This window comes from Triturus cristatus, chromosome 11 (assembly GCF_964204655.1).
Source record: "Triturus cristatus chromosome 11, aTriCri1.1, whole genome shotgun sequence".
NCBI classification, from domain to species: domain Eukaryota; kingdom Metazoa; phylum Chordata; class Amphibia; order Caudata; family Salamandridae; genus Triturus; species Triturus cristatus.
The window spans coordinates 69,959,975-70,032,063 of record NC_140594.1 but is presented as its reverse complement, the minus strand read 5'-3'; positions in this window follow the sequence as shown (position 1 = coordinate 70,032,063).

Below are 72,089 nucleotides of genomic sequence, written 5' to 3'. Positions count from 1 at the left end.
TACTAAACAAAGGATTTTGGAGCGTTGATATATATATATATATATATATATATATATATATATATATATATATATATATATATATATATATATATATATATATATATTACCTACTGGCGGTCGCCAGTAGGTAGTTATAGTTAGGACCACGTTTCCATAGGAAAACCTCAACATTCTATTTTGAATAACTTTGGCGCCGGTCGACGAATCCTCGCGAATTTCTCAAAATAGGTGGGGCGCTACGCTCCGCTCCTACCCTGAAAGTCTCGGGGGGATCCGTCAAGCGGGGGCTGAGGTAAAAGGGGGGTCCCAAAACGCGTTTTTCCCATGCATTTTTCCATAGGACCTTTAGAACGAGCTACAGCCCGAACGGCTGAACAGAATTACTCAAAATTTGGCAGAGAGGTAGTCCCTAGGTCAAGGAAGTGCCTTTTGTAGGTTTGGTGTAAATCTGTTCAGTAGATTCTGAGAAAATAGCCTTTAAATCAATATATATATCTGAGCCCGCTTACGGTACGCTTACCGTACGCTTACGGTAAGCGTACGGTGGCGTGCGCGAGCGCGATTCTGATTGGCTCTTAGATCTTAGTAAACATTCGAATCGGCCGAAACCAGGAAGCGGCGGCCGCCATTTTCTGTGTTTCACTCTGAAAAAAAAAGAGTGAAAACAAGAAAAGGGGGCAATGAGGAGAGTTACAGACCCCCTTACATTTGTGAGGGGGTCAAAGAAGGACTGTAAAGTACAAAACAAACATTTATTGATTTTTAAAAAAAATCACGGGGTACGCGTACGGTAAGCTTACGGTAAGCGTACGGAAGAAACATGGCGTGCGCGAGCGCGATTCTGATTGGCTCTTAGATCTTAGTAAACATTCGAATCGGCCGAAACCAGGAAGCGGCGGCCGCCATTTTGTGTGTTTCACTCAGAAAAAAAACAGAGAAAACAAGGAAAGGGGGCAATGAGGAGAGTTACAGACCCCCTAACATTTGTAAGGGGGTCAAAGAAGGACAGAAAAGTACAAAAAAAACATTTATTGATTTTAAAAAAAATCACGGGGTACGCGTACCGTAAGCTTACGGTAAGCGTACGGTAAAAAAAATAAAAAAAAATAAATGAAAAGCAGATTTAAGAGTTTGCTCATCATATGTCCTCCATGTGCGCACGGTGCGCGAAGCGCATCGTGCGTTCATGGCCCATCTAGCGTAATGTGGGCACGCGGTGCGCGAAGCGCACCGCGTGCTCACTTTGTGCGCACGGTGCGCGAAGCGCATCGTGCGTTCATGGCCCATCTAGCGTAATGTGGGCACGCGGTGCGCGAAGCGCACCGCGTGCTCACTGTGCGCGCACGGTGCGCGAAGCGCACCGTGCGCGCATGGAACGAACTGCGTTAAGTGGGCGCGCACGCCACAAATGGCGTAAAGTAACTTAGCATTTAAAAAAACGTACAAATTCACTGAAAAAACCATAGGTTTCACACATGTTATAGTTAGCTGGAAATTTTACTGATAAAAAACCAATGAAATTCCCCCGTTATAGTTACTGTAGGCAACTATAACTCACGCGACCGTAATCCTCTGCTGATGACATATGTGTCTTTATGAAAAAAAAATATTTGTAATATATGTATAGCTAAAATTTAATGGAAGAAGACATGGGCAAATAAGTGTCTAAATACAGTATTAGCATCAGCAGAGGATTGCGGTCGCGTGAGTTATAGTTGCCTACAGTAACTATAACGGGGGAATTTCATTGGTTTTTTATCAGTAAAATTTCCAGCTAACTATAACATGTGTGAAACCTATGGTTTTTTCAGTGAATACATATACACATATATATATATATACACACATACATATATATATATATATTCACTGAAAAAACCATAGGTTTCACACACGTTATAGTTAGGAATTAGCATTTAAAAAACCTTGCAAATTCACTGAAAAAACCATAGGTTTCACACATGTTATAGTTAGCGGAAATTTTACTGATAAAAAACCAATGAAATTCCCCCGTTATAGTTAGTGCAGGAAACTATAACTCACGCGACCGCAATCCTCTGCTGATGCTAATACTGTATTTAGACACTTATTTGCCCATGTCTTCTTCCATAAATTTTTAGCTATACATATATTACAAATATTTTTTTTTCATAAAGACACATATGTCATCAGCAGAAGATTGCGGTCACGTGAGTTATAGTTTCCTGCACTAACTATAACGGGGGAATTTCATTGGTTTTTTATCAGTAAAATTTCCGCTAACTATAACATGTGTGAAACCTATGGTTTTTTCAGTGAATTTGCAAGGTTTTTTAAATGCTAATTCCTAACTATAACGTGTGTGAAACCTATGGTTTTTTCAGTGAATTTGTACGTTTTTTTAAATGCTAAGTTACTTTACGCCATTCGTGGCGTGCGCGCCCACTTAACGCAGTTCGTTCCGTGCGCGCCCACTTTACGCTGTTAGTGCCGTGCACGCACGGTGGGCACGCGGTGCGCTACGTGCACCGCGTGCCCACGTTACGCTAGATGGGCCATGTACGCACGATGCGCTTCGCGCACCGTGCGCACATGGAGGACATATTATGCGCTTCCTTGTGATAGGTAATCTGTTGAAATTTTTTTGGGAAATGCTGTGCTCTTATACGCCAAGCACAAATGGTGGCCTTCGGCCACCATTTGCACACGGGGTGGAGAGAGTGTGGATTTTTTTTTTGCCGTATGCGTACGGTAAGCGTACGGTAAGCGTAATCGGCGAAATTTTCGAAAAATAAAAAATTACCGTTTTTTGCCTTGGGGGATCTTTGAAGACTCAACTAATATGGTTATGTGCATGGGCGCTGTCTAAACAGCCCCTTTATATGTTTTTGGCATTTGTTTATCAGCTCCCCCCTCAGAGTGCGAGAGAGAAAATGGCGGCCGCCGCTTCCTGGTTTCGACCGATTCGAATGTTTACTAAGATCTAAGGGCCAATCAGAATCGCGCTCGCGCACGCCACCGTACGCGTACGGTAAGCGCACCGTAAGCGCACCGTAAGCTGGCTCAGATATATATATTGATTTAAAGGCTATTTTCTCAGAATCTACTGAACAGATTTACACCAAACCTACAAAAGGCACTTCCTTGACCTGAGGACTACCTCTCTGCCAAATTTCAAGTAATTCTGTTCAGCCGTTCGGGCTGTAGCTGTGTCTAAAGGTCCTATGGAAAAATGCATGGGAAAAACGTGTTTTGGGACCCCCCTTTTATCTCAGCCCCCGCTTGACGAATCCCCCCGAGACTTTCAGGGTAGGAGCGGAGCGTAGCGCCCCACCTATTTTGAAAAATCCGCAAGGATTCGTCGACCGGCGCAAAAGTTATTCAAAATAGAATGTTGCGGATTTCCTATGGAAACGTGGTCCTAACTATAACTACCTACTGGCGACCGCCAGTAGGTATATATATATATATATATATATATATATATATATATATATATATATATATATATATATATAATGATGCATATTATGCAACTAAAGGCAAGTCGTTTTTCAAGCTCTGTTGAATTATTACCTAATTTGACATTTTATTACACATTGGGGCATATGTATGAACAAACCGTTTTGCGAGTCCTTAATAGCAATATTTAGCGAATCGCTATTAAGGATTTGCAAAACGGAATGTATGGAGGAATCGCAATAATAATTGCGATTCCTTAATATTACTTTATTGCAATTCGCAAATTGTGAATAGCAATTAATGAATACCTTTCTATTCATTCCTACGGGCCTAGAGGCCCAAAGGAATGAATGGGAAGACATTCGCAATTTGCGAGTAACCATTAGGCACTCGCAAATTGCGAATGCAATTTTAAGGGTGTCAAAAGAATACCCTGTTGCACCCCTGAAATATGTATGTGTGCACATGTGGCGCACATACATGCCCTAAGAGGAAAACAGCTCTATGTATTGTTTTTGTGCAGGTAAGTACCCCTTCCTGCACAAAAACAATCCTGCTGTAACGCAGGCACCCTTGCACCATGACGCAAGGTTGCCTGCGTTGGGCACTTGGCAGCCGCAAGTATGCCAGCACAGAGAGAGAGCAGGAATGCACAATATGTTAGTAAACATGGGGATTCCTGGCCTCTCCATTTGATGTAGCACAGCAAGTTGTCTTGCTGTGTTGATCTGCACGTAATGTTGGTAAATCCCATCTTATAATAATTAAAGTTCCCTTTTTTGTGCATTGCAGTTATGTTTTATAACTATTGGTCAATGTTTGGATTTATTTTGTGTTCACTCTATAGATTGTCTGAAACAATCCCTTTCCCATAAGGAACATCTTTGCAGAACAGTATAGTACATGTGTTTCACTAGGAAGCACTTTAAGATGCAAGTCATCTGACCTAAAAACGGAATTAAAAATGTTTGGCATCCTTCAAAACTCTAGAAATAACTACTAAGTTGTGGAAATCTTTTTATAACCATACTTGTACCCCGGGCCACCAAGAAGCTAGAGTAAAAGAATGCCAATGAGACCCAGACTATTGGGCAGGCCAGAGAGAACAGAGGGCCCTTTCCTCACCTCCAGAATCTTGCATTCATTTGTAGGCAGGTGCCTATGACTTGTCTCCAGCTCAAAGGCAGTAAGTCTGAACTAATTATGTTCAGGTGTAAAAGCATACTACCTCTGTTTAACTTACATCCTCAGTTTTCAAAAAAAGGTCATGACAAGCTTTACATTATCCTGTTCATTAGAATGTCTCAGCTCTCCACCCTCCGCAATTAGCATAATAGAAAATAATTGTTTCTTTTAGATACTGACTATCAACCAAGATCCATAGTCCTAGACTGCATTTTGTAGTATGTAAAGTATTACTGGAGCAGTACCACTCAAATAATACAAAATGTAGTCGCAAACCTATTTGTGTAAATGTCTAGCTCCACCTCTCATATCAATTGTATGGAGAGATCCTTACACATGTACGTTTACTACTTAGTAATAAATATAGGAGGGACCCGGGGAGTGGCTGGCGAAAGGAAAATACATGTTACCAATTGGGAGAGTTTTACTGAAGCATAAGAAAGGGTTTCGGAGGTATTAAGCAGAAGTTTAGGGAGGGTCAGACACCCACCCACAAAAGAGTAAGCCTGTTTCTATTCACAAGCTTCACTTCTAATGTAACGACATCCAAAAATAATGTAAAACAGTAGTAAATGTACTCCAGGTCTGAGCGGGAGCAAGTCCAGCACCACATATGGCCAACCATTGGTACTGCAACATCCTCCTGTAGAAAAATAATTGAGGTAGGGACTTAAAATAGAAACACATAGGTAGTAATGTTAAAATAAATTAATTTATTTTACCTTCAAAAAACTATATATACTAGGGAGGCCAATAATATCGGCACATGATAGTCTCTTCGAGAATGTCTCAAAGTATATTGATTGTTTTTTAAATCCAATTGTTAAAACCTTTCCATCGTATTTAAAGGACTCAGAAGATTTTCTCAAACATATTTATGATGTTAAATGGGAAGAGAATATGGTGCTAATGACTTTGTACACGAGTATTAGGCGTAGAGATGGCTTTTGACGCGACAGAGCATTTTTAAGAATGAACCCCATGAGATTTGTGGAACACAATACAATGCTGCTTGAGATAATGGAATGGTGCCTGACAAAAAACATCTTCTTATTTTGAAATGAGTTGTTCTAACAAGAACAAGCAACGGCGATGGGCACCTGCTTCGCCCCGAGCTATGTACATTTACATCTTGGATGGTGGGAGGAGCAGGTGCTTGGGAGGCCGAGTTTGGAACAATGGTCAGAAAGGATACTTTTATGGCTGAGATTTATTGATGATGTCTTCGTGCTGTGGCTGGGCACAGAGACCGAAGCAGATCAATTTATTTGTGATTTAAATGAGAGTGAATTGAATTTGAATTTTGTGGGACATAGGAGCAAAACGCATATAGAATTATTGGATATAAAAGTGTGGGTGAAGGAGGACAAATTAGAGACTACATTTTTTAGAAAGCCAACGGCAGGGAATAGAATTTTACATGCCAGTAGTTCGTACCCCACACCTCATATAAGAAGTAAGCCTTATGGTGAATTTTATAGAGCAAAGAGAGCATGCACCACTTTAGAACAGTATGATCAAGTAGAGGATGAAATGAAATGCCATTTTATCAATAGAGGGATTACGCACTCTCAATTTTATAAACAGCTTCAAAAAAGCAAGAGATCTAAACAGAGAAAATGTATTGTTTGAACCATCTAAAACAGCAGTGGAAAGAAGATCCAGGGACAGATAAGTACACACAGGTTGATAACAACATATAATATTGAACACAAGAGAATACAACAAATTTTAAAGAAGCCCTGGCACTTTATTAGAGAGGACCCGATAATAGGACAACAGACAAAGAAAAATGCAGAGATAACATACAGAAAATCAAAATCATTGAGGGATAATCTTGTCAAAACTGATTGTTTGGTGGATATATTGCAACAAATCTGACTCCCACAGAAAGAGGGCTTCAGAAAGTGTCTGAAGTGCAAAGCAAGTCAACACAGGGAGAATATCTCATCTTTTAAGACATGTTTTAATAAAACTGTGAAAGTAAAGGGAGTTTTCACCTGTAAAACAAGTTTTGTGGTGTACATTTTAAAGTGTCCTTGTAATAATGTGTATGCTGGTAGCACTACACTACCAGCACACAAGAGGATATTACAGCATAGGAGAGCCATAATCAACAAAGACCAGAGTAACGCTGTGGCTAGGCACTTTGAGAAGGAGCATCAAAGTGATTCCTCACGGATGAAATATAGCTGTATAGCACGAGTGCCTAGGAGAAGCAGAGGAGGTGATAGAGACAGGAAGCTAATATAGTTAGAAACATACTTCATCCTAGAACTGGGCAGCAAAAAACCCAATGATCTTAACGTGGATGAGGAATTGTTTACTTCAATCAAAAATCAATCAGGGAATTGTAAGTGTGCTACTCACCCGTGAGGGTCTCAAGGCGCTGACTTCCCTGTATTAAAGCCTAGTTCGAAATCTGCACTTTCATCAATAGATCATAGTCAAATTTTGAGAGGACAATGAAATAGGCACTAGCGCTTAATTTGAGGGTAGCACTTTAGTTCACATTAGAAACACATTTTAACCTTTTTTTTTATCTAGGTTGAAACTGTACAGTTTATGATAGTTATGGCACTTTCAAAGCACAAGCACTTTAGATAATTGACACACAATATATATTTTTGCACATATATAAGAAGTACTGTGAAGTCCATGTAAAAAAAAATGTAGTGGGAAATGGCAGCTATGGAACTTAATGCACGTACACACATTACAATCCAAAACTGAACATGTTGTTCACCAATAGGAACTATCCGATCAATTATGAGACACTGAAAAAGTCTGTTTCCAAAAGAAATTGTTTTTAGAAGCATGAATGTCATGTCAATAGAACTTTCCAATTGAATGGGATCTAGAAGGCTTCAATATTTAGTGACTAAGTGTTTCAGGGGTAGAGAATAATGTGAAATTTGTGCATTAATGTACGTTCCAAGATGGTGCCATTATTTACCTCCCAAAGTGTGGCTGTAACAACAATGCAAATTGTCCTCTTTCTGTGAATATATTTTATCGTAGAAGTGAGCATCTAAATGAGTAAGCAAAAGTGACTTGTCATCGTGAACAAGGCGGTGGCTGGCAGCCGAAACGCATTGGCGACAATACCCATGCAAGAATAAACAAGCCAAAGTGAAAACCAACGGATTGCATGTTTTGTCTTTTTTAAATAAATGAGATATTTGTGTGTGTGTGTATATATATATATATATATATTTGCTCCTCCTCACTCGAGTAACTGCCGCCGCACGCCAGAACAGAGGGTGCATCGTCTGCCGCGAACTACCCCAGCAAAGTCCGCATTACATCACCCAGTCCTCTGCAAACATCCAAAGGATGACGACGCCGTGTCCAGGCTCAAATAAGTTTATTATTCAATCAGCCGGTTCCGGCTGATTGAATAATAAACGTATTTGAGCCTGGACACGGCGTCGTCATCCTTTGGATGTTTGCAGAGGACTGGGTGATATATTTATATATATATTTTCGCTCCTGAGTTGCACCAGCCCAACGCACACATGAACCGTGCTCGTCACGGCGGGGGTGCTCCCGCCATCAAAATCAGCTCCACACTGTCGGTCGGTAATCGTACCGAATCACAGAAGACAGCACTCACGGGGGAGAGTTCCAAAGAGTATTTATTTCAGGAACTCTGGGCGCACAACAGACGCGTTTCGGCAAGTCGCCTTTTTCGGTGTTTAGCACGAAACGCCAATATCGCCATTGCCTTAAATTCATGGTTCGCGCTCAAAAATGGCAATCGACACAGTGAAAGGACTAATCTGGCAAGACCCCACAATCAGGGTACTAAAATTTCGCCATCTTTGAACATTCAAAGTAGTGTCATATCACCTTAAATCAGCGTATTTTAACGTATTTTATCATGTACATTCATTAATACAATTCATAGAATGACAAAGTTCATAATTGCGCCCTGGATGGGCATAATTTCATGCGTAAACATACAGCGCGAACAAAATATCTCTCCCAATTAATGGTGCAATGGACAGCGGCTTCTAGACTTCTTATTAAACGCACAAATGCAATAAATACAGTATTCCTGATAATTCAATAGAGGAAATCATACTTCAAATACAGAAACAGACAACGATAAATATTAGAGATATGCTCATATTTCATTCATTAATCACCTAAATGGACTGCTAGTTCTTCACTGCTATTTAGACCATATGGATTCTTACTCTGCAGATCAATTATGTAACGTGATTCAAGACGTCTAAGTCTTTGGATCCTATCACCCCCTCTAGGATTAATGGGTACATGATCTAAACAGAAGTATGTCACCAGGTCTCGATCCCGTTTATGACATTGATTAAATGCCAATTCAGGGGAGCCCTTAAAAATTATAAAAAGGTCATCAATATAGCGATGCCACACCACTACTCTGTCCGTCCAAATTTTGTTGATTTCGGCCCAGGGATGAGGACAACACAGGTAAATTCAGAATGATCACCACATTCTCGAAAGATGCAGGTCATCTCAAACGTATCTTGAAAAAGAATTGGCCAACCCTCCTATCTGATACCATCATAGGCAGTGACCTACCTCCAAACCCTCTGATTACATTCAAGAAGGCTAGATCCCTCAGAGATACTTTGGTACACAGTTACCAGCATACTGTGGACTCGAAATCACCTTTTGGGGCACTTAATGGTTTTTATCCTTGTGGAAAGTGCAAGGCCTGTAAGAAGAGCAAAAGGGACCTGTCTTATAATGTCCCAGGCCTCACGACACCGAGGAAAATTACTAAATTTCTCACATGCACCATACCATACACTGTATACTGCCTGACCTGTCCTTGTGGACTTCGATACATCGGCAGTTCCATACACCCTGCCAAGATTCGGATCCTTGAGCATATGCGGGCTATTTCTAATATGGATGAGTCCTACCCGGTTGCTCGACATTTTAATCAATGTCATAAACGGGATCGAGACCTGGTGACATACTGCTGTTTAGATCATGTACCCATTAATCCTAGAGGGGGTGATAGGATCCAAAGACTTAGACGTCTTGAATCACGTTACATAATTGATCTGCAGAGTAAGAATCCATATGGTCTAAATAGCAGTGAAGAACTAGCAGTCCATTTAGGTGATTAATGAATGAAATATGAACATATCTCTAATATTTATCGTTGTCTGTTTCTGTATTTGAAGTATGATTTCCTCTATTGAATTATCAGGAATACTGTATTTATTGCATTTGTGCGTTTAATAAGAAGTCTAGAAGCCGCTGTCCATTGCACCATTAATTGGGAGAGATATTTTGTTCGCGCTGTATGTTTACGCATGAAATTATGCCCATCCAGGGCGCAATTATGAACTTTGTCATTCTATGAATTGTATTAATGAATGTACATGATAACATACGTTAAAATATGCTGATTTAAGGTGATATGACACTACTTTGAATGTTCAAAGATGGCGAAATTTTAGTACCCTGATTGTGGGGTCTTGCCAGATTAGTCCTTTCACTGTGTCGATTGCCATTTTTCAGCGCGAACCATGAATTTAAGGCAATGGCGATATTGGCGTTTCGTGCTAAACATCGAAAAAGGCGACTTGCCGAAACGCGTCTGTTGTGCGCCCAGAGTTCCTGAAATAAATACTCTTTGGAACTCTCCCCCGTGAGTGCTGTCTTCTGTGATTCGGTACGATTACCGACCGACAGTGTGGAGCTGATATATATATATATATTCAATGAAAAAACCAAAGGTTTCACACATGTTATAGTTAGCTGGACATTTCACTCGTAAAAAACCAATGAAATTCCCCCGTTATAGTTAGTTCAGCTAACTATAACTCGCGCGCCCGCAAAACACTGCTGATGACGTCACATATTACATCACTCATGACATGGTCAGTGACATCACTCATGACATCACTGATGACATCTCAAATGACATCACTGATGACATCACTGATGACATCATCCAGTGAATGTGTGTTTTTCTGAAAATTAAATATGTTTTATATATGTATATCTCAAGGTCGATGGAAGAATAAATGGGTATATAAGTGTCTAAATGGATGATTTGTTTTTGAAAAATTGATTGTGTAACTGACTGATTAAGTGTATCATAGTGAATTCATGGCTTAGTGAGTAATGTTTAAATATGTAAATATCTGTATCAGTCTCTCACTTTGTGTATAAGTGGCTGCATGGGTTGGTGAGTAGCTACATGGGTGTCTATATAGGTTATTAGTTGGTTTTTGAGTATCAGTCTGAGTGTCTGCATGGTTCGTGGGGGGTATTACGTAGTGCATAGGTGCATGAATGAATGACTCAGTCTTTGTATGTGTTGAAGACAGCATGTGTGCAGGACTGTATGGGTGGATGAGTGTGTGCATGGGTGTGTTAGTGAGTGAATGACTGTCTCAATAGTGTCTCTATGAGTAACTACATATGTTTTAAAGTAGTATATGTGACTATTGGTGTATATAAGCGAGTATATGTGAGAGTGAGAGATTGAAAGAGTTCCTGTATGAATAAGTATGTGTTTCGTTAAGTGATTGTTTAAAAGACTAAGTATGTGTAAGTTTCCGTAGAAGTAAGTGTGGTGGTGTGTGTATAACTGTATATGCAAGTAAATGGATGTTTGATTCTTTATTAGCATGAGTGACTATGTGTGTGAGTAACTCTATGGATGAGTGGCATTGTGTAACAGGGTGTATAGGTGTATGAGTACATATGATGAGTGAGTACATGTATGAGTGACTGTATAGGGCTGTTGGTGAATGAGTGGATGTGTATGTGGATCTTAGAATTACTGTATAGGTTGTTTTAACCGGTATTGGTATGTCCATTGTTTTTAAAATTAAAATTTCTCTTTTTTTAAGTGTTTGTATCAAAGGTTATATTAGGGGAAGAGGTGGTCTGTCACTCTATCACAAGGATGATGTCATCAGTGATGTCATCAGTGATGTCATTTGAGATGTCATCAGTGATGTCATTGAGTGATGTCACTGACCATGTCATGAGTGATGTAATATGTGACGTCATCAGCAGTGCATTGCGGGCGCGCGAGTTATAGTTAGCTGAACTAACTATAACGGGGGAATTTCATTGTTTTTTTACGAGTGAAATGTCCAGCTAACTATAACATGTGTGAAACCTTTGGTTTTTTCATTGAATTTGCAAGGTTTTTTAAATGCTAATTCCTAACTATAACGTGTGTGAAACCTATGGTTTTTTCAGTGAATTTGCAAGGTTTTTTTAATGCTAATCCCTAACTATAACGTTTTTGAAACCTTTGGTTTTTTCAGTGAATTTGTATGGTTTTTTATATGCTAAGTTATGTATTTTTAATTAAAGATATTTTTTTTTATTAAAATAAAATTAGTATATATTCATTTATATATTATCTGTATTTTTGTATAAATTATTTTTTTTAAAAATTCAATTAGGATATATATATATATATTTTTTTTAAATTATTTTATGTCCACTTTTTTTTTTTTTTTTTTATAAATTCTTGGGGTGCGCGCTCTGAGCGCGCTCCTAGTACTATTTCGTAAGATTTTTATGAATTCCGGCGTACGTTATTTACGTGCGCAAATATACTTCATGGTGCGCGCTGGGAGCGCGCACCCAGTACGTATGCGTACGTACGTACGCATGCGTCCTACGCGCTCGACGCGGTTTACTTCCGCATACGCTAAAATTATGCGCAATAACGGTCGCGTATACGCGTGTTCAACGTATGCGCGCTAGGTACGCGCATATGACGTATGCACCTGCGCGTTTACGCGTTCGTGCATACGTCATCACGGGGTGCGCGCTCGGAGCTTGCGCAGTGCGCGCACCTCGGGTTTATACATAATAAAACAATATTTCTTATTGGTTATCATTACTTTCAGTTTCTAATTGTTTCAATACCACACCCAATCCCCTCATGGCAAGTCATGTGATCAAGAATCATTACTTTTGATTGGTTTGAAGTACTTTCTGTTCCAGATTCTTCCCAAACCACACCTACTCCCCTCATTATTAGTTCTGATTCCTTTGGAGAAGGAGCTATTCTGTTGTTGAGAGACAATGGCTGAACAGCAACCTACTTCAGACAGTGACCAGGACACTCTTGAGAGGCAGAGGAACAGGAAGCAGAAAGACAGCTTTATATGGCAGTTTTTCTCTTTTCCAGATGGTGAGAAAAAGGTAAATGCACCGAAAGTTACATGTCTACTTTGTAAAAAAGTCTTATCTCGTGGGAATCCTAACAAGAAATATTCTTTTAGCATTCACACTATGTTGAGACATGTTTACAAAATGCATCCAGTAACTTATCGTCGAGCTTCTGGAGAAAACCCTCCACCTGCTCAGCCGACGACATCAGCAGCAGCTCAGCCGAGCACATCTTCGGCAGCTCAGGGGAGCACTTCAGCTGCGATGGTGCCTTCACCTGTTTCTATACCTCTTGTTGGTCCACCTTGTTTGGCGAGGTTGTCTACACGGTGCACTGATTGCGGTTCTCTTATTTCTGTGGGGGAGACCAGTCTTGATCTCCTTCAGAGAAAATTTGATGCGCATCCGTGCACTAGGCCATAGATGTTTTTTCTTTTTTTGCGTTTTTCTCTTCCTGTTTCCCTCCATTAACTCAAGGGCTCTTTTAAGAGCCACTTATAAACTTAACCAAACAAATTTTTTTTTTAGAAATTTTTTTTGAAATTTTTTTGAGGTGCGCGCACCCAAGGTTTTTTTTTTTTTTTTTTTGAGAGACTACAATTAAAAATTGAAAATGTGATTGTAGAGAAGTAGAAAAAAAGGAACCATGATATTGGTGACTTACCATACCCACTAAAAAAAATATTTTTTCATTTATTTTTCTAAAAAATTGCTTTAAAAATGGTTCTATTTTTCGTAAATTTTCTATTTCAATCTGAAAAAAAAAAAAAGTATTAATATTTTTTAAAACAATTTAAAATAGAGTACACATATTTACATATTTATCAAAAAAAAATTTTGCCTTTTTTTGCTGTTTTCAGAATATATTGCATTTCACTATAAATTGTGAAAGCAATTGCATTCATCATTTAACAGCGGGCAAAAAAAAAATAACAATCTCAAAGATTGTATTAAAAAAGCCCAGAATCTCTTCTCACTTAAACTTAACATTATAGAAATGCATAATATTCTAAAAAAATATCATCTAAAAACAATACTTATTTCTTTAAAATACCGTCTGATATTTTTGTTTCAGAAGTATAATCACAATATCATATCTCAAATAACTCCACAATACATCTGATTCCATTTCCTTTAGGCCAAATAGTAATTTTAAAATTCTTTTTTGATTAAATTCCCAATGGTAATCCAATAAAATTCTAAAGTTAAATTTGTACAGATCTCACCGTTTCTCTGTAACATTTTAGTTCCCGAAAGATTTATTAATAATTTAATAGGTCCACAATAGAATTGGTTACTTTTCCGCATGGCCAAATAGTAATTTTAAAATTCTTTTTTGAAAAAAATTTCCAATGGCACTCCAATAACATTCCAAAATTGGAATTGTGCAGATGTTACCAATTTTATCTAAATTTTTGGTTTTTGAAAGTTTCATAAAAAATTATAAAAGTCCACATTACAATTGGTTATCTTTCCATTAGGCCAAATGATAATTTAAAAAATCTTTTTTTTGAAAATTCCAATGGTAATCCAATAAAATGGTAAAATTGTTTTGTCCAGATTTTGCCAAGTCTCTCTAAAATTTAGGTTTCAGGAAGATTAGATAGGAATTTGCTAAATCAAAAGGCAAACGTTGCTTGAAAACCAATTGGGAATCATTACACAGTGTCCAGCCTTTCTCACATTTAAGATAAACTGTGTAATGTCCAGAAGTAACAGAAGGTCCTTCATGGAAAATTATTGCAACAGTTACAAAAGTTTTTCCTGAAATTGATAATTGCTGTCCTGTAAACTTCTTTATTAAAGTATCCAATTTTGAACCATCAGCTCTACATCGTTGCATCATTAAAATTACATACTGTCCGTATTCCTTTAAAATTAATGTTGAAAACATGTCAGATTGACACTCACCGCATTGCATGCTATGATTAGCATCTTTAACTAATTTAGCAAAAGTGACTGTTTTACTCTCTGGTAATGTCAAATAAATAAACCTTTCATTATCAACATTAGAGCCACATATATTATAACAGTTTTCACAAGTATGTTCCCATTTATAAGAGAGACCAAATAAAATATCAATTGCAACTTCTTCTTCTTCCAGTACTTGAAGAAAATACATCAAAAATTAATGTGCATCTTGCTGTTCATTTTGAGAAAACTGTGTTCGTCCTGAACATACATCTAAAAGTTTTCTAATTTCAGTAGCACTTTCTATTTGAGTTTTATCATTACTCAGCTTTTGAAAAAGGAGACTCAACTCAGAACAGATTCTTTTTCTTTGATTTACTATTATCTGCTCTTGCAAACTTTCCAGATAAAATGCAACATTCAGCACTACATTAGCGTAGCAGTTGACACCAGAGCTATTTTCAAAATGACATCCTACAACCTGTTCTTCATTTTCCTTTTTCTTTTTGCTTGCAATTACATCACTCCTCTTTTTTTTCCTCCTCTCTACATCTTCATTACAGATATTCTCATTTCTCCTTTTACGAGAAACTACATGTTTCTCCAACACAGGATACTGACCTAAATGAGGAGCATAGGTTCTTCTTAATCTATTATACTCCTTTACACAATTTGCATCAGCACTAACTTTTGAGTCATCAAAGTCTATCATGAATAAACCAGATAATGTTTTCACTCGTGACAAAGCTACATAAGCCATACCTTCTTTGAACACAGTTGAACCAATGTTCACAAATGCACAATCTACAGTCAATCCTTGAGACTTGTGAATAGTTACAGCATATGCTAGAGAAAATGGAAACTGCTTTCTACGTACATATAAGTCTTTCACAAGCATGAAACGAACTGAACAACGACAAATATCTTTAACTTCTTCTATCTGATCAAATTTTATTTTTAAACATTCAATTCCATCTTTTTTCTGATAATTAATAAAACCCACAACTCTTCCCATAGCTCCATTAACTAAACCTTTTTCAACATCCAAATTTCTCCTTAAAAATACTCTACAGTTCATGCAAACATATAGATTTTTTTCTAAACCAGCTGTTTTGGAAATGTTCTTCTCTAGTGAATTCAATTTATTTTTCAGTGTGCCTGTTACTGTGACAGTAATTCTTCCATCCTCAATCTTGTCAACTGCTTCCAATTTCCTGATCTCCTCCTTTTCCAATTTCAAAAGCTCCTCATTGAATATTGAGCATTCACGTAGAGTTGGCATTAAGCAGATGACACTTTTGTTTTCTGCAATGTTCTTGTATATCTTCTCAGCAACTATTTCTTCCTTTGGAAATAAATTATGTAGCAGCCGACTCTGTAATGCTTTTGTGCCAGCTTCAGTGAGTAGTCCAATTCTGATATCTTTCAGAATACTTCCATATTCTTCATCGTTTGCTTGCCTCATATTAGTAGTAAGTTCCTTGTACTCAAAGAAGGACCAAATATTTGTATTACCGATGCTTCCCAATGACTTCTTCGTGTCTTCATGTGTAACAGTATTAAACACTGGTTGTCCTTTAACTGGAGTAAGTTGCAAAAGATCTCCAAAAACTATGACGTGTTTTCCACCAAATAACATGTCATAGTCTGTCTTCAAAATTTGCTGCATTCTTAAATGCACAAAGGCAAGCATTAAGTTTGATACCATGCTCACCTCATCAATAATGAGAACTTTCATCTTCTTCAATACTCTTGAAACTTCCAAGGATGCTTCTCCAGTTAGCTTGTTGTATTGTATTTTGTTCTCATGCTCCACTGGTAACATTAGCAAACGATGTAAAGTGATTCCTTTTATGTTATATGCTGCTAACCCAGTTGGAGCAGTAACCACACAAGACAAAGTAGAATCCGTTTTTTGCTGTAGGTAGCTTCTGATGACTTTTATAAGGAAACTTTTCCCAGTTCCAGCTTGTCCGCTTACATACATCCTGATTGGATGAAATGATGTGCATGAGCACTCTTTTTTTCATGTTGAAATCCGTGATCAATTTTGCTTCTGATCTCTTCATAAATTTGTTGCTGCTCTTCATTCAGTTGTCTTTCCAAATTTTGTAAGTCTATAAATTCTTCTTGAGCTTGATTCATAGCCGTTTCCACTTCATTCATGGCTATTGATGCTTCATTTTCAACGATTGGTTGTCCTAGAGGATCTTGACTGAGTGTTCCTGAACTTTGGCTGTATTGAGAACTGTCTCTAGCTACTTCTGCTGCAATTGTAGTTTCCTGTTCAATTTCTTCATTTAACATTTGCAGATAAGTTGTGAATGTACTGCATTGTATGCTGTCTTTGCAAGCATTAAAAGAATCTTCATAGCTTTGAAATTCTCCCAGTAGTTCGTCCTCTGAACGCCATGGTTTAAACAGCTGTAAAAGAGCCAAGTAGTAAAATTCCTTTTTGTCAGTAGTGTCGCAACTCAGCTTCCTGTGATTTATCAAACTTCCTTTTGTTTGCTTCACCAAACATCCTTCCTCACCAATCACTTTATATTTTCCATTGTTGATGTCTTCTGAACATTCGTAGGATCCAATTTCTCGATGCGATAACATCTTCAAACTGAAACTGTACAGCTTCTTACTGACAGTCTACTCGTGAGAAATCTCTTCCCACATTTCCTTCAATTCTGTTTTTTCTGATTTGGTAATGTAAGACGTTACATATCGAGCAACAGCAATGGAATTGTCAGCTACATACTGTATATCCATGTTAGCGTTCCACATGGATAAAATGACTGGGTTGTAGTCATTTATATTTTTTGATTCTTCTTTTCTTTTTAGGTTGTAGGTATTCTGAGGTGATTTTCTTGTGATAGTATGTCTCACAGCTGACATAAAACTGTTTACTCTTCCATTTGAAAGAACAGGTCTAGGAAATCCAAATCGACATTTAGTGTAGTATTTATCTTTGCTCTTGTATTTCCGTCGACAGTACTTTCCACATCGATGACTTTGGAAACGTAAAACTTGCTCCTTTAACTTTTTCTCTTCTGTGCTTTTTGGTATAGCACATGTTGCATATTCTTCAATGTAAGATAACACTGCTTCATCAGCATCTGTTCCAAACTTTGGTGCATCCTTGATCCACAACAGCATATGAATATGAGGAGCACCTCTTGCCTGGTACTCTTTTCTCCAAAAGAAATCTACAACTTCTCCAAGAGGTGGATTTTTTTTATTGCAGATGAAGGACATCATAGCCTCAAATCTATGATTGAAATATCTGCAAACATTAACTGGATCCAATGAGCACAGTTCTCCTGCTGTCTTGTATTCGATGTTTTTAATGTTTGAATTTGCCTCTCGTAGAAAATCCAGTAAATCATCCCAAGCGTACTCGGCACAGCTTAGGGTAAGGAACCATGTTGGTGTTCCTAAATTCCGTAACATGCATTTTAATTCACCATGGCGTCGGTACCAATATTCATTTGTCCCACGCTGACAAGCCATCAGATTGATCAGTTGTGTTTCCAAATGATCATCTCGGTGCTGCACTTTCTCCATAAAATCCTTAGCAGACACATTTTGTAAATGTACTCCACTTTTTAAAATGTGATTTACTGCATAAGACAGTGCAGACAAGTCGCTTTCAAATAAAAGATGGAACAAATAAGGAATACTTTGTCGAAATCTGGGATCTTCAGCATATAGTCTTGTAGTCCGATACTCAGAAGCTGGAATCTGTTCTGGACGTTCATCGTATCGTCCTCCTTTTCCTTTAGGAAACAGCTGGGGAAAACATCGAGCTTCCAAGCTCTCCTCCCATACACTCACGGGAGTTCCTTTTGCTTTCTTCATCTGAAACAGATCAATATTGTCTCCCATAACTTCTTTTGAATGGAGAGGATGTATGCTAAAATGTTCATATATTTCTTCTTCCTTTGACTTGTCCACTTTTTCAATTTGTCCAGTTGGTGTTTCTGTGTCTTCTTGTAAATCTTCTTCTTCTTCTTCTTCTATATAAATTGATTCATACCATTTGTTATTCCTTTTCAAATACAAATTTGCTCTTTGTACTTTCCGCACATCTACCAGCTCCTGCCAAATCTTCTTATTCTTTGTAGGTACACCATTAACCAGAATAATTAATGGTTCAGTTTCCAAAGTATCCGCATCAATAGTTTCCATATTTTTTTTCAAATCCAAGGGCAAATACACCACTCTACCTTTTAAACCTCTCAGTAAATCTGAAGGAGGTAATTTACCAGTTTTGGGCTCCATACGTACTATGGTCTGGAACGGATGAACACATTGAATGAGTATAGACTCATATGTATTTAATTCAGAAAGTTCAGCAGGAATAGCATCCAATTCTAAATTATTATGTACAGCTCTGGTCGGCATTCTATTTTCCTCTAACTTGTTGTAACAGTATTTACAAATACGCTGAACTTCACCCAATTCAAAACAATTTTCAAGAAATATATATGTGGCAAAATCCTTCCACTTATAATTATCTTCATTTTCACTCTTTCTGTAGAGATCAACATACCTGGTTTGTTTTCTATAATGAGTTCTGCGGCAACAAATACAAGTAATATTTGGTCTTTCATTAGAGATAATTGCAAATTTTGTTATGTGATCATTAAATGTGTTACTTACAGAGGGTTCTACATTCTCTTCCACTTCTTCCTCATTTACTGTGTCCTTCTCTGCACTGTTTTGTTCAGGACCAAAGTAACAAAACTGAATTTCATCAACAACCTTCTCTACATCTGATACCGTTCCTCGGAACAGAGCCCTATTCAATTCATTTAACTTTATTGCTGCACTTTTTGCAAAATACAACCGTCTCACAAACTTTCTCATTTCAGTATGATGAACAGCCAGCATCCTAAAATGATGGAAAACACTATTACACACTTTTCTAGATAGACAAGCCAGAGAATGACCCTGCAAACCAGTATTCTCTCTCACTCTGCATGGATCCAGACTTTGAAGCACCTTAATCTTCTGTTTTATACTTTTTTTACTATATTCTCTTAGAAACTCACGAAATTTGTCAATAGATTCCTGACGCACAGTGCAAATACTACTACAATTCCAAGTGTACACTGGGGCTTTAGGACGTCTCCCCATAGCCTCATCCGCCATCACTTGTACATCATCTCTTGGAACCATTATCTCCTTCTCCATTATGCAACCATTTGTCACTTCGTAACCACGACCTCTGGTGTCAACTGCATGCAGCAAACTATTACTTTGAAAATAGCTCTCTTCATTAAAAAAAGGTTCACTATGCATCCACTTTCCTAAAAACACTTTACAAAAGTTTGTTCTGTTCACTACTCTTTTCCTTTTGCTATGTGATTTCAGTACATTAACCATTTTGTCTAATGTACGCATCCTATTCAAAATTAAAATGAATAGTTTCCTTTTTAATTCTAATGCCTTTGCTGCAATGACTTCAATTTCTTTTTTTCTTTTATAAAACTTACTCTTTTGCTTATATTTCTTCACATCCTTTATCAAATTGGACATAACTCTTCTCTGAAACATTTTTCTACGTATCTCTTTAAACGCTGTTTTTCTGTTTATGTAAATCTTTTCAGTTGCAGAAGGTATATTTGCATTAACTAAATTCTCAATTTTTTCCTGTCCTTTTCGTTTCATAACATTCTTTCCAGTACAGACATTTTGTACATTTTTCCTTGTTTTGAATATATTTTTAAGAAATTGTTTTTTCTGCTTACCAGAAGATTTTTTCTTTTTCCCAACATGAGCATCTTCTACTAACTTTGGTCCTCCAGTTGTCTTCAAATATACGTTTTTTTTCTGGGGTTTTTTAACTCTGGATTTTGTAGGCATCTTAAATTTTGTTCACTGCTCTTCAGCAATACCTGAAAAAAACTAAAAAAAAAATCCTTTATTTTATTTAAATATATTACTACATTTCTTTTCACATTAGTCACACAACGAAATTTCTTTGCCAATTTCAAAGCACACTTACTGCTCTTTTTTTTTTGACAAGTAATAATCACTTTTACAGACTGACACATTATGAATCCACTTTTCAGATTTTTTTAAAAGCCCATGTCCAGACTGCTTTTTCAGGCCACCACCATGTGTATGCTGGGTGACTGCCTACACTCCAGCAAGGGCAACCAGCCTTAGTGATGCTGAATGTATTTGCATTACAGACTGAAACCTCAAACCCCACTCGCTTGTGAATACTGTGCATGATTATACATGGAAATTAGCTGGGTGTGTGCTAGGAGTCTGCTTCTGCACCAAAAAATCGCTCCCCCTTTTTCCTACTAATGCAACTGTGAAATCACCAGAGCAAAACGCAATAAATCTCTGCCTGTAATTCCTATTTGCACACAGAGTCATGTTTTCACATTAGTCACAAAACGAAATTTCTTTGCCAATTTCAAAGCACACTTACTGCTCTTTTTTTTGACAAGTAATAATCACTTTTACAGACTGACACATTATGAATCCACTTTTCAGATTTTTTAAAAAGCCCATGTCCAGACTGCTTTTTCAGGCCACCACCATGTGTATGCTGGGTGACTGCCTACACTCCAGCAAGGGCAACCAGCCTTAGTGATGCTGAATGTATTTTCATTACAGACTGAAACCTCAAACCCCACTCGCTTGTGAATACTGTGCATGATTATACATGGAAATTAGCTGGGTGTGTGCTAAGAGTCTGCTTCTGCACCAAAAAATCTCTCCCCCTTTTTCCTACTAATGCAACTGTGAAATCACCAGAGCAAAACGCAATAAATATCTGCCTGTAATTCCTATTTGCACACAGAGTCATGTTTTCACATTAGTCACAAAACGAAATTTCTTTGCCAATTTCAAAGCACACTTACTGCTCTTTTTTTTTTGACAAGTAATAATCACTTTTACAGACTGACACATTATGAATCCACTTTTCAGATTTTTTTAAAAGCCCATGTCCAGACTGCTTTTTCAGGCCACCACCATGTGTATGCTGGGTGACTGCCTACACTCCAGCAAGGGCAACCAGCCTTAGTGATGCTGAATGTATTTGCATTACAGACTGAAACCTCAAACCCCACTCGCTTGTGAATACTGTGCATGATTATACATGGAAATTAGCTGGGTGTGTGCTAGGAGTCTGCTTCTGCACCAAAAAATCGCTCCCCCTTTTTCCTACTAATGCAACTGTGAAATCACCAGAGCAAAACGCAATAAATCTCTGCCTGTAATTCCTATTTGCACACAGAGTCATGTTTTCACATTAGTCACAAAACGACATTTCTTTGCCAATTTCAAAGCACACTTACTGCTCTTTTTTTTTGACAAGTAATAATCACTTTTACAGACTGACACATTATGAATCCACTTTTCAGATTTTTTAAAAAGCCCATGTCCAGACTGCTTTTTCAGGCCACCACCATGTGTATGCTGGGTGACTGCCTACACTCCAACAAGGGCAACCAGCCTTAGTGATGCTGAATGTATTTTCATTACAGACTGAAACCTCAAACCCCACTCGCTTGTGAATACTGTGCATGATTATACATGGAAATTAGCTGGGTGTGTGCTAAGAGTCTGCTTCTGCACCAAAAAATCGCTCCCCCTTTTTCCTACTAATGCAACTGTGAAATCACCAGAGCAAAACGCAATAAATATCTGCCTGTAATTCCTATTTGCACACAGAGTCATGTTTTCAGATTAGTCACAAAACGAAATTTCTTTGCCAATTTCAAAGCACACTTACTGCTCTTTTTTTTTGACAAGTAATAATCACTTTTACAGACTGACACATTATGAATCCACTTTTCAGATTTTTTAAAAAGCCCATGTCCAGACTGCTTTTTCAGACCACCACCATGTGTATGCTGGGTGACTGCCTACACTCCAGCAAGGGCAACCAGCCTTAGTGATGCTGAATGTATTTGCATTACAGACTGAAACCTCAAACCCCACTCGCTTGTGAACACTGTGCATGATTATACATGGAAATTAGCTGGGTGTGTGCTAAGAGTCTGCTTCTGCACCAAAAAATCGCTCCCCCTTTTTCCTACTAATGCAACTGTGAAATCACCAGAGCAAAACGCAATAAATCTCTGCCTGTAATTCCTATTTGCACACAGAGTCATGTTTTCATATTAGTCACAAAACGAAATTTCTTTGCCAATTTCAAAGCACACTTACTGCTCTTTTTTTTTGACAAGTAATAATCACTTTTACAGACTGACACATTATGAATCCACTTTTCAGATTTTTTAAAAAGCCCATGTCCAGACTGCTTTTTCAGACCACCACCATGTGTATGCTGGGTGACTGCCTACACTCCAGCAAGGGCAACCAGCCTTAGTGATGCTGAATGTATTTGCATTACAGACTGAAACCTCAAACCCCACTCGCTTGTGAATACTGTGCATGATTATACATGGAAATTAGCTGGGTGCGTGCTAAGAGTCTGCTTCTGCACCAAAAAATCGCTCCCCCTTTTTCTACTAATGTAACTGTGAAATCACCAGAGCAAAACGCAATAAATCTCTGCCTGTAATTCCTATTTGCACACAGAGTCATGTTTTCACATTAGTCACAAAACGAAATTTCTTTGCCAATTTCAAAGCACACTTACTGCTCTTTTTTTTTTACAAGTAATAATCACTTTTACAGACTGACACATTATGAATCCACTTTTCAGATTTTTTAAAAAGCCCATGTCCAGACTGCTTTTTCAGACCACCACCATGTGTATGCTGGGTGACTGCCTACACTCCAGCAAGGGCAACCAGCCTTAGTGATGCTGAATGTATTTGCATTACAGACTGAAACCTCAAACCCCACTCGCTTGTGAATACTGTGCATGATTATACATGGAAATTAGCTGGGTGTGTGCTAAGAGTCTGCTTCTGCACCAAAAAATCGCTCCCCCTTTTTCCTACTAATGCAACTGTGAAATCACCAGAGCAAAACGCAATAAATCTCTGCCTGTAATTCCTATTTGCACACAGAGTCATGTTTTCACATTAGTCACAAAACGAAATTTCTTTGCCAATTTCAAAGCACACTTACTGCTCTTTTTTTTTGACAAGTAATAATCACTTTTACAGACTGACACATTATGAATCCACTTTTCAGATTTTTTAAAAAGCCCATGTCCAGACTGCTTTTTCAGGCCACCACCATGTGTATGCTGGGTGACTGCCTACACTCCAGCAAGGGCAACCAGCCTTAGTGATGCTGAATGTATTTGCATTACAGACTGAAACCTCAAACCCCACTCGCTTGTGAATACTGTGCATGATTATACATGGAAATTAGCTGGGTGTGTGCTAAGAGTCTGCTTCTGCACCAAAAAATCGCTCCCCCTTTTTCCTACTAATGCAACTGTGAAATCACCAGAGCAAAACGCAATAAATCTCTGCCTGTAATTCCTATTTGCACACAGAGTCATGTTTTCACATTAGTCACAAAACGAAATTTCTTTGCCAATTTCAAAGCACACTTACTGCTCTTTTTTTTTGACAAGTAATAATCACTTTTACAGACTGACACATTATGAATCCACTTTTCAGATTTTTTAAAAAGCCCATGTCCAGACTGCTTTTTCAGGCCACCACCATGTGTATGCTGGGTGACTGCCTACACTCCAGCAAGGGCAACCAGCCTTAGTGATGCTGAATGTATTTGCATTACAGACTGAAACCTCAAACCCCACTCGCTTGTGAATACTGTGCATGATTATACATGGAAATTAGCTGGGTGTGTGCTAAGAGTCTGCTTCTGCACCAAAAAATCGCTCCCCCTTTTTCCTACTAATGCAACTGTGAAATCACCAGAGCAAAACGCAATAAATCTCTGCCTGTAATTCCTATTTGCACACAGAGTCATGTTTTCACATTAGTCACAAAACGAAATTTATTTGCCAATTTCAAAGCACACTTACTGCTCTTTTTTTTTGACAAGTAATAATCACTTTTACAGACTGACACATTATGAATCCACTTTTCAGATTTTTTAAAAAGCCCATGTCCAGACCAATACACCTTAATTTATCGTGAAAACATAGTCCATATTATTTGACATGTTCCTCACATTTAAATTTCTCCCAAAACAGAAAATAATAAACGCAACTTCAACAAAAAGAATTACATTTCTATTATTCATTTCTTAATTTACCATATACATCCCCTCTCAAACTCTAACCTCACCTTTAAAATTAGTTAGTTGTGAAAGAAATGTGGCACTCAAACAGCAGATTATCAGAGCCAGGATCTCTGTTCTCTACACCTCTCTCCTCTCAGCAGAACCAGATAATGGCAAAGTTTCCCTGTATTTTTCCACACATATACATGTAAGTTTCAAATCTCAGTGCTTGCCCCTTTTTTTCAAATGTAATCACACATTTCTATTGGTTGAAAACCAACCCTTTTCCAAAAGTACCCTGCCCCCAACTTGACTTCTGCCTAGTACCCTTCCCCCAACTTGACTTCTGCCTGCTACCATAGCAACAGCTCATGGAACACTGCTGTGTGGAGTTAGGTCAGAAGTTCGCCACACAATGTTTCAATTCCACAGAGCAAGAGTGCTTGACTTTTCAAACCTAACAGCAAATCCAAAATACTGTTCTTTGGTAACACATTTTTCTGTACCAATACAAAACATGCTTCTATTATTTTACACATACAGCCTAGTTTTTAGTGTAGAATGGTATGAAACAGCCAATCAGTTCTTTTTTTTTATGAAAAAAATATGTATGCCTCCATTTCCAAACTGTCTTTCATTTCTTTTTACCATTCTACTGAATTACACCTCCTGAGTGCATCCAGATCTCCTTTGAAGATGTTCACAGTGTGGATTGTAGGACACAGCTATGTCTTCTGGAGTGAAAAGTTTGCAGAGAAAACAGGTATGGTGAGAGACCTTGCTTTGCCAAATGTAGACATTAAATGGATTGGTCAGAGAGGGTTAAAGTGGCACCAATTGATGCCATTGGTGAAATCCTTCATGCACATCCAACCCCCTGACCTCATAATAGTGCACTGTGGTGGCAATGACCTAGGCACTTTGACTGGGGTAGGTCTGGAAATGCTTATGAAGGACACCTTTGCACAACTGTTTTCACTTTTCCCTAAAACTGCCTTTGTGTTTTCCAACATATGCCAAAGGCAAAAATGGAACTGGTCCAATCATTTCTGTCCGCAGATTGACAAAGCAAGAAAGCACGTCAACAAATCTGTTTCTGCTTTCCTCCGTGACTATGGTATGGGTTCCATTTACCACAACAACTTGCGTTACGACATGCAAGACATTTATAGAGGAGATGGTGTGCACTTCAATGATGAAGGGAACAGAGTCTTCCTCTTGAACCTCAGACTCTGCATCGGTACTTACTTGTAGGTACCAAAAAACAAACAATAAACACAAGGGCTCTTTTTAGAGCCACCTTATATCTAAACACTTAAATGCGTTTTTTTTTTAATTTGTTTTATTAAGTTTTTTTCCGGGTGCGCGCTGGGTGCGCGCACTCGGCGATATTTTTTAACAAAATATTAATCTTTTTTTTTGCCCTACAAGGTCCTACTTTGACCCCCTTACAATGCCTACTGGGTCTATTTCTACCCACTCTGCCCCCTTTTCAAGTTCTCCCCCTTTGTTTATCACCCCCTCTTTATGCGATAGACAAAATGGCGGCCGCCGCTTCCTGATTTCCACCGATTCGAATGTTTACTAAGATCTAACAACCAATCAGAATTGCGCTCGCGCACGGCGAGGTGCGCGCACCCAGCGCGCACGGAGCGCGCTTAGATATATATATATTGATTTAAAGGCTATATTCTCAGAATCTACTGAACAGATTTACACCAAACCTACAAAAGGCACTTCCTTGACCTGAGGACTACCTCTCTGCCAAATTTCTAGTAATTCTGTTCAGCCGTTCGGGCTGTAGCCGTGTCTAAAGGTCCTATGGAAAAATGCATGGGAAAAATGCGTTTTGGGACCCCCCTTTTATCTCAGCCCCCGCTTGACGAATCCCCCCGAGACTTTCAGGGTAGGAGCGGAGCGTAGCGCCCCACCTATTTTGAAAAATTCGCGAGGATTCGTCGACCGGCGCCAAAGTTATTCAAAATAGAATGTTGAGGTTTTCCTATGGAAAAGGGGTCCTAACTATAACTACCTACTGGCGACCGCCAGTAGGTAATATATATATATATATATATACCAAGATTGAGCACACAGTCAGTTGCCAACAGTCCCAGGACTCTTTAGAGGGCGGATCCTAGTTTCGCGTTGTTGGCAGACGTGACAAATATCACACATCAGCCCCTCCAGGAAGAAAGCTCAAGGACACAGCGGGGATTTCCTTGGGGACTGCTTTATTTCAACGGTACAGCGTGCAGATGCATTTCGGCATTTTGAGCCTTCTTCAGTGCTGCTAGTACCTTGTAATCACCTTTCCCCTCCTTTAAAAATCCTTCTGCGCTCCCAAAAGATCAGCTGCACCTATTACGCTGGGCGTTGGGGACCTGAGGGAGCGCTTGGCACCATTATTTGCGTGACTACTTGCTTCTACATGGCCCCCCTCCACGTTACCTGGCATACAACAGCGTTCACGGCAACAACATCGCATCCTGCTACAGACACACTATGTGCGGCATGCTGGGAGTTGTAGTCTCTCATTGGACTGCATCAAGCCTTCTCATCGTGCTCTCATCGTGAGATCTGATTGGCTGTCAGCACTTCATCCAAGAAGTGTTGGCAGCCATCTTGGGACCAATATACATGATAGCACCTCATTAAAAAGCATTGCAGTTAATAGAAGGTTTTAAGACTTTAGTTACATTATAAATCATTTGTTGATGGTACCATACTCATTTTAGGAATTGTGGTGTGTTCTAAGGTGATTTTACCATGTGAAAAAGTCTTTTTCTGTGATATCATGAATCATGTTTGAGAGAAAACCATTTTCTCATGCTTTTCCCACAGAGGTTTGGAAAGTGATCTATAAGCTAAACTGAGAGCATATTTTCTGTAAATTCACATTTTTTTTCTCAGTCATGTGAGAATGAAGTCTGACATTCTCAGTGAAACATGTACATCGAACAAGGGCAGAGACTGTCAGTTGATTCCTTTGTGTTCTACTGCAGCTTCCCAGAGTGTTCTAAAGAACAACTAGAGCGCTAACAGTCCTACTTATGACAAACGTATTGCACACCTGAAGCCATCTTGAATGGAATAAAGTGGTAACTCTTAAAATATTTAATTTAAAAATGAACACAATGAGGGGGTTCATTTTGCCATAGGAAGTATGATTAGTGCTGCAGAAAGAAAAATTAGGGCACATTTTGAGTGACTTCTCAAATCCTCTTCTATTTCATTAAAAAATTCTGACATGCAGACTGAAACATGCACTTTTAATACCAGCAGCAGACTTCCCTGGTGAGCAGTAGATTTACTATAGTGATCTAATAAGCAACTAGAGTGCTAACATTCTGAATTTATGGCAAATGTGTGACACATCTGAATGCCTTCTTGATGGAATCAAAGTAAAAAACTGAAAGTATTTCCTACTGAGGAGACTGTAGTAAACAAGGAAATTAGGAAACTTCATAACAAATAAGTCTCCCAAAATGGCCACCAGAGACAAAAGAGCCCAACTGTAGCCCAAATATCACCCAGATGTAGCCCAAGTATAGCCCAATGACAGAATGTCCCAGAGTGTTCTTAAGAACAACTAGAGCGCTTAAGTATGGCACACCTGAAGCCATCTTGATTGGAATAAACTGGTAACACTTAAAATATTTAATTTAAAAAGGAACACAATGAGGGGGTTCATTTTGCCATAAAAATTATGATTAGTGCTATAGAAAGAAAAATTAGGGCACATTTTGAGTGACTTCTCAAATCCTCTTCTGTTTCATTAAAAAATTCTGATAAGCAGACTGAAACATGCACTTTTAATACCAGCAGCAGACTTCCGTGGTGAGCAGTAGCTTTACTACAGTGATCTAATGAGCAACTAGAGTGCTAACATTTAGAATTTATGGCAAATGTGTGACATATCTGAATACCTTCTTGATGTAATCAAAGTAAAAAACTGAAAGCATTCCCTACTGAGGAGACTGCAGTAAATGAGGAAATTAGGAAACTTCATAAAACAGATAAGTCTCCCAAGATGGCCACCAGAGACAAAAGAGCCCAAATCCGGATCAAGAGTGAATCCTCAGGAGGCTAGATGAGCCACAGACGTGTGCTCACTGAGGACGATCAGTGTGCACACGTCTGTGGCTCATCTCGCCTCCTGAGGATTCACTCTTGAGCCGGATTCATTCCTGACAGACGCGACCGCAAATTTAGCCTTCACTCCCGCTCCATCATTCATCGGGCGGTGCACCCTCTGGACCCTTGCTATTTTTGCCCGTCCTGTGAAATCTCGGCCAATTACCTTGCTACCGTTGATCTCGTTCAGACCTTGGGCCCCTGGGACCCGTACAAGGTTTGCCCGTCCTGTGGTGTCCCGACCTACTACCTTCCTTGGGTTGAATTTTCGCACCCTGCCCGTCACTGTGGAATTCATTTGCAGTTGAACATACCATTTCACTTCAGCGCTCACTCTACGTGCACCAGAGCACTCCCTAACTAGGCGACCCAGGTCCTGAAGATGATCCTAAATTGACAGGATCGAAACGCCGTTGACAATCAACCACCAGCCCAAACTTCCTTGGCGCATGCTAACCTGGTTCATTGAAATAATGAAAAATACCAATTATACCATTGAGTAAATTGTTATATGAACCTTTTAATTGTATATATTGCATATTCTTTTGCGCCGTCTGCTGTGGTTTATTCACGTTGTCACTTGCGCCGTTGTTTCACAAACACGAGCACTTTTGTACACCTTCTACACTATGGTTGCCTGAGTATTCATACCCTATCGTGCTCTTACTATCACTGTTTAAAAATTTTCTTGATCTTCTAAATATATGACGCCGATTGGCGCTTTGAAAAGAACAACTTTGAGCCTCCTCTTTTTTGTTTGCTTTTTGTAATGTCTTGTACATACCAGTCTAAATAATTCCAATATATCCCGCTGAGGTATTGTCGCATTTATACAGTATTCACCCAAATCTCAGTTGGGTCTACGGGTATTACTCCTGTGCTTGTTCTACAAGGGGAGTGTAACATTGCATATGCACAGTGACAAAGATATGGATCCCAGATTGTAATATGTATGGCATAGCGCTGTCCATTATAACATAGGCACGAGGAAGGCACGTTAGATGGGGCAATATAAACCGTGCGAAGGCAAGTGTGGCATGACATATTCAGGGGATGGTGTTACAGTGCACATGGGCTAGAGAGTGTCATAGCATACGCACTAGCTGGTGGAATACAACACAGAGGTGTGTGGCACTCGGTGGGCACTGCCCAATGCTGTGTTACACCCTAACACAGCATTGGGCTCAGCCAGGAGCACGCTGTGACTCTCAAGTGAGGTTCGTCTCCTTTCCAGAGAGTAAAATAAAAAGTATTACACATCCGGCGGTGGATGTGTGTTTTATTACTGTGAGGGGGGTTTCTTGCATAGTTTGGTCGAATTTTTTTCGAATCCACTTTGAACGGCTTGGTGTGCGTGTGTATTAAATGTGCCCGTCAATAGCTACCCATCTTTGTATAAATAAACGACAAGGGTGTCTACTTGGAGAGTACCCACCGGCGGGGGTGCCGGGATTAGGCAGGGTAGGGCGTCAGACACGTCAGAGCTTCACTAGCGGTGTAAATACATTCCACGTGGATTCATTGTATGCATAGTCTCCTTTTAATGAATATCACGCAAATCGTCATGGTGATAGGTACATACGGTTTGTCCAGCATGTCCTAGGTGTTTCTATAAATATATTTTTTTTAAAAATAATAAAAAACAAAGGCCGGCCCCGGGGGATGGGGTCCCCGGGGCCATAAGTGGCCTGAGGAGTGGGGCAACGCAGCCCCCCTCCTAAAGAATAAAAAAAAAAAAAGGCCATGACCCCGGGGGTTGGGGTCCCCGGGGCCGATTAAGGCCTTGGGAGGGCCAAATTTATTTTTTTCAACAAAAGAAATTAGGGTGCAGGCCTCGGGGAATGGGGTCCCCAGGGCCAATAAATTAGAAAAAGAAGGGGGGCCACACAGCCCTCCTTCTTAAAAGAATAAAATAAATAAAAGACCGGCATCGCGCCGGAGGCCACGACCCCTCCTTGCAGCACTCTGCAAACGCACCCCTTGGCCAGTTGGAAGTTGGGGAATTAATTCCCCTTCAATACTGAGGGTCCCTGAGGGCCAACTAGCCCGACAGGTATCTCCAGTATGCGCCAGGGAGCTGCGTTGCAGACAGGTATTCTGAGGCCACGCCCCTTTTTACACCTCTATGCAACGCAGCTCTGTGGCGCTTACTGGAGGTACCTAGTGGGCTAGTTTGACCCTAGGGACCCTTAGGATTCAAGGGGACTTAATCTCTCAACTTAGAACGGCCACAGGGCGTATTTACATAGTGGTGAAGGGAGGGGACGGGGCCTGAGGTGACATGTGCAAACACGCCCTGTGGCGCGTTTTAAGTTGGGGAAATAATTCCCTTTCAATCCTGAGGGACCCTTAGGGCCAACTAGCCCACCAGGTGCTTCCAGTAAGCGCCACTGCTCTGCATTGCAGAGAGGTGGTGCAGGCCTTGCCCCTTTTTACACCTCTTTGCAATGGTGCTTACTGGACGTACCTAGTGGGCGATTTTGCCCCTAGGGAACCTCAGGATTCAAGGGGACTTAATCTCCCAACTTAAAAAATGGCCACAGGGCGTATTTACACAGTGGGGAAGGGAGGGGACGGGGCCTGAGGTGACGTGTGCAAACATGCCCTACGGCGCGTTTTAAGTTGGGGAAATATTTCCCCTTCAATCCTGAGCGCCCCTGGGGTCTAACTAGTCCACCAGGTGCTTCCAGTAAGCGCCACTAAGCTGCGTTGCAGAGAGGTGGTCCAGGCCGTGCCACTTTTTACACCTCTCTGCAACGCAGCTCTGTGGCGCTTACTGGAGGTACCTAGTGGGCTAGTTGGACCCTAGGGACCCTCAGGATTCAAATGAACCTAATCTCCCAACTAAAAACTGCCACAGGGCGTGTTTACACAGTGGTGAAGGGAGCGGACGGGGCCTGAGTTAATGTGTGCAAACAAGCCCTGTGGTGCGTTTTAAGTTGGGGAAATAATTCCCCTTCAGTCCTGAGGGACCTTGGGGGTCAACCAGCCCACCAGGTGCTTCCAGTACGTGCCACTGAGCTGCGTTGCAGAGAGGTGGTCTAGGCCGTGCCCCTTTTTACATCTCTCTGCAATGCAGCTCTGTGGCGCTTACTGGAGGTACCTAGTGGTCTAGTTGGACCCTAGGGACCCTCAGGATTCAAGGGGACTTAATCTCCCAACTTCAAACGGCCACAGGGCGTGTTTACACAGTGGGGAAGGGAGGGGATGGGGCCTGAGGTGACGTGTGCAAACACGCCCTGTGGTGCGTTTTAAGAGGTAATTTTAATCCCCTGCCCTATTATATTCTAGGGGCTTACAGAGGAGGTCATGCTAATCACAGGGGTACCCCAATGCATAGTGTTCCCTAGTGTATGTAGATGTTTTCACTGTATTCTGAGTGTCTTTTAACATAGCACTGGCTCTAGGACTGGTTAGTCAGACTCAGTTACCACCATTATCCGTCTGAAAAAGTTGAGGGTACAGGATGATTTTGCAACAAGGCTTCTTTCTGCTCTTCTGTTTGTTCTTTCAGCACGTTATCCTTCTTCCTGCACTTTTCTTCGTCTTTGAGGACTTCTGTTGCTTCTTTCTGCATTTCTTTTTTTTCTTTCTGTGCATTTTTTCTTCTTTCTTCACATGTCCTATCTCTGTAGGCATAGTTAGAAATTAGCATTTAAAAAACCTTTGAAATTCACTGAAAAAAACATAGGTTTCAGGCACGTTATAGTTAGGAATTAGCACTTAAAAAACCTTAGAAATTCACTGAAAAAACCATAGGTTTCAGGGGCGTTATAGTTAGCTGGACTTTTCACTCGTACAAAACCATTGAAATTCCCCCGTTATAGTTAGTTCAGCTAACTATAACTTGCGCGCCCGCAATGCACTGCTGATGACGTCACATATTACATCACTCATGACATGGTCAGTGACATCACTCATGACATCACTGATGACATCTCAAATGACATCACTGATGACATCATCCTTGTGATAGAGTGGCAGACCTCCTCTCCCCCTAATATAACCTTTGATACACACATTCAAAAATAGAAACTAAAATTTTCAAAACAATGGACATACCAATACCAGTTACAACAACCAATTCAGTCATTCTACGATCCACATACTCATCCACTCATTCACCAACCGTCCTATACAGTCACTCATATATGTACTCACTCATCATATGTACTCATACACCTATACATCCTGTTACACAACGCCACTCATCCATAGAGTTACTCACACACATAGTCGCTCATGCTAATAAAGAATCAAACATCCATTTACTTGCATATACAGTTATACAAACACCACCACACTTACTTCTACAGAAACTTACACATACTTAGTCTTTTAAACAATCACTTATAGAAACACATACTTATTCATACAGGAACTCTTTCAATCTCTCACTCTCACATATACTCACTTATGTACACCAATAGTCACATATACTAGTTTAAAACATATGTAGTTACTCATAAAGACACTATTGAGACAGTCACTCACTCACTAACACACCCATGCACACACTCATCCACCCATACAGTCCTGTACACATGCTGTCTTCAACACATACAAACAGTGAGTCACTCATTCATGCACCTATGCACTACGTAATACCCCCCACCGAACCATACAGACACTCAGACACTCATACTGATACTCAAAAAACCAACTAATAACCTATATAGACACTCATGTAGCTACTCACCAACCCATGCAGCCACTTATACACAAAGTGAGAGACTGATACAGATATTTACATATTTAAACATTACTCACTAAGCCATGTATTCACTAAGATACACTTAATCAGTCAGTTATACAATCAATTTTTCAAAAACAGATCATCCATTTAGACACTTATATACCCATTTATTCTTCCATGGACCTTGAGATATACATATATAAAACATATGTAATTTTCTGAAAAACACACATTCACTGGATGATGTCATCAGCGATGTCATCAGTGATGTCATGAGTGATGTCACTGACCATGTCATGAGTGATGTAATATGTGACGTCATCAGCAGTGCATTGCGGGCGCGCGAGTTATAGTTAGCTGAACTAACTATAACGGGGGAATTTCTATGGTTTTGTACGAGTGAAAAGTCCAGCTAACTATAACGCCCCTGAAACCTGTGGTTTTTTTCAGTGAATTTCTAAGGTTTTTTAAGTGCTAATTCCTAACTATAACGTGCCTGAAACCTATGTTTTTTTCAGTGAATATATATATATATATATATATATATATATATATATATATATATATATTAGAAGAGAAGTAGAAGCAGAATAAAGGTGAGAAACAAGCAGTAAGAGGCAGAAGAAAGGTCAGCAACAAGCAGAAAGAGGTAAGATAAAAGTGAGAAACTAGCAGAAAGAGGCAGAATAGAGGTCACCAACAAGCAGAGAGGCAAGATAAAGATCAGAACCAAGCAGAAGAAAGCAAAATAAATGTGGGAAACAAGCAGAAAGAGGCAGAATAAAGGTGAGAAATGGGCAGAAAGAGGCAAAATAGAGATCAGAAATGAGAAGAGGCAAATTAAATGTCAGAAACGAGCAGCAAGAGGCAGAATAAAGGTCAGAAGGGAACAGAAAGAGGCAGAATAAAGTTGAGAAATGAGTAGTAAGAGGCAAAATAGAGTTTATAAACCAGCTGCAAGAGACATAATAAAGGTGAGAATCGAGTAGAAAGAGGCAAAATAAATGTCAGCAATGAGCAGAAAGAAGCAATATAAAAGGTGAGAAACGGGCAGAAACAGGCAGAATAAAGGTCAGACAGGATCAGAAAGAGGCAGAATAAAGGTGAGAAATTAGCAGAAAGAGGCAAAATAGAGGTCAGAATAAACCAGCTGGAAGAGCCAAAATAAAGGGCAGAAACGAGCAGAAAGAGGCACATTAAAGGTCTGAAATGAGCAGAATAAGACAGATTAAATGTCAGCAATGAGCAGAAAGAGGGAAGATAAAGGTCAAAAACAAAGGCTAATTAAAGGTCTCCATTGAGCAGAAAGAGACAGAATAAATTTAGGAAACAGGCAGAAAGAGGCAGAATAAAGGTCAGAGATGAGCAGAAATAGGCAAAATTGAAGTCAGAAATGAGCAGAAAGAAGAAGAACTAAGGTCAGAAGGGAGCAGAAAGAGGCAGAGTAAAGGTCAGAAGGGAGCAGAAATAGGCTGAATAAAGGTGAGAAATGAGCAGCAAGAGGCAAAATAAAGGTCAGCAACGAGCAGAAAGAAACGAAATAAAGGTGAGAAACAAGCAGAAAAGGCAGAATAAAGGTCAGAAAGGAGCAGAAAAAGGCCTAACTAAGCTCAGAAACTAGCAGAAAGAGGCAGAATAAAGTTGAGAAACAAACAGAAAGAGGCAAAATAAAAGTGAGGAGAGAGCAGAAAAAGGCAAAAGAATGGGCAAAATGAGGAGAAAGGGGTAAAATAGAGTTGAGAAACTAGCAGCAAGAGGCAAAATAGAGATCAGAAATGAGCAGCAAGAGGCAAAGTATTAGTCAGGAATGAGCAGAAAGAGGCAAAATAATGGACAGAAAGAGCCAACACAGAGTGCAGGAAGGAGCAGAGAAGAGGCGGAAAAATGGGAAGAAAACAAGCAGAGAAGGCACAAAACCAAAGGCAGCAGAGAGTATCGGACAGCAGGCAAGCTGGACAGAAGGCCCTGATCCCATGTGCATCCCTACTTTTTTACTCACATCATACCCACTCATACACTCACACCCCATTCACAAACCCACTCATGCACCCACCCATAGACCTACTCAGAGACTCACACAGCCACTGATAGATCCATTTAAGTACCCATTCACCCACTCACAGACCGACTGAGAGACATACACTCACAAACCCACACAGATACTCACACACCCACTCAAACACTCATGTACCCACTTACAGACCCACTCATAGACTCACACACCCACTAATAGACCTACTTAGACACTCACACACCCACTCACAGACCCACTCAGAAACTCTCACATGCTCTCACAGGCCCACTCACTCATCCACCCACTCACAGATCCTCTCAGACACACATGTTACCATTTACAGACCCACTGGGAGACTTATCACTCATTCACAGATCCACTCAGAGACTCACACTCCCACTCCCATACACACTCAGACACTTACAGATCTACTCACAGACCCACTCTGATTAACAACCACTCATAGATCCAATCAGACACTCATGCACCAACTCACTCACCCACCCTGATACTCTCACACCCACTTACCTACTTATACAGCCACTCACACACCCACTCTCAAATGTTACAGGTTACAGTTAGAAAATAACATTTTAAAAAATGTTGAAATTCACTGATAAAATGAAAGGTTACAGGGGTGCTATGGTTAGGAAATAGAATTTTATAAAACATAGAAATTCACTGAAAAAAAACAAAGCTTACACTTGTAAAAAAACATTGAAATTCAACAGGTTTAGTTAGTTACCAGAGCTAACATTAACTTACGCCCCCGCAATGCACTGCTTATGACCTCATATATTATACCACTCATAACATGGTCAGTGACAACACTGATGCCCCCACTGAGACATCTCAGAACATTACTGATGACATCACATCCCCAATCACTTACCCATACAGCCATTCACACTGCCATGTACTCACCCATTCAGCCTCGCTACACAGCCACTCACTCACCCATACAAGCACTCACACACTCACTCAAATACCCACACATCCATGTGCATATCCATTCACACATATGTATATAAGCACTCAAACATCGGCTCACTCACCCATGAATCTATTCACACAGACACTTATTCCACAATAAAGCCACTCACACACCAACTCACTTAACCAAACACCCACTCAAACAGCCACTCACCCACCATTCAGCCACTTACACAACCAGTCACTCACTCAGGCAGTCATTCAGGCACACATTCACTCACCCATACGGACAATTACATACCCACTCTGACAGCCACTCACACAGCCTTTTACTCACCTATTCAACTACTAACACACCCACTCACTCACAAATACAGTCACTCACATAGCCACTCACTCACCCACACAGCTACTCACACACCTACTTATACACCAATACATGTACTCATGCACCCACTTACACACCCACACAGGCATTCTGACACCAACTCACACACAGACACACAGTCACACATCCACTCACATAATATATATTAGAATTATTATCACTAATTAGTAGCGCAGAAAATATACAATTTTAACTTTTGTAGTACTGTGGTATATATGTTTAACCCTCATAAACGTTTAGAAAACTCTCACACTCACAGGATGATGTCATCAGTGATGTCATTCAAGATGTCGTTAGTGATATCATCAGTGATGTCACTGACCATGTCATGAGTGATGTTATATGTGAGGTCATAAGCAGTTCATTGGGAGGGCGTAAGTTATAGTTAGCTCAGATAGCTATACCTGCTGAATTTCAATGGTTTTGTACTAGTGAAATCTGAGCCTTACCATAACATCCCTGTAACTTTTGTTTTTTTCAGTGAATTTCTAAGAGTTTTTAAAATTATATTTCCTAACGATAATGTCCCTGTAACTTTTATTTTCTCTGTGAGTTTTTTTTAATGATGTTTTCTAACAAGAACTTCTCTGTAACCTTTGTTTTTTTAAGTGAATTTAACTGTAACCACTAACCTTTGGCAGTGAGTGTGTGAGTGAGTGAATAAGTGTCTCAGTAGGTGCCTGAGTGGATCTGTGAGTGGGTACATGAGTTTCTGAATGGGTCTGTGAGTGAGTACATGAGTTTCTGAGTAGGTCTGTGAGTGACTTCATGAGTTTCTGAGTGGGTCTGTGAGTAGTAGCGTTAGCCTGAGTGGGTCTGTGAGTGGGTGCGCGAGTCTGTGAGTGGATCTGTGATTGGGTCCGTGAGTCTCAAGTGGGTCTGGAAGTGGCTGCGTGAGTGTCATAGTAGGTTTGTGAGTGGGTATGTGAGTAACTGAGTGCTCTCTGTTTTGCTCTTTTCCGCTCTGTTTTGCCTTTTCTGCAAATTTTTTTGCCTTCTGTTTTTCCTTTTCTGCTAGTTTCTCTGACCTTTTTTCCTTCATTTTCTGCCTCTATAATTGAGAAGGGAGGCCACCGTAATTTTAATGGGGGGGCAAAACTTCCTGGGTCGATTTCTGCCCCAGGGATACCATCCCCCAGGGCTCACCATGATACATTTGGGGAGGGAGTCCGCAGGGCTCCTCACCTCTGGCCAATTTTGGCCCTGGGGACCCCATCCCCCAGGGCCTACCCTTCAAATGCTGGTTGCCCTGGAGCTCACTCCGGGGATCCAGTCACCACCGTTGGGGACTGCGTGGGGAGCCTGAATGCCCCCACAGTCCCTGCGGGCTACCCGCCTCCTGCGGGAGCCAGCATTCCTCTTGTCTAAGAGCAAATCTTTATTCAGTTTACCTGCCCACATGACAGCAGGCAGGGAATCAGATGAAATCTCTGCTCTCAGCAAGCGGGAGTGGGTTCACAGTTCTGGCTTGCTTGGAGTGAAATTCATGTTTGCTCTGACTTGACAGACGCTGTCGAAGCTCCCGTCAAGTCGGAGCAAGCAGCTATGTCCGGGGGCTGGACACTCCAGGTCATTGCATGAGCCGGCCTTTGGGGTGGAGGTCCCCAGGGCCATATATGGCTTAAGGAGGGGTCTGCATGGCCCCCCTCCTTTGTTGTTCACTGGCTGACCTGGGGAAGGGGTGGTCCTCAGGCCCATATATGGTCTGGGAGGGGGGCCACGTGACCCTCTCCCACATTGAAATGTTATTTTGGCCCCAGGAAGGGGATAGTCCCTGGGGGTTCTGCGAAGCCCCCATTACTTTCAATTTAGCCCCTGGGAGGTTATGGTCTCCAGGGCATCAGGGTCCACACAGCCCTTCACACAATTGTTATGATTAAAGCCCCGGGGAGGTGGTGGACCCTGGGCCTGGAAGGGTCCATGTGGTCCCCGCAATACAAACATAAGCCATGTGTGCTTCCTCCTTTATTTTTAAATATGTGCATATGCCCCCGGGACCTGGCCCGAGCATGGGCTTTTTCTAAAAAAAGCACACGCTTGCTTTTTATTTTTTAAAATACTTGCCAGAGTCATGCATCTGTCGCAATTTTTGGCAATTTAAAATAAAAAATGTTTTGCTCTCACTGTGTCCCAATGGGACCCCACAATCAGAGCTAAGGGGTCAAGGTAATCCTACCCTGGCACCTTTTCTTAAAACAAAGGTTTTTTCCAAGATGGCTGCCAACCCTTCCTGCTTGAAGGGTTGGCAGCCAATCAGATCTCAGCACAAGATTGGGAGGGTTCACATAACCTTCCCATCCCTAGATATCTAAATTTGTTTATTTCTTTCATACCTCCCAATCTACTGAACGTTTTTACACCAATTTACAAGAAGATATCTTTCTGGACCACCAGCTACCTTTCTGCCAAATTTGGTGTAATTCCGTTCAGCAGTTTGGGCTGTAGATGTATCTATAATCCCTATGGAAAATTGCATGGAAAAAATGCATTTTGGCACCCCCCTTTTTCTTGACCTGCTTGACGAATCACCCCCAAACTTTTAACACTGCTCCTAAAGTTAGCGTCATACTAGTTTTGAAACTTTCTTGAAGATTCATCAAACGGCGTCAGAGTTAGTGGCGAAGCAAAAAAACTATTTTCCTATGGAAACATGGTCCTAACTAAAACTACCTACTGTTCATGAATTTATTTTACCATTACTACCTATATGTTTCTATGTTAAGTATATATGTAATGTATTTATGCTTTCTATGTGTATTATATTGTCCAAACTGGATACATTATTTCATTTTGTGTCAAACTCCCATATAGATATAATGGAAGTGACTGAGCTCTAAAATGGCGACAACATTTTAGTAACTTTCCTCCTATGCATGATCCCTTCTTCCATGTTGATGCATACATAACTTGTAATTCTTTTTTTTTTAAAACCAGTCAGGGAGAGACAGCTGCCCACTTGTGATCAAGGTGACTCGTTCACCAAAATGGGTTAGGAGCGTTGTGCCTTAACCTACACTATCCGTGAAATAAATGCTATGTGGTGCAAGCAATATTTAAGAGTGCGCTGCTTTTCTATGAGCCACGAAGAGTGAACCCTGCTGTTATTTCGAAGCTTATGTCCCAATACACTACTTGCTGCTTTGGAGGAGAAAGAAGCCTCTATGAGTTGTGCTCAGCAGAAGTTAATTTATCTGGAGTTAAAACAGACTGTTGTGATCATTTGCATTTAAGAAAGAAGTCCAAGTGCAGGTATTTAATAGTATATTTCATAAGCTTTGTTGTGAAGTGTCAGTAAGCATACTAATTTTGTAGACTTATTCTTTCCCATGTCTACAAAGTGAAAGGTTGTTTGGGGAGGTGTATATGTGTTTAAATAGGTTATTAGAACGTAGAGAAATGTGAGCAAAGTTTGCAGATTGTGTAAAAAAATGAAATGTACAAACTCTGTCCTTGTGAGGAAAGGAAGCAGTGTTTCTCAAATTATAAAAGAAAGAATGTAATAATACAAGCTGTGCTGTGGTTATGAACCTCATTGTACATAGGCTAAGTGTTTGAGTGATGATAGTGCTATTTATAGAGTGAAAAGCTGTGGTGAGCCAAGAGGAATGTGTTACTTTATAAACTTTTATGAAATGAGGTTTGATGGCATGTTATAATTTATTTGCAATAAAAAAGTGCACTGGGTGAGGGTGTAGAATTTTTCAGGGTTCGGGTAGAAAACTGTAAATGAAGTGCTACCAAGGTCAAAATCAAGTATGCACATAAAAGTAAAAAATTGGGGGGGTGAGGAATTGGGATGTTTATATGCCGCAGACATTTTTTATGTATTTTAAAGTTGTTTGTTTTCCTTGTTGTTTATATAGTTTGTTAATGTCGTTGTTGTAGTTTTGAATTGCTAATAAATTGTATTCTTGTAATTAAAAAGATGTAAAGTTACTTTGTATTAGTTTCTTTAATACTTGTTATACATTTCAAGTCTATTATACTATTGCAATATTCAATAAAACTGGCAGTTCCATGTTCAGGAACTGTGAATATGTTAGTACAGGTATTTGTCTGTCAACGGCACTATGCACATCTTTCATCCTAAAGACCCTTGGCAATGGAGATGCCAATTTTCTTTTTTCTATGCAGGTATGGTTACTTGTCATGCAAGAGTGATGTGTTGCATGCTGTAGTATAGGAAAGTATGATGCAAGAGAGAGGTTTTGGCACAGAGAGAAGTGCATGTTTATACTCTCAGCTACTGGTTTTGCCATTGCGAGGTGTATTAAACAGAGGTTAGTATGTCTCAGTATGAAATTTGGACACAAGTTGTCCAAGACACAATTCTGAACAGAGAGGATACTCCATTTTAGACTCTACTATGGACATTCATCACTAAAAAGAGCGGCATTTGTAGAGAGAACAGTTTCCATCCACAGCCTACTTTGCACATATATATTTTTTACAGAGTTTTATATAGCGCAAAATTGACCCGAATCAGGTATCAGAGTGCTTTACATAGCACCAGTTGCATTACATGAGGACACATTCATTTTTGTTAGGCACGGGGAGATTAAGTGATTTGCCCAGAATCACAGGATGTTCAGCGTCATTGCCAAGACTCAAACCCAGTTCCCCAGATTGAAAGTCAACCACCCTAGCCGTTAGGCCAACTCCTCTCCTAGGGAGATGTCTCATCTGAGAGGGCAGTGTTTTTTCATATCATAGCCTCTATATTTGTTCTGCAAGACACATGTCTGAGCATAAAGCTATTGTCAACTCTATATTTTTGTTACATCCCTGTTATTGCTGTTTTAATTATATGTTGCCCTTTTAACTGGGTTGTGTGTTTTCATTTATGGCACATGTCTTACAGTTACTGTGACATCACTTGGAATGTCACTACCTTGGTTTTTTGGCTGAACTACTGCTGTAGAAGTACTGTGCTCTGTCTACATTAAACTGGAACTATTTAATTACTTGGATTTTCAGCTTATGATTGGAAACTTTACACTGGCGACGAAGGACAACGTACCTGCTACTTTCTTGAGCACAGGAGCGGTACTTTACATTTTGGGATTTATTTTATTTATTCATTGGACCTGGAATTGAAACTTATCGTGAATGATCTGGAAATATCCTCCACCACCGTGTTTTTATCGTTTCTCTACGAGACACTCGAACATTTTTACTTAATTTTAAACAATTTCACCTATTTTGACAACATTGGCATCATTTGAATAACTGTGTAAGGTATTGTTGGAGTTGTTGGAGTTGAAGCGCTTAGCGCGCGCACCGTGATTGTTCCTCGCGTCCTGTTGCTGAATCCCCGTCAAGACGCCTGGAACGCATTCTTCGTCATCACGCTAGATCGCGTTGTAAGGAACTTCATTGGTCCGGGTGCGTTTCCGTGGATACGCACCACAACAAACTAATATCCAGTAAACTCGTCTCTCGTCATCACGCTAGATCGCGCTAAACGTGGTCTTCTCCGGTGTGCGTTTCCGTGGATACGCACCACAACAAATTGGGATATTAAAAACGCACGGAGGAAGACAATCTTTCGCGTTTTGGATACAACTTAAAGGAAATATATTTTCTTGCTCGTCGTTTAAGAAAGACTTCTTTGGTGCATTTCGCTGATCTGCACAGCTCCTACTTTTCAATTGCAAAGAGGTATTTCTAATAACTAATGTTGTGTTTCAGTACACATCGCTGATGTGCACAGCTTTTCACCATCCTGGACAAGACTAATTTTACATCAATATTTTAATTTATGATTGTGCACATCACTAATACACACAGTTTCTTTGGGGTTATTAGACCATACTAGTTTTGAAAGTATTTTATTACGTACCACTCATTAAGAATATACTACTATTTACTCCTTCTACTTTATCTGTATTTGTTCTCTGTAACGTTGGAATTAGACAACATGCAATTTGACCCACCTTCAACATTTTTGCAGTCTAAAGGTGATCCTCCTATTCCATGGTGTAGGTGGAAAGAGGAATTTTTAACATACATGAAAGCAATTGATGGTGAGAGAATGGGTAATGAAAGAAAAAAAAGTATTTTTTTACATTGTTTAGGTTCAGAGGGGCAAGCTGTATTTAGGACATTACCTGTTGCACACAGAGAATTTAGTACTTTTGAGGAAGCACTTATGCGTATGGAAACTAGATTTAAACCCACGACTAGCAGAGCACTCAATAGGTATAAATTTTATACTACGGCTCAAAAGGAATTTGAAACATTTGATGATTTTTTAACTGGGCTTAGGAGTCTAGTAGTCTCTTGCAATTTTGGTCATCTTGCTGACGAAATGGTTAGAGATCAAATTATTGTGAACGTAAGAAGTAAGAAAACACAAGAGCCGTTATGGATATTAGGCAACCCAAACTTACATGACACTATAGCAACTGCAAAAGCCTTTGAACAATCTGATAAATGGAGGAAAACTATTGATGATGTTAACTCTAAAGGGAACAGTAATAAATGTACAGACGAAGTTTGTGTTGTTAAAAAGACTTCTTTTGCTAAGACGCATCAACCAGGAGTTAAGGACATCAGAAATGTCGTATGTTTTAGATGTGGAAGAACTAGTCATGTTGCGTCTTTTAAGTTGTGTCCTGCCATAGGAAAAGAATGTATAAAATGTGGTAGGATAGGACATTTTGCTAAAGCGTGCTCGCAGGCATCCTTGCGATGTGGTGCAAGTGTGCCTGCATTGTAGGCAAGATTGTTTTTGTGCAATAAGGCACATCATCCTGCTCAAAAACAATCCTAAGGGGCCTTTCCCTCTTTCTACATGCCATGCTGGCCACACAAGGTGGCCTTGCGTGGCTTGATAAATCCCACTTAGGTTTTTTGCCAGCCTTGTTCCGCCTTGTATGGCGCAAGTGTGACACAAAACCTTGATAAATCTGGCTCCAATGGTCAAGTCAAGTGCCGTTTGTCTCCTATATGTATCTCATGTACAAGAGAAGATAGACTACAGCACATAAACTGAACAGATATAGTTCAAGGTGCTATCAAGTGCACTGATGAAATAAAAGGAGGCGCAGTAAAATAAATCATTGCCTAGGATGACAGAGTTTGTTCAACTTAGGTGAGGAAGCCAGGATTAATGCCATTAGTCTTTCATGACAGTGCCTGTACTGTGAAAGCTTTATGCATTTTAATTCGCCACTTCGGCGTGGGTGAGGCAGACCCTCTCTCTGCAGCAAGGCGGCAGGGAAGAGGATAGGAAAGGCAGGTTTGAACATTGAGGCAGAGGGTGGGAGGCAGGGCAAGCAGAATCCATTTGGAGACTCGGCTCACTCGTAGTTCCAAGAGGACCTTGAGCTAAGCCAGAGGCAGGCACAGCCGCGGACCGTGGAGGGAGTTCCGTGGGGCGGAAAGGCGGGGCAGGGGAGGAGCAGGGTGGGGGGTACTAAACACCGGAATATGGATAATTGGAGGTCAGTAAACAATTAAAACAAATTTCATAGCGTGCGCTGCATCGCATTTTGTGATGCAGCACACGCTACGAAATTCGATTTATTTATTTAATTGTTTACTTACCTCCAATTATCCATATTCCGGTGTTTAGTACCCCCCACCCTGCCCCGCCTTTCCGCCCCACGGAACTCCCTCCACGGACCGCGGCTGGGCAGGCATTTGGCTCCTGACTGGCTCGAGCTGTCAGTGGCTTGACCACCTCCATAACGTGTATTTGTAAAGTGCACGTTCACCCGTAGGTATCTTTGTGCTGAATGAGAGATGTTTATTGCTACCTGACTCAATGAGATTCATATTATCGCCTTCAGATAGATGAAAGGCTGAGTAGACCCGCCGGGATTTGAATCTATGGCCATGAGGTCGAACACAGGCCCCTGCAGCGACACATTAGTCTACTGAGCCACCAGACCCAGCTTGTCTACCTCTAAGTTTGCAGAATAGCAACAAAGATCTTTCAAAAAATCAAAATGATAAAGATCAGGTGACAGCACCCCACGAATTGTTACTTGTGGCTGAGAGCTCATGAATCATGAAAGCAGTTAGCTGACAGGTTTTTAAGCTACCAAGAGCCTACACCAAGGCGCACATGGGCTCTGGACGTGGAAAGGTTGTGCACTATTAATTTTTGTCACCAATGACCAAGCCTGCCATTCTCTAGATGCAAAAAGGCCCTGAATGTGTCATTCAGTCTATCATCTACACTGAGCCTGAGAGCAGGCGGATTATTTTAAAGTGATAAATAAACTAGCTCAAGTTCCCTTGAGTCTAGGCACAAAATTAGGGAAGTCAATTTCATTTTTTCCAATTTTGGTCATTCAAGGATATGATGCCATTGAACCTAAAGGTCTCAACTGCCCACCTCCGTCATCACCTACGTGTGTTTTATTCTATCTCGCAGTTGACTGCTAGTAGTAATGCACTTTCATCTGCATTTCAGAAGAGCATTTTTCTTCATTACCAGGCTGCTTTATGATATGTCTTATTATGGGATTAATGCCTGCCTCCCAGGGCTATATTGGTCGTTAAAGGCCTGCTCCATGAGTCATGCACCTTACAACCAGTACAGTCTGAGAAAGATGTCCTAAAATGCCCTCTATCTACTAAATAAATATTTGCTCTGTAAACCTTATTTTCTTCTGAGTCTTTCATCCGCTTACAATGTCTCTTGAAGATTCTCGTAAGTCCTGCAAATCTGAAGGGTAATTAATTCGGCAAACCTCAGCAGAGCATCTCCAGCCCTTTCCATTGGCCACTTTTGAGAGCGCAGAGACAGTAGCCATGGGAGATTAATCCTCTTTATCACACGGCGTCAGGTGCCTCCAACCCTCCAAGGATCACATGCAGCAGCTGGATACGGTTTTCAAATTATTACATTTAAATCTTCAAAGGAGCAGCTTCCCATAAATGCATCCAGAGGATGCGAGGATGCTGCAGCCCTTTTCACGTTTGTCTTAGTAGGGCAAAAGAGCACCCCTTTTTCACTCGGTCTAGCTTGCTTTGCTGCCTCTCTCTCTTTCTGGGGTTCAACCTGATGCATGTGCTTTAAGATCTAAACTACGAGCTGGTGTAGTTGTGAAGGCTTGTCTCTGCAAACTTTCTTGATTTTTGTCTCCAAAACTAAGGGTGGATGTAGTTGGCGGAGTACCACTACACAAAATTCTGCGGTATTGAACAAAAACTTTGCTCAACTACTCTGCTCAACAACTCTGTTCCGTCTCATCCCCATTAATATAAAAGAAACCTCACAAACCCTTGATAAAACAACAAGTAACTCTATCTCTACATGCATAAATGCATATAGTCATCTCACAAAAGGGAAAATGAAAATATAGCACGCAGTGAGAGACGTAATGATTTTGGGGTCCTCCCTAACTGAGGGAGAGAACCAAGCAGATGCTTTGAACACAAAGAGCACATCATGCTGAACGATTCGGTGGTGGTCCAATCCTCCTAGGACCACCCCAAGCACAGTTATGGGCAAAAATACAATACCGACCAAAGGCCCTGCAAAGCATTATGGGACGATATTCTAGAGTGCAGTGAATATTATAGTATCCAATATCAAAACATTCCTCAAGGGGCAGGCTCTCGGGCTCAGCTGAGAGCTAATACTATAATATTCACTGCACTCTAGAATCTCGCCCCATAATGCTTTGCTGGGCCTTTGGTTGGCATTGAATTTTTGCCCATACCTTTGCTTGGGGTGGTCCTAGGTGGATGGGACCACCACCAAATCGTTCAGCATGATTTGAGCTTTGTGTTTAAGGCATCTGCTTACTCTCCCCCTAGGTTAGGGGTGACCCCAAAATCATCACCTCTCTCATTGCCTGAAAATTTAGTTGAGTTCATTTTTGTGTATTGGTTATATGCTTTTTAGCATGTAAAGGTAAAGTTGTTTAATCAAAGGGTTGTGGTTGCACTTGCAATAGCTAACTCTGCTACGTGGCGGAGTCGGAATTATTTCATGAATTCTGTGTTTACAATGTAATGCGTTGTTAACAAATCTCCACCGCCAAGTGCAACTTTCGTGACTTATTGAGAAGGTTGCACACATTTGTTCGCTTGAAAGATATTTCTGCAAAAGTATGTTTTGCCAAAGAAAATCTTGCAATCTCCCACTTTTATTGGAAAAATGTGTTTTCTTTTAAATTGACAAACTTTGGAAACTTTTCAAATTGCACAGCTTGTGAATTTATTAAAACTTCTGGGTTCTAAGTAGCAAATTTAAACGGGCGGGCGTGATGGTTGACTTCGGGTCCTGGAGACCTTGGAATTGAAGAAAGGGTGATCCCTTCTTGAAGCCACCCTGCAAACAGGGGGTACTCCCAAGCTAGCTGATCACTAGGAAAAAGAACCACTTCTGGAGGAGGAAATTCCAAAGGTGCAAAAACCTCCAAGAAGAATCCAGAAGGGCTTGAGACACTGAGAAGACCAACCTGGAACATGGACACAAGCAAAAACTAATTAGAATCTCAAGGAAATAAACTGGGAGTGTGAACAAAGAACGAGGACATTTGCGATGCATTCCTGACATGGTCTTACTGGCTTATATACTGTGAAAATGACCAGGAAAAAGAAACACACCACAGTAAGCAAATGGCTGACATTGTGGATTGGTGATTTGCCCATAGAAAGTATTAGGGAAAGCGCCATCTTGGATTGGGCATTACAAAACCAAAGATGTCACCACCTGCTCAGAATGCCAAAAATCCAGAAGGAATGGTGTATCTTGAACCACCAGTATGGACCCCACGGCCTGCCTTTGATGAATACAGGCCCCAGCTAGGCCCGCAGGACACAAGGGTTCGCTCTCCTGTAATGGAATCTATAAGGAAGTTGGCACGGAAACTGCAAAGTACAAAGACAAGGTTTATTAACCCTTAAGGGTGGTCCTACAATCCATACAATACCCTTCAGTATTGCATAGAGTAGCACAAAGAACTTGCATACACGGTCCCCTTTTATACACAACAGAGGGGCTCATAAGTGGGAGGGTACAACATGAGACGAGGAATGTTACCTTTTATGGACATTTGCAATACTAGATCGATATGTGGGCGGAGCTGACATACTCCTTAAGCCCGCGAAAACATGGTCAAGCAAGGACTAACTGATAACAGATGTGGTCAAGTCTGGGCATGCGCCAGGCGGAAAAAGGAACTATTTATAGACTGTTACTAGGCAGATTACAAGAGCAACTAACACAAAGATAAGACTCTTCTCGTGCTGAGCACGTGGAGACATGACAATACAAAATGGAGTCCAGACTTCAGTCAACATAACAAAAGGAACATGTGCAAGGGAGGAGAATTCATGTCTTTAGTAAATGCTTAACACATCAAAGTTGCAATTTACAACAGACGACCCTTTCAGCATTTACTGAAGACATCCGGCTTGTTAGAATAATCATCATATATATCGATTATCATCATTTCTTCTACTTCCTTAGCTAAACGTTTCTGATAAGTGACATTGGCAATAGCTTTCTTATCGGGGACACAAAATGATACACATACAGAACAGAGCAAGGGACCACATTGAACACAGATACAGCAAGAGAACAGAACTGCTATAATTATGCAGAGGCCAGTCAAAACCTTCCAACCCCAAGCAGTGATCAATGCCCAAAACCATCCAGAAAAGGACCAAGTGCCATTTTCTGTATGGATTTCAGCTGCAATTTTATGCAACCTGTTAATTGCATTATAGACTGAAGGTGTGTGGTCAGGAATAAACACACAGCAACTGCTTCCGATAATTTTACAAGCTCCACCTCGATCAGCTAACATAACATCTAACACCATACGATTCTGCAATGCAACAATTCTGGTAATCTGTAATTCTTCCGTAAGATTCCCAAGGGCAGCAGCGGTTTGGTTTGTCACAGCCTCTACCACTCGTGTTAATCTTCGAACTTTCCTACTATTTAGGGCAGCTCCAACGAAGAAAAACAATCCTAGATTGAAGTCGATATACTGCTGTAAACTGGTGTCAGTCTGATCCACATCATTAATTGATAAAGTACGTTTATACCTATTTACAGTCACATTATTTAACAACTTTAAATCCTTATGATAGGATGCAGGTGCCAGAAATACAGGAGGTAACAAAAATGATACATAACATACTCCAGACCAACCGGCTGGCAAACGATAATAACCCTTAGTTCCACACACAAAATACGTATTATGGGATGCTAAGAAAGTACTGTTATTCAATCCATCGATGTTTAATATGGTAATTCAATCGCTAACACCGACGGGAATATAACCCACACTTTGGACACACAGGTCCGCTTGAGCTTGTGCCACTTGAATCACAAATTTATCTTTTCCCACAGTGTCTCTGGTGTTCGTAAAAACATATGGAATCGATTCATTGTCTGGTCGATACTCTTCCCATTCCCAAATTGTCCCATTCGCTTGCGGATATCCATCTTTATCCTGATGACATTCTTTATTGAGTCTGAAGAGTAATCGTCCCACTGTGGGTTTCCGAGTGGCAAAAAGCAAAGTATACCATGCTCTACAAGAGCCATTATGAGAGAAAGGAAGAGGTATGAATGGCGTTCCTCCCTTCTTCTGATGAGCTGGCATCATACCACATATCGAACAGTTCGTAGCATTGGTGGCAACATGGGTATGATGTAACATCTGAATGAAAGTGTTATTCAAATAGGACTGGCGATGCTTCAATTCTTGATACGGAAGGGTATAGAAATAGTGCTCCGCAGGCACTGGAGTGGTCAACACAAGCAACTCTCGGGCAGGAGTCACGTTCTCCACAAACCATGTAGTTATCCCAACAATAGTTACTGTGAGCATAAAACCTGTTGCACAAAGGATCTTCTTCTTCTCCATGTCAAAATAGAAAATCAATATCTTCCTGAAACTAAAGGTTTGTCAGAACTCTTCCCCTTGGGCAGCGGTCGGTTTCTTCACCAACGGGCCAAGACGGGTGTCACTACACTAATGCAAGGCTGATGCCCCCCCCCTTGCCTCACTGGCTCTCCGTTTCACTAACCCAAGGGCCGTTCTGACAACATGTCCCGATACTGAAGGATTCACTTTCTTGGCCTCAGATGATATCGCCTTCCTCCAGGGGTCGCGTGGTCCGGAAAGAGCTCCTCAGCGTCGTTCGATTCCACAGCACGGCCTTTTTCCGTGGTCAGAATCTCTCGTTGATCGGTCAGTACAGCGGGCTCCACCAATCCGGGCGGTACTTTGCGGCAGTGCAGGGAATGGATCCAATTCTTTCTGTTGGAAACTCGCACAGCCGTCCTTGTTGCCAGCAAGACTTGCTCAGGGCCCACCCATCTCGGCTCCAGGCTGTTCGTTCTGTCGAAGATTTTCAGCATGACATAGTCTCCAGGCCGGAGACTATGTCCTTCGCCGGTGGACCGATCAGGGAGCGCCTCCCGGACCTGTTGATGAATGGAAACCAAGTTATCCGTTAACTGTGCCAGATAATCATTCATCATTACACAAGGTACATCATACACAGTCTTAGGTTTTGGTGGACCCCAAATATTCATTGGACGTCCGAAAACAATCTCATACGGTGTAAGACCGATTCGAGAGTGCGGTACCGACCTAATTGACAACAATGCCAGCGGTAAAGCGTCTGGCCAAGTCAAAGACGTTGAAGCTTGAATTTTAGCAATCTTGAGCTTCAGTGTACCATTATACTTCTCGACTAGTCCTGCAGATTGAGGGTGGAATACTGCATGGAACTTCTGGGTGATGCCTAGACCCTTCAGAACATACTTTATAACGTCCGCTATAAAGTGGGGCCCGTTATTACTCCACAGAAGTCTACAAACGCCATATCGAGGGAAGAACTCCTTCAACAGCATCTTAGCGGTAGTCATTGCAGTATTGTCTTTCGTAGGGTAGGCCTCAACCCATTTGCTAAAGGCACACACCACTACTAGAACATACTTCAAATTGTTACAACGCTCGAGCTGAATGTAATCCATCTGTAAAACCTCAAAGGGTGCAGTAGGCGTTACGAACCCTCCTGCTGGGGTCCGAGTCCCCTTTCCTGGGTTGTACCTCAGGCAGATCATACAGGTCTGTACCACCCTCTTTGCCGTGCTAGCAATCTCTGGATGCTCCCAGACTTGGGTAAGCAATTTTACAATTGCGGAAGCTCCAACATGTGCTAGCCCATGTGCCATCTGAACCATAGGTTGTACAAAAGCTGTGGGTAATTTCCATCGATCCATCTGCTTATTTCTCCAGCAACCCTCATCATCCAATTCTCCCTCACTGGACCATTGCTCCCGTTCTTTGTCAGAAGCGGTCCTCTGCATTTCTCGCACTTCTTCCTTCGCATCATGCCATCTTTCTGCTTGTGACTTCACTACATACATGGCAGTAGCACCGGGCTGCATCGCAGTCTCCCGCGCCACCCGGTCTGCTAATGCATTCCCTTCTCCAACTTTATCGACTACTTTCCTATGAGCGCTACATTTAATGATAGCAATTTTCTTCGGATATGTCAATGCAGTTAAAAGATTATGAACTAACTCCCCATGCATTATTTGTACTCCATGCGACGTTAAGAACCCTCTTTCCTTCCAGAGCAGGCCGAAATCGTGCGCTACTCCGAAGGCATAGCGGCTATCTGTATAAACATTCACACACAATCCTGTACTGAGCTCACATGCTCGTGTTAATGCTATCAGTTCCGCTGCTTGAGCTGATTTCTGTGGTATGCGTGCTGTCTCCACTATTGTTTGCAATGTGGTAATCGCATACGCAGCCGAAGTCGTACCATCTGGTAGCTTCAGGCATGACCCATCCACCCACAGTTCTCCATCTACATCTGAAAAGGGCGTATCCTGGAGATCAATACGACCCTTTGTTTGTTCCTCGGTCACAAGGATACAATCATGTGCTTCTCGTGCCTCAGACCGAGTCTCGGGGTATGGCAACAATGTGGCAGGATTTAACGTCACGCACCTCTTCAACGTGATATGAGGAGCCAAAAGCGTCAGCTCATATCCCGTTAAACGGGCACTGGTCAAATGCTGCGTCTTTGTCTGATTAAGCAGGGCATCAACAGCATGGGGAACTAATACCAACAGCTTATGAGATAACACAATTCCCTCGCTCTGGCGTATTGACACAGCTGTCGCCGCAACCGAGCGAAAACAACCAGGCAATGCTCGGGCAACAGGATCAAGTACAGCCGAAAAATATGCACAAGGGCGCTGCCTATCGCCGTGCATCTGCACTAAAACTGATAATGCACATCCATCTTTCTCATGCACATACAGCGAAAAGGGCTTGGTATAATCAGGAGTCCCTAATACTGGTGCTGAACAGAGGGCCTGTCGCAGTTTCTGAAAGGCAGTGTCACACTCATTCGTCCAAGGAAGCGGGATAGGTGTGTCTTTTGTCAAAAGGGCTAATAATGGCTTGGCTATGTGCGAAAACCCTAATATCCACTGCCTACAAAAAGAAACAAGACCCAAAAATTCACGCACGTCCTTCTGCGTGGACGGCGTCGGTGTGTCCAAGATTACTTGGACACGATCTGGTGTGAGTGCACGCCCCTCCTTAGACAAAAGGTGACCTAAATAAGTCACCTTTGGTCTACAGAATTGCAACTTCTTCCGAGAGACTTTGTGATTGTGGGAAGCCAAAAAGGAAAGCAAAGACAACGTACTCGTTTCACACAACTCCGGGGTGTCAGCCGCCAGCAAGATATCATCGACATATTGAATGAGGGCGACACCCTCGGGCAGAACAAAGGAGTCCAATTGTCTTTTCAAGGCTTGACTGTAGATGCTAGGGCTTTCCGTATAGCCCTGGGGAATTCTACAAAATCGGTAAGACCTATTATTGAGAGTGAAACCAAAAAGGTGTCGACTATCGGGATGAATGGGAATTGAAAAGAAGGCATTTTTCAAATCAATAACTGAAAACGTGGTCGCCGTAGGCGGGACCAAAGTAAGCAACGTCGTGATATCCGAAACCACTGGGTACTGAGGTATCACGATCTTGTTTACTTCTCTCAAGTCAATAATAAACCGATAGACTTTGGCATCCGTATCCTTTTTCAGAATGGGTAGAATCGGGCTATTACAAACATTATAGGGAACTTCTTCCACCACTCCCACCTTAATCAAATCCTGCACAATCTGTATAAGAGCCTCTTCCCCCTCCTGCGAAATACGATACTGGGGAAGGCGTGGTAACACCGCCCCCTCCTGGACACTAATGTGAACAGGCGGAATCACCATCTGTCCCACATCAGTATCCGAGGTAGCCCACAGAGCACGGGGGAGGGCAGCTAACACAGCATCTTCTGTAGCCACACACATCCGTTCAGACAGAGGGTAATTGTCATTCAATATCACCCGCACTCCAGCAGGGGAACACCGGATCGTAGCTCTGAAGTGCTTCAGCATGTCAAGGCCCAGAATATTATCCGGCGTGTTCGGAGCTAACAAAAATGGACAGGGTGCAGAAAAGGAATCAACCCGAAATGTAAGGGGCTGCGAAAGAGGGCTTCGGGAGAGTGTTCCATCAAACCCTACCGATGTAACCATTAAGCCAGATGGGGGAGCCCTCGGAACCAATTGTTTAGACAGCGCACTACGAGTCGCTCCTGTGTCCACTAGAAACTGATCAGTGGAGCCCAAAACCTCAGCTGATACGTAAGGACCCCTCTGATCAACTGGCACCTCAACTGATTCTAACCCCCATCCAACGCATTCCTATGCATGCTGAGAATCATGATACCCAGACCGGTCAATCCCCGACACTTGATACTGATTTTGTCGATCAAAAACATTAGACCTATCTCGTTGCTGCCCAGCAAGGTCAAAACGAGCGTGATCATTAGAATTCCCTCTAAAATTCGAGAAACCCCCTCTACCCCTCGGGCCACCCTGAGTGTGTCCCTGACTGTGTCCCTGCCGTGAAGCATGCAACGCTGGGCATTCTCTGGCCCAGTGCCCCGATTGCTTACAATACGCGCATTGATTCCTATTCAGATCAAATCGGCCCGAGGGAGGACCATAAAATCCTCCCCTACCTCTATTTACACCCCGTCGGGGCGGACCATATACCTGTGCTAACATCACCTTCGTTTTTAAATCCTTCGATTTCTTTTCCTCCTGCCCCTTCGCTTCTAGCTCCTGGCGCTCATAGTACTGAGCTATAGTCAGGAGGGCTGTCGGGGTCGTAGTGGACCAAGAACTTTCACTTGCTTTGAGGCGAGCTGCAATAGCCGGTAATAGATTTGCCACATATTTGTCAGCAAAAAGGTGCCGACCCGTATCATCCGTAAGAGACTGACCACTAAAATCATGGAACGTCTCCTCAAAGCGCGTAAAGAAATCTGCAACTGATTCATCGGCTTTCTGCTTACACGAGGCTAGCATGTTCCAATCGATCTTTTTAGGGGGAATAATTGTCTTCAACTTAGCCAGAATAGCAGCAGGGAGATCTAAGATAATCTGAGGTGGTTTCTGCGCGGGCTTTCTCTCCCTATCCTCATCCTCAAGCTCAGCCCACCGAGCCTTAAAAGCGGCAACATCGTCCACCTTCCGCACAGATCGCCACATATCTGGTGGTAGAATAAGCCCAAAGAACAAATCTATATCTGCTAAGGTCATAGTACAAGAATTCAAGGCCCCCTCGACTTCTTCGTAAAAGGCCGCTGGATTCTTGCGGGGATCAGGCAACGCATTCTTTAATGCCATGACGTCAGCCCTGTGCCAGGGAGTATAAACCCAATTATACACAAAATATCCCTTAGCATCGGCGGAGGTAATATCCGAGCTAGTCCCCGCTCCTTTAGGAGGAACATACAAAGGCGCCGCCTCACGCATTGGTTTAGCATGCACTGGATCGCTCTTATCTGATTGAGAGGTGGATGAATGGCCGCCTCCAGTACGCGAATCCGACCGCTTTTCCTCCTCAAGATGTTGGCGCGCTTTCTCTTTAAGGTCTGCTGCCGCATCCCGCAACGCAAACAGTCTCCGAACCGCCTCAGGCGCCTTAGAGGGAGAGAAAACACCATTACGCAATGCTTTAGCATCCAATACCACATCGTCAGGTTCAAAGACACTGGAATATTTCCGAAAGGCACCAATCACTTCATCAGAAAAGTGTCCCAAGAAATACAACCTTTCTCTATCCTGCCACGACTCCCAAGAAGCCAACAGTTCATCAAGGGATAACTTGCCCTTACATGCACGATAAGAAGCCTGCCGAAGCTCACCCATTCGCTCAGCCGATAACATGGACCGCGTGTCTACCTTACTCGAACCCGATCCAGAATCTTGTGGCCTCGGGGCAGACGCGCCGACATAAGGAGGCGGAGAACGATCTAATAAATAAAAATCATCGTCATGATTATTAAGGACAGGATAGAGTGGCTGACGAACAGCATATTGACCCGAGACTTGTAACCTATGTTCTTTCTCTTGTTTCTCCGTCTGTTCTCTTTCCTCCCGACGCTTTGCTTCCTGCGCTCTCACATGATCATTCTTTCGTTGCTCTCAGGTGATTTTTGCCAAGATCACTTGCACAATACAGCACTATTATGGATGTATTGCTACATGAGGTTACTCTACAAGACCACTGGCATTTTGCTTGGGTCACAATGGCTGCATGATATCACCTTTTTTTACAACATACCTTTTTGATGGCACTCAGCGTTCATAATCAACAAGGACACTCAATGGATTATCATCTAACAAATTCTCAACAGATCGTGTGGGCTTGTAAAAGAACTGCAATTATTGGAAATAAAGTTCATTGTCATTTAGCGAGCAATATTGGATTTATTGATTAATTGTTGTTATAAACTATTTGGTTACATATGAATTTTGGATTGCTCATTATCGAGGCAAGATCCCTTTGGTATTTCTTCTCCCTCTCACAATGCAATCTCAGCTAAATTCCTTTCACATCAGCGACGACAGGCTCAATGCACTTTCTACTAGAATCCAGCAAAGCAAGTTTCCATTGCTGCTGGTTTTTTTGGATTGGATTTTTAGTATAACCAATACAACACTTGTTTATAATAAACCGCATCCTTTTGACACACTATATCATGGCGCCCCATCTTCCCATAGTATTAACACCAAGATGGTAGCCGCTTTAGCTCCACAGGTCAGTAGGTGGGACTTAGCCTAGCGTTGCACCACTCACGGAGACGCATTACAATGCGCACCATTTCTGTTGGTACATTTACAGCCTGAACCGGGTCTACAGTTACCTCCTGGATCCGGCACCGCAGGGTAGGTCCTCCGGCGAGTGGGCGCGAGACTAACGTGAGTATCTGGGACCTCTGCTCTCTTTCCCCATAGTTCGTCTAGATAATGCTTTGCTTGTAAAAGGCAAACCGCTCGAGGGACTGGACTTTGACATCACTCCCTGGTACCATTAGGTGAGTTATTGGTTCTCATCGTACTGCTGCCACAGTACTTTTTAATTAAGTTCAACGTACTTTTTATAACTGCACTATTAGTGCTTGAGTCAATATATATAATGCTAAGACGCACAGGGGTGTTATATAGGATTGTTGGTGGCGTGTTCCTACTATAATGTCATGACCGATATGACTGTCTTCATTTTCTATTATAGATTGCCTACTGCACCTACGGATACCACACCCTACTGGTGCAACAAGCTGGTAAAGCTAGGTTAATACACCACTGATTAGAGTGTAGATACATCATTTTATTTAGGTCCTGAAGAATTGCCGCCAGATCCTACTGACTAATTAGGCAAGAAACATGTCGACCATAGTAATTTAAGCGCAACTCTCTGCAACATCACTGAAGATAGTCACCACACTAATTTTAATCAGGGTGGGAGACAGGACCATTAAAATTGGTCTCCCTGATCCTCCCATTTCTCCTTTGTTAACTCACAAGGTCCACTAGAACCCACACTTCTGCACTTCTACACTTATTAGGGCCCCTTACACGTACTGAACCATACGGCAAGGAATAAAAGATCTCCTCCAAAGAGCCCCTCCATAGGGTGCCTGTCGGGTATTGCAGTGTCGACCCGACAAGGAGCATGCCCAATGATGCGGCATGACACCCAGCGGGCTGGGTGTGTGAGGGCCTTCATTCCAAAAGGAAGGATTCCCCATCCTTCCTCTCGTTAGCCACCATTGTATCCCGCCTCATGCCTATACGTCTCCAACCCCCTTAGGAACTGCATACCCATTTTTGCTTGTTTTTTTGGATTGTCCACAGGTAAATTGGGGAGCCATTTTCCAAAGCCGACCGGATTCAATGAAACTTAGTTAAATCTCATTTCTAAATTGATCTGGTCAGATCCCATTCCACTATTGATTTAATTGATGAGACTCGGTTGGATCCTATTTCCATTATTGATCCTATCAATGAGACTTTGCAGATCCAATTTCATTATTGATCCAATTGATGACATTTGGAAGGATCGCATTCCATTATTGATCTTATCAATGAGACTTTGCAGATCCCATTTCATTATTGATCCAATTGATGACATTTGGAAGGATCCCATTCCATTATTGATCCTATCAATGAGACTTTGTTTGATCCCATTTCATTATTGATCCAATTTACATTTGGACGGATCCTGTACATTATTGAAACCACTGATGAGGCTTGCCTTTCTAGACTGTATACCATGAGATGATTTGTATGAGACATGACTTAGGCTTCTCTTGCTGAGGTGGATGACCAATGGCCTTGTGGTCAATAAAGAGGTATTCACTCGCCTACCCTGTCTCAACCTCCTAAGCAGTAAACACATAGGGAAAATTATTAATGCTAATTGGAAATCACATAACGATCCATGGTTTACGAAAGAGCTAGCACAGCAACATCTGCACTGTAAACAACTAGAACAAAGATGAAGAAGGGGATATGAACTAGCCAAGTTACATATTTTCAAAAACTATAGGAGACAATATCATCTGACTATTAAATCAGCTAAAAAAGAGTATTTTGGTAACAGAATAGCCATGGCAAAGCAAAACCAAAAAGAGATTTTTGAAATTGTAAAATCTTTTATTGACCCTAAAGCACTACATTCAGAAATCCCTCCCTCTCAAATGCTTTGCAATGATATTGCAACAAACTTTGAAGACTGGATCAAGAACATACAAAAGGACTTTGAAACCTTAAGCGTACCGGAACTTACCAACGAACATGATCAAGATCATAGGCAGGACAAGCCGGTCCTTCATGCTTTTCAAACTGTCACCTTAGCCTGACATATGAAGCCGTCCTGGCATGTAAGTCAGGTTCACCATTGGATTCCTGCCCCCCAACGATGTTACATCAGATAATTGACATAGTGAACCCTGTGGTCAATGACATTGTGAATTCCTCCCTATCCTCCGTCATAGTGCCGGATACATGGAAATTTGCTATAATAAAGTCATTAAAGAAAAAACAAAATATCGATTCTTCTAATCTTTCCAATTACAGGCCTATATCCCTTCTACCGGTTTTAGATAAGATTACTGAGAGAATGGTCCATAAGGAACTTTCCAGTTTTTCTGAAGCAGTCCAGATCTTCCATCCTCGTCAATCTGGCTTTCGCCCTAAACATTCTACTGAATCTGCGCTACTGGAAACATCGGACACCCTGAAATTTATTACAGACAGCGGCAAGAAGGCAGTGTTGATCCTTTTGGATCTGTCTGCCATGTTTGATACCATCTCTCATAACATCTTACTAGCCAGACTAAAATCCTGCGGCATTTCCAATATGGCACTGGCATGGATCACATCCTTCCTGTTGAACCGGAGACAAGCTATCTCCCTGGGCACCATTTTCTCCTCAGAACGTACCATCACAACGGGTGTCCCACAGGGTGCATCACTTAGCCCACTTCTCTTTAACTTTTATATGGCTCCACTTATTTCCCTCATTGTGGCTTACGGGATCGAAACAACATCTTATGCTGATGACACTCAGCTAATCCTGTCTCTTGAAAAAAACTCTATGGAAGTGGAGGAAAATTTTAAATCTTGTCTCACCGCGGTCATCAAATGGATGAAAAGCAACCACCTCCGTTGTAATACGGATAAGACTGAAATCCTATTGATAGGGAAAAATAATCCCTTTCAACCCCAGGATTGGTGGCCGATAGAAGCAGCAGCCCCTCCATCCACCGTAGAAGTGGCAAAAGATCTGGGGGTATGGTTCGATTCCTCCCTCTCTTTCACACTCCACGTACTCAATGTGGCGGGTAGATGCTTCGGCCTAATTAGGGGGCATATCAACAAGCAGGCGATAAAAAATTATCGCCGCTTTTGCGGCCGTTTTCAGCCAAAAAGCGGCGATAATTTTATCGCCTAATCAGCTAGGTCACGCTAACGCGTGAAACCTTGCTTTAGCATCAGGATTCCTAACACCCAGCTTTGCATCTCTAATGAGATGCAAAGTGGGTGTTCCTGACCTGGCATGACAGGAGAAATGTCGCTAAGCGACATTTCTCCTATCAGCAAGCATAACGCTATGAAGCATAGCGTCAGGAAAAGTAGCAATAACCCCTGTTATCGCTACTTTCCTTACTCCTGCTTCAGAACTGACTCAGTCATGATATCCTATGGAAGGTGGATATCATGGCTAAGTTTGTGAGTCCCTATCAACTAGCTAACGTGAGATTATCGCTGGGTTTCCAGCGATAATCTCACGTTAGCCAGTTAGCGCTAGGATTTTTATCGCTGATGAGATAAGCGTTGCTAATAGCACGCTATCTCAGCGATAATTATCGCCGGTTGTTGTTGATATGACCCCAAGACTCTGAGAAAATTCTTTGACCTGCTCCCACTTGCTGAAAGGAAAACTGTGGCAGTGGCGTTAATACATTTGCGTCTAGATTACTGCAATAGCCTCCTGGTAGGGGTTAATAAATCTACCCTGAAGAAACTACAGGTGGTGCAACATGCAGCAGCTAGATTGGTCTTAAAGCTCCCCGTAGGGCGTCAGCCTCAGCAGCCCTGAAAACTCTGCACTGGCTCCCGCTTCACAAAATCATTTTGTTCAAACTTCTCCTCACGGCCTTTAGAGCAATGCGCCGATTAGGGCCAGTATATCTCTCCACAAGATTTATGCCATACACGACAAGGAGGACACTTAGATCCACTTCCTCAAACCTCCTCAAAGTACCAGACTTCAAACTCAAAACTAGGGGAGGGAAGCCGGCGACTGTATTAGGGTCAAAGTCTTGGAATTCCATGCCAAGCAAATTAAGATCAATGGAATCTGAAGAACAGTTCAGGAAGGCCCTAAAGACATGGATCTATGGAACATCTGATGAATCTTGTTTCGCACTCATCTAGATCCTAATCCTTTTCTGCTGAAGTACGTTACCTGGTAGCGCCAAGCGGCTCCTTTGGGAGCGACAGTTTGCGCTTTGCAAAAGCCACATTTCATTTCATTAAGGTGTATTGTTAATGATTTGAAGTGTTTGTCAATGGTCCAGTCTACCTTGACAGATTGGGTCGTATTTATAAAGCGTTTGTGCTTTATCATTCTGCGGAAATTTATCTGTAAACCATATAATGAAATCTCCTAATGGGACACACAGGATCTCAGACCGCTCTTGGGATTACTGTTAGCACTGCAATAAGAAGCAAAGGGTGCAAATCTACTATTCTAGGAAAGACAGAGCGAGTGATGTATGTGGAGGTGCAGACAGGGTCGCTGTCTTCCACTCCACATCGAAGCCTCTCCAAGCCTCGTGAACAAGAAAAAAACCTGCAAATACACTTAGTCTGAACCCTAGTTACCTGATAAAACACTGTATTGCCCTCCTTTCACACCTACTCTTCTTGACTCTGGAAATCTTCTGGTTGCTCTCCTCTTGCTAGTGCCTAAAAGCAATTAAAATTTACAGTGTATTTGGGACGAAAACATAAATAAATAATGTGATTAATGAGGTAAGTCAACAGAAACCTGGTGAATAGCTGTTTATGTTCCATTCTGGATCGGTATTGAAATTAGGAGTTGGGAAGGTGTGACCATCATGACGTTTGCAAAAAATGCAAAGCAATGGTCTTTTTAAAGAAAAAAACATACTTTTTTTTGCCAGAGAATGTTTCTGAAAAAAGGTATAAAAGCAGATTTCTCTCACAAAAAGTATTTTTGCGGAAACTCTTTGCCACTTGGAGAAGTCCAGTACATTTGTAAATGTTTAGAATTCAAAAGTTGCACACGCCATCAAATTTTGTCTATAATTTTAACTCTTCGCTCCTCTACTGTAGAAATGGGCTGTCTGGGAATGATTTTAGGGAAAACAATAATGTCATGTTGTGTAAATTAATATTCAATAAAGATCATTCTTGTGTTCATGGCACAAAAGTATGAACGCTGCTAGTAAGGTAAGGGAAAAGCAGTTTTAGTTGTGCATAGAAAGTTGCTTAGAAGTGGGGTGATAGTTTGCAATTCACTGCTCATGCTGTCTCACTGTTGAGGAAACTAAGAGGTCCCAGGCCTACAATTCTAGGAACCATTGATAGGTTTTTCAGACAATGTGCAATATGGGGCTAACTTAATATCAATTATGAAGGTATATCCATTTTTACACATTTTCAACAATGAATAGTTGATAGTAAAGAGCCAGATGTACTCTAACATTGGTTGCAAAACCTAGTCGCAACTTGTAAGCAGTATTTTAGTGACGAATGTGGAAGTTTGAGAAACAGACCTATGTATTAATAGGTAAGTTACAAAATTCTTATTCAGATTGAGTTGCAATTTGCCTCAGTAATATTTATTAAGTAGATCACAAATTGCGATTCAATCCGATTGGCCACAATCAAAGGGATAATGTCCTGCAAGGGATAGCAAACCAATATGTCTGTGATTGCTTTTAAATAAAATCATTTTTTAAGAAACCTGCTTTCCTTGAAAGACTGGGCTGCATCTAAAAGAAAAAAAGCGCTATTTCAAAAATAGTTTCTCAGAGTGTTTGTGGTGTTACCTCTGGATCACTGCCTACTCCCCAAGAAATGTTTTGCAGAATTCCCAAAGCACCTCCTCCCTCCCCTTTTGCAAATGTGCTACCACCTCAACTTGGGAGTCGTAAACCATTGATACATATGGCACCAATTCACAATTTGGAAAGGATATTCACAACATGCCCCTTACATATTGAAAATTGGTAACCCCTCAGAACTCCATTTTAGGAGTTGGTAAAAGTTTACTGATGCCGAAAATGGGATTCGTATATAGAAAAAAACCTATTTTGCAGTCCCAAATGCTCCTATTTTGCGAATTGGAGCATTTGCAACCACAAAATAGGCTATTACACCTGGCCCTAAATTAAATTTGACATACAAATATGCATATAGAAATAAATGTATATAAATGCTTATAAATATTAAAGCGGTGCAGGAGATAGAGAAATGAGGTGCACAAGTATACATTTATGCAAAAGTAAGTATAGGACATACACATGGAAGTATTTCTGATGGATTGAACAAATAACTAATATTATGATTGTATTATCATGGAATTTTGAAATGTAAGAGGGATTACTTTGAATCAATTTGCATTCTTTGTAGAACTATGCAATACATAAAATTGTGTTGCTTTGGGCTTTGATTGAACTTTCAGGCATCACAAAGAAATATTAACCAGTGACACCTGTGACGGCTGGTGGTGGTGATGGAGACATTTACAGCAAACTGATTCAATGGCAAATAAAAGCTTTTTGTGACAAAAGTTTCCAAATTCTCAGAACCACGTAGTGAATCGTTACCTAATTAACTGGTAGGTATTTCAAATGAATAATCCATTTTGAAATGCAGACATTTATATTAATGATTAATGTTTTATTTTTCATTTGAGATTATATGCTTGTGCTAATGCCAACTTTTGTTTATTACAATTTTGAGAACTTTGTAGGGGTGTAGGCAATGTTCATTGGAGCACATAAAATCGCTGTGCCACAGAGCTCCAAAAACAATTTATCTTTTTTTCAGTTCTTTGTTATCTTATTTTTTTATTGATCTTCACATTAGCTGTAAACAGAATGCACCTGTAATTGAATAAAAGATAAAATATTAGAGTTCTAAGTTCTGCCCTCAGTTGTAAATCAGACAGCTCTACACTTCAAAAATGCTGCATTTTTATTGACTTGTAGCTGGTCGATATCTACCCAGAAGATTCATAGCGAGTACCTGAGACAAGCCTCATTACAGGATCAACCCACATTTCACTGTACCATCTTCCTCTGACAGCTGCCTGTGATGATCACAGAGTTCTAATAAAGAAATAGAATGGTTACCTAACTCACAGAATGTTCCTGCACTGAGAGACACCTTTAGAGTCATACCCTTTCCTGTTCATAAGGCCAAATGTTTATATGAAAATGGTTCACATCTCTGTTGCAATGTGTCTGAAATAAATGAGTTCCCAAAATATTACTTTCCATGAGTTTGCATTATATTTTTAAGTCTAACCAGTCTATGAAATCTGTGTAGTTTAATGTTATAAAATAGTTGCCTCAGTGTCCTGCCTTATTTACAATGTTTCTTATCTTAAAATACAGTTTTTCCGAGTGAGATTTAAATGTAGTCATGTAAAAAGCAAAGAGAGACTTTTTATAAACAATTAATAGATATGTTTAAATGTGTTTTACAATGTTGTTATATTTGTCTCACATTAAAAAAAGTTTGCTATCAGTGCACATTCATACCAGGGGGTGCAACTAATGGGAGGAAGTCTGATAAGTAGAAAGAAAAATGAAATGTCCATACAGCAACCCATTCCTAAGGTCTCACTACCCTGGGAAGCACCAATAATTTCATGTTAAAGAGAAAATTGCTCAGTAAACAGTGTTCTGCATCACGAAAGGTCTACTTCCATGCATTTAGAAGAAAGATTTAATAAAAAAACATTAATCAATCAATCAAACAGCATTTGTAAAGTGCAACACTCAACACTGTCACTCATAGGGGTATCTGGGCACTGTGTCCCAGCCAAAGAGCCAGGTCTTGAGTCTCTTTCTGAAGTCAGCCAGCAAGGGGGTTGTATAGAGCTGGGGGGGGGGAGGGTCATTCCAGGTCTTGGTAGTGATGTAGGACAAGGAGCGGCCCCTGTTGCGGCTGTGACAGATGCAGGGGGTGTATGCGAGGGCGAGTTAAGAAGAGCTCAGGTGTCTAGAGGGTTGGTGGAATTCAGTAGATGGTTGAGATAGGCAGATCATAGGCCATAGAGGGTTTTGTAGGCTTTCGTGAGAATCTTAAATTGACATCTTTTCAGGAATGGGGAGCGATTTGAGTTCGTTTGTGGAGGTCCAAGATGAGTCTGGCTGCAGCTTTCTGTATGGTCTAGATTCTTGTGAGGAGCTGGGTGGAGATGCTGGAATAAATGATCTTGCCGTAATCAAGGCAGTTGGTGACGAGGGCCTGAGGGATGGTCTTTCTGGTGTTGGTTGGGATCCATCTGAAGATTCTGCGGAGCATGCAAAATTGTTTGGAGGCAGGAAGAGGTGGCTGCATTGACTTGTCGTTTCATGGGCGCTCGACTGTCGAGGATGATGCTGAGGTTGCGTTCATGGTCTGTTGGTGTGGATGTAGGTCTGAGTTCTGCAAGCCACCAGCTGTGGTCCATTGTGGAGGTGTTCTTCCCAAAGGTCAGTACCTCAGTTTTGTAGGAGTTGAGTTGGAGGCAGTTGTCTCTCATCCATTTGGCTACATTGGTCATGGTGTTGCAGAAGTTGGTTTTGGTGTTGGAGGGGTCCTGGTGAGCGATAGGATCAATTGAATGTCATCTGCATGGGAGATTATGTTGAGTATGTGCGATCTGACGACGTCTATGAGGGTGATCGAGTAGATGTTGAACAGAGTGGGGCTGAGGGATGATCCTTGTGGCATGTCGCATGTGATGTCTTTGGATGCGGAGGTGAACGGAAGCAATTGGATGTTCTGTGTGTATCCTGTAAAGAAGGAGGCGATCCACCCGAGGGAGTCTTACTGTCTGCCTATGTTGCAGAGTCTGTTGATCAGGGTGTTGTGGAGGCTGTGTCGAACGCCGTGGAGAGGGCTACAGTATCTCCATGATCGAGGAGTGTTCTGATGCCATCTGTGGTGGCAATCAGCAGTCTCAGTGCTGTGGTTGACACGGAATACTGATTGTAATGCAGCCAGTACATGGGTTTGTTCCAGGAATTTGGTGAGCTGCTGGTAGATGGCTTTCTCACGAACTTTGGCCGAGTAGGAGAGTAGGGAGATTGGACGATAATTGTTTAGATTGTTGGGGTCAGAGGAGGCTTTCTTTAGGAGGGGTCTGATGTCTGCATGTTTTCATATCTCCTGGAAGGTTGCTGTGGAGATGGAGGTGTTGAGGATGCTGGTAAGTTGTGTGCTGATTGGGTTATTTGCGAGGTTGTAGAGGTGGTGGGGGCAGGGGGCAGTGGGCAGTGGGCGCCCCAGAGTGGATGGAAGACTTGATGGCTGAGGTGGTCAGGGCGGTGATCGGAAACCGGTCTAGGAAGCTTGTTTCCGGTCCAGGGAAGGCATGGCTTGGCAGTTCGGGCTGGACTGTTCCCATGAAGCACAGGGTCAGGCTGATTTGCATATGGCCATGTCTGAACTGGGGTGGCAGAGTGGGCTAAAGAACGGTGATGGATCAAACCCAGATCTGTTGACTGGGTGTGAGTGTTTGATTGGTTATGATGCTCTGTCCATCACCACCCCCTTTTGTACTGCTTTGTTCGCCATAAGTTGGCAGGGTATGCTCAGACGTGAGTCCCTTGCTCACTTTGCCACTGGATTCAAGCAAGCCTGGCTGAAGACGGCTGAAATGCCAGAAACCGGTCTAGGATGCTTGTTTCCGGTCCAGGGAAGGCATGGCTTGGCAGTTCGTGCTGGACTGTTCCCATGAGGCACAGGGTCAGACTGATTTGCATATGGCCATGTCTGAACTGGGGTGGCAGAGTGGGCTAAAGAACGGTGATGGATCAAACCCAGATCTGTTGACTGGGTGTGAGTGTTTGATTGGTTCTGATGCTCCGTCCATCGCCACCCCCTTTTGTATCGCTTTGTTCACCATAAGTTGGCAGGGTATGCTCAGACGTGAGTCCCTTGCTCACTTTGCCACTGGATTCAAGCAAGCCTGGCTGAAGACGGCTGAAATGCCAGAAACCGGTCTAGGAAGCTTGTTTCCGGTCCAGGGAAGGCATGGCTTGGCAGTTCGGGCTGGACTGTTCCCACGAGGCACAGGGTCAGACTGATTTGCATATGGCCATGTCTGAACTGGGGTGGCAGAGTGGGCTAAAGAACGGTGATGGATCAAACCCAGATCTGTTGACTGGGTGTGAGTGTTTGATTGGTTCTGATGCTCCGTCCATCACCACCCCCTTTTGTACCGCCCTGTCCATAAAAGTGGCAGAGTGGAAATGCTCCTCATCCGTCAACATGAAAATATGCCCTCCCAGAAACAGGTCTCCGAACATGGTGATGTCAAATTTGGCCAATGTGCGCTGTACTAATTTCTCCCCCATGATCGGTATCCAGCGATTGTTAGGGATCGGAAGAGCCAAGAAATATAATAAGGGGGAGCCAGTGATGCGCCACAGCTGGTCCCAGGCCCAACTAGTGGTGGAAACTTTTTGAATGTCTTTGGGATCTCTGGCCACGGCTTTGGGCAACACCGTTTGTAATGTATCAGGTAAAACCAAGTCTGCTTCAGGCCGCAGATGAAACCAGGCGTAAGCATAACTGCACTGGGCCACCAAGTAATAGAGCTTAATGTCTGGGACGCTGAAACTTCCTCTGTCGTATGACAGGGTCAACACCTGCCACTACACTCGAGGTCGTTTACCTCCCCATGTCAGTCTGATCAGGTGAGAGTGTAACGTTAAAAAGAAGCTATTTGGTAATGGGATTGGAATGTTATTAAAGAGGTATAGAAATTTTGGAAGCACAACCATTTTAATCAGGACTACCCATCCCGCGAGCGAGAGGGGGAGGCGTATCCATTTTTTGATCTGCGTCACTAAATTGTGAACTGCTTGGCCATAGTTGAGCCTAAGCAAATGAGCAGTGTCTAGATGTATATGAATGCCCAAATATTTGGTGGAGTATGTACACAAGTCTAGTGGGAACTCACATTCCCATTGTACTATGCTGGAAGTTAAGGGGAATATGACTGATTTATGCCAGTTTATTCGCAGGCTCGAGAATTGTCTGAATCGGATGATTTCTCCTATCATGGGGTCCAAATTCTCCTGAGGTTTGCGAACGTAAAGAATAACATCGTCTGCGTATAGAGAAACGAGCAATGGTCCAGTATTAAGATGAAGTCCCCTTTGTAGATGCTTCTCTTGAAAGTGTCGGATTAATGGGTCCATTGCAAGTATGAATAAAAGCGGCGACAAGGGGCAGCCCTGCCTGGTGCCTCGCGATAATGAGAAGGGGCAAGCTAGCGAGCCATTCAGTCGCAGTCTCGCCGTGGGGCCGCTGTACAGCATCGCTGTGTTTGTCACCAATCTCTTGGGCATACCCATCCTTAGCATTACGGATATAAAATAGGGCCACTCCAAGGAGTCAAATTCCTTCTCAGTGGCCAACAGAATGGACCTCAGGGTTTATTCTATGAAGAACTAGAAACAGGGTGTGGAGATTAAGCAAGGTAGACCTTTGAGGAACAAACCCTGACTGCGCCGGGGCAATAATTTTGTCCATCATAAGGACCAGGCGAAGGGCAATCATTTTAGCAAGGATCTTATAGTCCAAATGGAGTAGGGATAGTTGTCTGTATGGGGCACAAAGTAAGGGATCCTTGCCTGGCTTGGGGAGCAGGATGATGACAGCTTCTCTGAGCGTAGGAGGCAAAATGTTCTTCTCAAGTGATGCAGCATACACCTCTAGCAGCTTAGGAGCCAGCAAATCCTTATAGGCCTTATAAAAATCGCCGGTGAAGCCATCCAGGCCTGGCAAAGTGGAGCCATTCAGAGCCTCAGTAGAGCTAATGATCTGCTCTTTTGAGAAGGGTTCAGCCAGGAAGTCCTGCATATACTTTTCCAAATACACCAGTGCTATCGCAGACAGGTAATCCTCTTGTGCGGTAGAGTCGCGCGCAGCCTTGGAGGTGTATAGGGTAGTGTAATAGTCTAGGAATTCATCTCGGATCTCGGCAGTGCTGGTGAGGAGCTGTCCCGAAGCAGACCTAAGGTCTGTAATGTAAGCTTTGCTATATGGGGGCAGCAGCATGTGCGCCAGCGTATGCCCCGGTCGTTCGCCTTCCCCATAGCGAAGGGCAGGCACATATGTGCTCAAGAAATGGAACTCCTGATCTGTCGATCACCTAAAGTCAGTAAGTAATGTGACCCGCTGCTTGGTCTTTTCTGGGCTGGGATGAGATAGGAATTCCCTATCCAGTGCCACCAGTTGTTGCTCTATCCGGGACAACGTAGCCCTCAAATCCTTTAAGACCCCAGCGTGCTTCGCGATACTGACCCCCCTGATGTAGGCTTTAAAGGCCTCCCATAACACTACCCACGTATCCACCAAACCAGTGTTGATGGTGAAATATTGTAATCTGTGAGTGCAACTCATGAAAGAAGTCAGGGCAGTCCGTGTTAGGTGCGTAGATGCAGATTAACGTGAGGTTGTGTTCCATTAATTTCCTGGTAGCTAGTGTGTAGCGGCCTTCGCTGTCACATAGGACGGTGTACAAGTGAAAGGGTACCTGTTTATGTATTAGTATTGCCGTACCCCTAGCATAGGAACTAAAGTTGGAGAAATAGCGGTGCTGTCCCCAGCCAGAAGCAAATCGTGTAGTATCCGCTTTGGGCAAGTGTGTTTCTTGTAGAAATGTGATGTCTATGTTGTGCCGCTGTAAATAGTGTAGAACATGTTTCCGCTTCCTGTTGTCATTGAGCCCCCTGACATTCCATGATAATAGGGCCAGGTCTGAGGGACCAGTAATATTGCCTTTCCTAGCCATCTGGGTGGTTCGATTACAGAAATGTCATTTGTGAGCTGAAAAAAGGAGTGTGACTGGACAGTGAGCATAGCAGTAACTAAACAATAACAATTATGACCATAGCATAATCCTCCCCCACCCCCACCCAGCCTCGCGTACCCTGTCACAAGGATCAAAACCCATCAAACAACGATACCAAATATCTCAGAAACATTCAAATTGGTACAGTAAGTGAATGCAACAGTTCGCTAGGTACAAAACTGACATTTCATTGGTCTACACCTAGGGAGTAGTCAACGTTCCGAATGATGCCCAGCATTATGAAACTATTCATGCCATATGTGTGATACCAACCCAATAAACTTACACCCCAGTAATAGGGCACTGTTATTTATACTCTGCCTGTGCCTGGTCATTCAGTGGAGAAGAGCTCCATACTAGCGTTTGAGCCACTTCGTGGAGGGGAGGGCCCAGCTCCGTCTACTTTCTGCTGGCCACCCTTGTTTTTATAAGCCTAACAGAATTCCTGAGTTTCAATGGGTGAGTCAAAGATGTGCGGCCATTAATGTCCACGCGCAGCCGTGCTGGGTACAACATGTCATGTTTGAGACCTAAGTTCCTGAGGGTGGTTTTAACACTGTTGTATTTAGGTCTAGCCTCCTGCGCCATAACTGTGAAGTCCGGGTACAGGGCTAACTTGGACCCCTGCCATGTCATGTCTCCCCGCTACCTGGCCAGCCGCAGAGCAGTGTCTCTGTCCGGATAGCTCATAATTCGGGCAATGATGGGTCTTGGTAGGCAGCCTGGGTAAGGGCGTGGGCCCAATGTGCGATGCGCCCATTCCACCACGAAGCCAGGCATGAAGGACTCCCTGACAAACAGGTCTACGAGTATAGTTTCAACGAAGGTGTCAATGTAGCCAGTATTAGTGGATTCCAGCACCCCTAAAATGCGTATATTAATACGCCGGCCGCGCGCCTCCAAGTCCTCATTTTTAATAGCAACCTCCTTTAGGATGCGCTCCACTCGTTCAAGGTGCTTCAGGCAATACGCCGAGCTGTCTTCAATGTCTGAGAGTTTAGCTTCTGCCACATCAAGACGCTTGTCAGGTACCTCTATTTTGGCAGTATAAATACAAACAAGACCTGGTCTATGAAGGTGCCTCTCTTCAGGCCAAAAAATTATATATATATATAAGCGCGGAGGTAGGGATTCGCAGTATTTTATTCCCATATACGCCTCTCTTTACCATTACGAGGTAGTAACCTCCTGCTTTTTTACCATCAATTTTAAGAAAAAAATACGTTTTTTACAATTGGAAGTCCCCACATTCTATTACCCCTGACCAACATACAAGAGGGATAATGTGAAAGGTGCATACAAATTAAACATCGCAATCAAAAAAATTGTGAAAAAGCAAGATGACCCCTCACGTGCGCACCACCAATCGAGCTCGCTGGTTGGTACTCACCCGCTGTGCCCACTTTTATCATCAGTACAACTGAATGTCGGGTAGTGCTAGATCCCTCTTCCCAACCTACTCCTCAGTCTTTTCCAGGACAGCAGTAAGCCCCTAACAGTCCTTTTAACAAGGTGATTCTCCTTCTATATTTCCAAGCTCTTTTCAGTCAAAACTCAATAGGATATTGTCAAACAAGTAAACAGATTGGGGCAGAATGGACATTTTCACAAAGTTTACCTGACCATAGATAGTGAGTGGTAAATTCTGCCATCTTTTCAATAACTTATCTACCTCATTGCTGACTCTCTTTAGGTTACTCCTCGTAATATCCTTCAGGTTTTGCCCAGCTCTTATTCCCAAGTATCTTAATTCTTATTTATACTCAGTAGTCTCCCAGGCCTGGCTCCATATCACGACTTCTGACTTTGATTCATTAACTTTATACCCTGATAACTCCCTAAATTGGCTCACTTCTACTGTAATTTGTGGGACAGCGCTCTCTACCTCTAAGTATAAATTATTAAGTCATATGCATATAGCGCTATTTTCCTTGAAAATTCACCACCTACAAATGGCTTGATGATCCATATTAATTGTTAAGCTTTGGGCCATGAGTTCAATATGTAAATCAAAAACGAGAGGGGAAAGGGGGCATTCTTTAGCTACGTTGACTGTTAGAATACCCAACAGGGTCTTAAACACTATTGCTACATCCATTGAACCTGTTAGTGTATGTGTCCCCTCCCTCAGGTGTCTTCCAGGTAGGAAGCCCTTTTGATACTGATGTATCACACTACCCACCACCTTGCTTAACCATGGAGCCAAAGTACTAACAAAGACCTTAAAGTCTCAGTTCAGCAAGGAGATGGGATGATAGAACTAGCACCCCGTCTGGTTTACATCGGGCTTCAAGATCAGGGAGATTGTTGCCTTTTTCCAAGAATCGAGTATGGGTGAGCGCCTTAAAAAGATGGAGACCACAGCCACCTTCTCTACCATCAAATTGAATAATTCATTAGCAATCCCATCTGGGCCCATTGCTTTATCTCTTCTTAGTTTCCAAAAAGCCTTCAAGATCTCATCCACTGTAATTTCATAGTTTAGAAATTGCTGCTGTTCTAAGGTAGGCCCAGGCAGTTGCTTACCTACTAGCAAGCTTTCTAGCTTCTCATAATCTAAGAGTGAGTCTTTTGTAAATAGATCCTGAAAAAAATTATGATGAAACTCCTGTTCTGTACCTTCTCTGTCAACTATATTAGACTTTATTTCTGGGTTCTGGACCTCTCTAATAGAGTTCGTACTTCTTTCCATTTTTGCTCTTCATCCTTGAAGTTTCCTAACCTTTTCCCCATACTTGTAGTTCCTAATCTTGCTCACCTCCCACTGTTATTTTACTCTCTCTTCTGTCAAAAGTCTGAACTCCAGCAGACGGCCACTAGGGCCTGCTCTAACACAAGTCTTAAGTCTTCCTCTGGAGAGGTTGTTTTCAGTAGAGCCTCTAACCAGGCGATATCCTCCTCTAACTGCTCTTTCTGCAGGCTCTCCGTCCTATTCTAGGCTACCGATAGGCTATGTAGAGTAAATCTTATCCAAGTTTTATGTGAATCCCAGATGACTTGAATTGGAGCTGATGCCAGGTTCCAGCTAAAAAAAATACCTCTGTAACCTTCTCCAGTTACTTCACTATTTCTGGCTGGAGGAAGAGCTTCCTGTCAACTGTCCACCTCCTAATG